The sequence below is a fragment of the Episyrphus balteatus genome, chromosome 2 (assembly GCF_945859705.1).
Source record: "Episyrphus balteatus chromosome 2, idEpiBalt1.1, whole genome shotgun sequence".
Taxonomy (NCBI): Eukaryota; Metazoa; Arthropoda; class Insecta; order Diptera; family Syrphidae; genus Episyrphus; species Episyrphus balteatus.
In genome coordinates, this window is record NC_079135.1 from 102082327 (window position 1) to 102154415 (window position 72089).

The 72089-nt window shown below is 29.3% G+C and overlaps 1 long non-coding RNA gene across 1 annotated transcript; it reads right to left on the reverse strand.

Moving 5' to 3' along the window:
• Positions 1–27806: 27806 nt before the first annotated feature.
• Positions 27807–28458, reverse strand: LOC129912171 (uncharacterized). Its single transcript, XR_008771761.1, has 3 exons — positions 28194–28458; positions 28012–28043; positions 27807–27913 (listed from the first exon to the last, which is right to left on the reverse strand). It is a non-coding gene; the product is annotated as an uncharacterized LOC129912171 (long non-coding RNA).
• Positions 28459–72089: the final 43631 nt, after the last annotated feature.

Sequence of the window (72089 nt, forward strand, 5' to 3'; positions counted from 1 at the left end):
TTTTCTAAATTGTTTGCTTTTTATAACTTTAGCCTCATTTTATAGAGAAAATGTCATATTGAGTAAAATTTTGTTTTTTCGTAAAAAAATCATACATTTTTTTTTAGCATTTTTATAATAAAATTAAATATAAAAAAAAATATATTGTAAGGGGTAAATTAAAAAAAAAAAAAAATGGTTAAAACGCTACGACTGAGTTGTTTTGAGTTTTCAGAAGCTCCAAAATATTAAATAATTCTTTAAAGCATTAAAAAAATTAACTGTTTATAGCCTTATTAACTTTTTTGTTAGGTCCAATCTATTCTTCTTTATCAAAAAAGTGTAACGTAAGTTACGATTAGGTGGATCTGAAAATGCTACTCAATATAATGCATTTTTCTCAATAAAAAAAAATTTTTTTTAAACTTGACCTATGTAAATTTTTCTGTTCCTAAGAGATTGAGGCCGACTTACTGTGTTTTCATTTAATTCATTTAATTATTTTTTGATGTAGTATTTTTAAAATTAAGAAAAAAGACATTTTTACTTTTGAAACATTCTCAATAAGTTTTTAAATAAAAAAATAAATTAATTTAAAAAAAGATAAAGTTTGTTGCTCAGCTCTTTTGTTTCAACACGAGATGTTTGAAATACCGTTTTTCTCATACATTCTTCAACCTTTGAAGTGTAAAAAAAGTTTTGAATGTGAATGAATTTGTCATAACAGTAGTTGACAGTCCAATTACGCGAACGCTATACCAAAAGAAAATACGAAAGAAGTGCAACAAGTGATTATTATACTCAAACTTCATCAAATCTGTTTTTATAATATTTTATTATAAAATGATTAAAATAAAGCTACATAAATCATTTCGACTGTTTATTTTAGTGCACATTGAAATAATTAAACTTTTCATAGTGGGTTTTTTTTTTAAACAACCATTCTACCATTTTATTGCATCAACAAACAAAAAATTATATAGAAACCCCACCTAAATTAAGAAATACAATATATTACCGCAGGATATAGTAAAACAACACACTACGAACGATGATGTTAGTAAATTTGTTGACATGAACCAGAAAAAGGGGAGCACAAAACTGAAATGGGACATTAAGCGTTTTTTGTATCCTCGAGAGCGGGACTTCATAACAAACTACTCGACAATTGAAACTTTACACATGTACATTTGTACCTACATAGTATCTCTTCCTGTTTTATTCTTTTATTTTTGTGTACTTACTGTGTGCATCTAAGTGAGCCCTCTCTAAAGTGCATGCCACATATATGAATCTCCTTCCTCTTCTTTTCTTCCTTTTGGGAATAAATAAAATTCCTTAGAAAAGATCCTTGCAAAATTTATAAGGGATATGTTTTAATAAAGAAGAAGTTTCTTGAAACGGATGTCGTCTTTCTCGATGAAAAAAAATTAATACTATTTTTAGTTTTTTTTTTAGAATCTTATCTATTCAATGAAATTTAAATTAGGCCACATTAAGTATGTAACTACTCCTGGCGATGATGCAGAGATGAGTAAATAAAATAAATAAAATATAAAAAATACGAGAATCTTAAGTAGTTGGATAATATAAATATGAAGAGAAGGACTTTCATATATATTTCCTATATGAATTTGCTTTGGGAAAATTCATAAAAAGGATGTTTTTTCTGTAAAAAAAAAAGTTGTCGTCTTACACATTTACCCCCCACTCATTTGCAAAGCATGATGCGATACAAACATACATACACACACTTATTACATATATGTGACATACCAGCTGGATTAATGTCACTTCAGGTTATGATTAAATGATGATAGCTGCTTGATCCTTTTTCTGGAATGTTGTGTGTCGTTCTTGTTATGGAAATTAATGAAAATAGGAAAAATTGACGAAGAAAAAGTTGAAAGAGAGAGAGAGAGAGAGACAAATAACATAAATTTCGACACATTCACACTGTTCATCAATTAAGATCCTTATACATTCTCTTCATCCTCCTAACATTCTCTCTCTGACAAGATGATTTAATGCATATATGAGAAGAGTTTACATTGCGTAATATCATACTTAACCTGATTTTTGACCAAAAAAATATATTATATGCAGGAGGAAAACTTCAACTCCTTCGTATGTTATATATATGTGAACGAGTGTAAATTTATTTTAGTCCCAACTTAGATTGCAGGAAAGTAGATAAGGATATTATAATATGGGTAAGTTTTTCTTATAGGGCGAGGACTTGTTAATATAGTAAAGGACTTTGGATGGATTATATGAATAATGAATGACAAGAAGCATTAGAAAAGGATGGGTTAAGCATGGCCGGCCTATATTATGAAACAATGTCACTTACATATATAAATTATTTTATTTTTTTTTTTGTGTAAAGACCTCTCTTACCGGTCATTTATTATGCAGTGTCCTTAATTTTTAGCAACAATATGCTGACTAGGTTGGTGTACTGTTTGTATGACGACCGACGATGAATGCAGTTTTTTTTTTTATTCTGTTTCTTCCGTTAGTGGACACTGTTGCTTTTTGTATGTCAGCACACTGTACTCAACTGACTATAACTTACATAGATGATGAAATCCTTTTTTGAAGGAACATAAATTTTCTGATGTGCAAAAGTAAAAAAAAAAAAAGTATTGAAACAAAACAGTTGTATATCATATATGAACTGAACAGTCTAGAAACGAGGAAGTAATTTATGAAAAATTGCATAGAGTTCGGAAGTTGATTTTTCGTTATGAAATGGGTAATGTATTGGATTACAAAAAAAAAAAAAAAAAAATATTGCATACTTAGAAATAAGTTAATTCTCTTCCTCTGAAAAAAAAAATCGTTTTCATTTTGGTTATTAAAGCGAACGGCACTTGAATTGTGTGCGAATGAACTTATTTGTAAAGCTGTTTAAAAAAAAGTACGCATACGCCATAGTGCCCTGTAATATATTATTAAGTTCTATATAAAACCTTGTGTTGTTGTTTACGCAGTTCATCTTAAATATTAGGTATAAATTGAATAAAGTTACGTATACAGCATAATAGTTACCTAGAGAAAAATAAAAACACGTGTTTATTTCACATTTGCATAGCAGCTGTATAATCAATTTAAATTGAAGGTTTTGAATGACCAATAACAACTTGCGTGTGTTACCACCAAGTTCTTAAACTGGAAATATATCTATTTCACGGGAAGAATGCCGATCATCAGACTCCTTTCAGTGGTGCTAAGGCGCTTATGTTTAATTAATCTTACCGACACGCACTGGTCATTGGTCAACAAAAATTGCACTTTTTTAATGTTTTATGAAGTTTTTTTTTTCCACACAGGGTTTTACTAATTTGGCATCACTGATTTTAAATCTGCCCTCATTTTTTTTTCTAGCAGCTCTAGTTTGGGTGATACAGGGGTAGGTACTTAAAATGTAGAAACAAATCGATTATTGAGAAATATCCCGAAAGCTCGAGCTGATAGAAAAATTCTTATTCCGGCACCCAAAAAAATTAAAAAAAAAAAAAATATTGTTTTATTCCTGAAACAAAACCACTGTTAGCTAAGCAAATGCTTCACAAAGTAAAAAAAAATCGATTATTGAGATTTTTTTAATAGGAATATCTCGAAAACGCGAGCTGATAGAAAAGTTTGTTTGTTTGTTTGTTGAACAGTTGCATCTATAAGTCATATTTTAATAATTCTCCATTTTTTACTAACTTCCAAAAAAGGAGGATGTATTCAATTTGTCTGTATTCACAATTCCAAAAAAATATATTCTCACCATAATGATGTAACTTTATTGGAAACACAGTTTTGGAACAGTGTTTTTTTTTTTTAATTCATAACTTTTTAAAAAATTATTAAAATCTTGTAACCTAATGTAAATATTTGTACTGAAATAAAAAAAAAATATTTATTTTATTAATTAGAGTTATTATAATAATTTTTACTATAATAATTTTTTGAATAATGATTTTTTGTATGATAATTATTTTTATAAAAAAAAAAAACCGACTTCCATGGATCAAAACTGGGCTTTATTGTTTTTAAAATAGTTTCTATAGCTAGAAGCGAACGAAATTGAAATGGAACCACACTGCAGCCACCAATACAAAAAGAATTATCAATATTGGTTCACTCTGTCCAAAGTTATGAGGTAACAAACACAAAAATATATTTTTTTTTAAATACATAATAACTTTAAAATTAAATTTCTCAAAAACTATTTACTCAATCAACTTCAAATAAACATCAAATTCAAGGAGTATATTTTAGCTTTCCAAAAAGGTTTAGGACATTATATTATAATGTGCTTTTGTTTTTTGTTTAATTTTGTTTCCCCCATTCTAAGACAAATGTATATTATATATGTATAATGCCTGTAACTCAAAAAAGGGATCAGGTACGATTTTGAAATTTACAAATTTGGAATCCTGAGATCATTTCGAACAAATCTGCATCATTACTTTTGGGATCCATTTTTTAGAAACCCTGCTGCGTTTTCAAGACCACCGTGACCAAAAAATGTGACGATTGAGCTAAAACTTTTGGTGAAATAAAAAACAAAAACAATTTATACAAAATTAAAATACTAACGCATGTAGGTATTTAAAAAAACGAATTTGAACTCTAAAAATAATAAGCAACTTGATTTCTTTTATTCAGATAAGTTTAAAAAAAAAATCAAAATTAATGCAAAATAAAAAAATAATTAAGAACATAAGTCGTTTTGTTACTTTTTCCAGGTCCAAAATTTCCAAACAAATAATCAAAGTCCGATTTTTGAACAACATTTTTTTATACATCTTATACCTAGACATTGGGTTGGGTACGATTGACCGCATTTTAAAATCTTGTTCTTAAAACCTCGCATCTTAAAATCTCGCATTATGAAATCTTTTTTATCGAAATCTCGCAATTTCAAAATCTCGTTTACCAAAATCTCGCAACATTAAAATCTCGCAAACTAAAATCTCGAAATTTATAATCTCGCATTGAAATAAAATATTTATTAATTCGCGCGCGCGAATTAATAAATATTTTATTTCAATGCGAGATTATAAACCTACATGATATTGCTAGCTTAGGAAAGTCCAGAACCTCCCTCTTCTGTTTTTTTTTCATTTTGTTTTGAAGAGATAAATAGAAAAGGAAAAGGTTTGTTAAATGTCAGGCGCCTATGCCAGTTTTTTATAGTGTTTAGGGTCAACTGTAAAATGTTGGAGTCAAAAGGACTTAATGCATGTGAATTTGTTGTATTCGACCTTCTCTTTTCATTTAATCTGTTGCTTATACATTTTGCTGCCAAAAAAGCAATTCAAATTTAAGATACTTTACGCTCTAAACTAATTCTTCTAATGCGAGATTTTGATATAGCAAGAATTTAATGAACTTGCGAGATTTTTTCTAAAATGCGAGATTTTAATATGTAGGATTTTGTAAATGCGAGATTTTGTTATGTGAGATGTTAAAAATGCGAAATTTTGCTTTGCGTGATTTTTGCAAAAATGCGAGATTTTGTTATAAGAGATTTTAGTTTGCGATCAATCGTACCGCTCCCCTAGACATTTTACAAAAAGTATAAAAAGTACCTATTACTTGAATATTTTTTTTCTCAAAATCGCAAATGCCGTTTCCGAAAATACATATTGCAATATCTCGAATATTTTGTTTGTATTCATTTTAAGCAAAGTATTAAATTTTTAGCCATTTGGAGTACCCGCAAACTAGTGATGGGAACTATCGAATGATCTGAACTATCAATAGTTAGTAACTGAATGATTTGAACTATCGAATAGTTCATTCATTCATTCATTCATTCATTCATTCATTCATTCATTCATTCATTCATTCATTCATTCATTCATTCATTCATTCATTCATTCATTCATTCATTCATTCATTCATTCATTCATTCATTCATTCATTCATTCATTCATTCATTCATTCATTCATTCATTCATTCATTCATTCATTCATTCATTCATTCATTCATTCATTCATTCATTCATTCATTCATTCATTCATTCATTCATTCATTCATTCATTCATTCATTCATTCATTCATTCATTCATTCATTCATTCATTCATTCATTCATTCATTCATTCATTCATTCATTCATTCATTCATTCATTCATTCATTCATTCATTCATTCATTCATTCATTCATTCATTCATTTATTCATTCATTCATTCATTCATTCATTCATTCATTCATTCATTCATTCATTCATTCATTCATTCATTCATTCATTCATTCATTCATTCATTCATTCATTCATTCATTCATTCATTCATTCATTCATTCATTCATTCATTCATTCATTCATTCATTCATTCATTCATTCATTCATTCATTCATTCATTCATTCATTCATTCATTCATTCATTCATTCATTCATTCATTCATTCATTCATTCATTCATTCATTCATTCATTCATTCATTCATTCATTCATTCATTCATTCATTCATTCATTCATTCATTCATTCATTCATTCATTCATTCATTTAAAACTATCGAATGAATGAATATTTTACAACGATCGATAGTTTGATAGTTTTTATTCGATAGTTCCCATCACTACCGCAAACTATTGTCTTTGTAATCATTTTTCCAAACAATCAAACTTCGAATTTGTGTTTTTGCTCCTGTGAAAACCCACTACATTATTTGGTGGTTTAAACAATAGTTTAAAGTTTAAGGTTTTCGGTGGAATACAGTGGAATAAAAATGAAGTTTAATTTTGAATATTTTTGAATTTGACATTTTTTTGTGTTATTCTGTGGAATAGCTAACTGAGTGATCTTTCTTAATTGAAAAATTCAATGATTTTATCTGATTGTTTATGAGGATAATATCTTTATTCGACAGACAGTTAACTGACTGTTTATTAGAAGATTGAAAAATCGGGTCTTAAGCGTACTTTGTACTGTAACAAAAAAATTTTTGTTGAAATTGATCTTTTTTTTTACTTAAATCTTTGGTGAACGGTAGCGACCCCTAAATTTTAATACCTATTAAAATCGGAAAAAAATATCATATACTATGCTTATATGGTAGAACATAATGCAGGGGTGTCCCATTAAAAAATCGAAAAAAAGATTTTTTCGACCATATAAGAAGCACCCTACTGTGTAGCTATGTTTGTAACTCTTATCAAAATCAGTGTAAATATGTGTGCCTGGGGTTTTGAGAAAACATTTTCGAGTTATTGAAAATTTCTTTAAAATTTTTGAATTCAAGTGTTATATTATTCTTGATGAATTTTTTTTTGAAAATTGTTTTGACTTTCACCCACACGAATTGTTAAATTTCAATGAATTTTGTCTTCATCAAGATTTAGACATTGTGCAGAAAATAACATTTCAATTCTATTTATCAAAATTTTTAAATAGAACAAAAAACTTTCCAATCAAATTTTGGATGTAAAATATGAATTCTGAAAATTTTTTTATTCCTACCAAATACCAAATTTTTCATAAAAATATTTTTAAAAACTAATATTTTTTCAAAGACAAGTTCTTTTATTTTCTTTGAATCTTATGTTTTTTTTTAATTTAAGTTTTAAAACTTTAATTCCAGGATTTTCTTCTAAGATCTAAATTAAGCTTAATTTCTATTTTTAAACTTGAACTTTTTGAAAAAAAAAAAAAAAAATGTAAGGTAAAAAAATATACTACCTGTCATTCACCTGTATAGAAATTTTTATTTACATAAATATTTCAATACTTTTTCCAAACTCATTCTATACCAACATAATGTACTTTTTTATGAGTAAAATTCCACGACCAATGTGTTTGTTCTTAAGTTACTTTGGGTAAACATTTTCTGCATAGGTTTTCTATTCCCTTCGTTTCGCGCTGTTGACTTTTGTACTCCGCATAGAAGACAATTAATTTTCATTAAAAAAAAAGAACGAAAAAAAAAAAAACAAACTGGAAAACGAAACAGGAAAATTCTTAACGAGAAATTGTTTTAGGCTGAGAGAGAGAAGTCTTTTGCCAAAAGAGCGGAAATAGATGAAGCACGACTGAGTGTGCCTTGGAGGCTTTTTATTTTGTAATTTTGTTTCATTGCTTTTTTTGTGTGTGTTTTTTTGTATTGTTATTGTCTGAGGTCGTGAACCCTTCGTTTTCCATCAAGTCGAGAAAAAAAAAACAACTGACTTACTGGAAAATTATATATCATTGAAAAGAGTAATGAACTTATGAGATTTTTCATAACAATTATAAAGTGTGTGGAATTATATTCTTATACGGCAGAAAAGTGTATAGCTCAAAGGTTAGCAGCTGTATAACAAGCTTAAAGTACAGGAGTTAGTGTTTCAGTCTGGATTCTTAAGCTTATTAGGACTCTTTATAATTTGAGTTGCTTGTTTTAAAGGAACATTTGCTTACATGGATTTGAAAAGCTTTAAGCAAATCTAACTAACAGACTATGAGGAAATAAAAGATTTTTTTTTTGCAATGAATGTCATCAAAATCACATCATCCAACTCGTAGTAGCCTATATCAGCATAGTGTTGTGACATTTCTATTTTATTCACGCACAAATGATAGAGTCAAATACATTTCATTGATATGCAAGTCAGGCAGACTTATACGTTGCTCCTGATTTGTTAGTTTGAAATGCATTAGGTGTCGAACAAAATTCAAACAAATTGAAGAAATCTAATAATAAATACAAATGAATGAATACAATGCATGTATATTAGCAAAACAAGAATCTAGGTTACATTTTTAATAGATACAATAAACAAAATACGGAATTACATAAATATGGACCTTTATCACGATTTTTGGGAAACACACCTTCGGGAAACGTTTGGAATACGTTCATAACACGTTCGGGACACGTTTGGGACACGTTCGGGACACGTTCGGGACACATTTGGGACACATTTGGGACACGTTCGGGGTGGACACGTTCGGGACACGTTCGGGACACATTCGGGACACATTCGGGACACATTCGGGACACATTCGGGACACATTTGGGACACGTTCGGGACACGTTCGGGACACATTTGGGACACGTTCGGGACACGTTCGGGACACATTCGGGACACATTCGGGACACATTTGGGACACGTTCGGGGTGGACACGTTCGGGACAAGTTCGGGACACATTTGAGACACTTTCGGGACACGTTTGGGACACATTCGGGACACATTCGGGACACGTTCGGGACACATTCGGGACACATTTGGGACACATTTTAGACACGTTCGGGGTGGACACGTTCGGGACACGTTCGGGACACATTCGGGACACGTTCGGGGTGGACACGTTCGGGACAAGTTCGGGACAAGTTCGGCACACATTTGAGACACTTTCGGGACACATTCGGGACACGTTCGGGACACGTTCGGGACACGTTCGGGACACGATTGGTACACGTTCGGGACACGTTTGTGATAGATTCGGGACACATTTGGGACACATTTGGGACATGTTGGGGACACATTCGGAACACGTTTGGTACACTTTCGAGACACGTTCGGAACACGTTTGGGACACATTCGGGACACATTTGTGACACTTTCGGGACACGTTCGGTACGATTTTTTTTTAATAGAGTGATGGTAACATACACAATCCTTTAACTAGATCTGAGTCCATTCAAGTATATAATTAAAATTCCACAAAGTGAAAAGGTTGAATCGATATAGAGTAGCTTAGATACTAAGGCCAATAATAACTTATTTTGCGTTGCCTCTTTATGACCTATTTTATTTATTATCATTTTTTTTTATTTTACATCAAACTAATTTCAATGAGCATTGAAAAATAATGATTAGGTCAAACCATGAACATAATCTCCTATTTTTTTTTTTTATTATTCATCAAAAACCTATAATTGAAAAAAAAAGCATCTTTCTGCTATTGCAAATACTGTAATAATATGCCGCCGTGTTCATTGTGATAGTAATAAAAAAAAAATTAAATCTTTTTGATTGAAAATCCATCGATGGATAATGATGTCATATGAGAGTATATAGCGTTAATAAAAAAAAAAAACTCTAATTAATAATAAACAAAAAAAAAAAAAACACACACTCTTTTCCGCTAGATAATGGTTTCATTTAACTTAAAGCAAACTAGCTTCACTATATTATGCTTGTGTGCGAGAAACGGAAATGAATTTGAATGATTAATTTCCTTCGTGTGTATTAATTAGTCGTTTCCGTGTTAATTTTTCAATTTTAAAATCCTTTCAGTTTTCTCTTTTAGTATCATTTTGCCTGAGGATTTTTTTTTCTGTAAGCCATTTCGAGCTTTGTGAACCGTACCACACTTTTGAATGTGTTATGTGGGTGGAAAAACATCTGTAAATGGCAATTAGATAGAGCTTTAAAATGGGTATGCGAACTCTGAGGCAATTCTTCTGTTCTGCTTTTAAACTTATTGCTGAACTCAAAAAATTGTTGATTGATGAAATTTGACCATCGTCTAACCATTTTTTTTTTAAATGGCCATTTTCATATTCGTGTATATATTCGTCTCGTACTCTGCTTTCTGCTATTGAATCTCCTTCGCATTGTGTACATTTGGGCCCGAAAAAATAGGTTTTTAAAAAGTGGCCGCATATTTGTTAAGACCCAACTATAATAGGCATATGCGCGCATGGGCTTATGTCAAAATCAAACGAACTGCTTCGTCTTTTTGAGGTCAAACTTTTGCAAATCTTCTAAGCCAACAAAATCAAACAACGCATCCAAAACTTATCCAATACACATTTGTTTGCTCTAATTTTGAATTCACTTTGCATTGGATACAATTGGGCCTTAAAAATATGTTCTTAAAAAGTGGCCGGATATTTTTGCTTAATTTCGTCTTTTTTTTTTTTGATCAAAATTTGTAAATGCATCCAAAACTTATTAAATTCATATTTTTTTTTCTCTGCTAGTAAGTCCCCTTCGCATTGGATACAGTTGAGACCTAAAAAATATTTTGCTAAATTGCGTCAAATTGTGGTCAAAATTAGCAAATTTCCAAGGCCAATAAAGGAAAAATTAAGCCTCCAAAACTTAGATTATATACATTGTAGTAGTCTTCTATTGAATTTCACATTGCATTGGACCTTAAAAATATGTTTACAAAAAAACCGTATCTTTAATGAATTTCGTCTTTTTTTTTGTCATAATTTTCCAATTTCCATAGCCTATTAAATCAAAACCACGCATCCAAAACTTATAAAATTAGCATTTTAGTACTCTGCTATTGACTCCCTTTTGCATTGGATACAATAATTGGGACCTTAAAAATAAATTTCGTCTTTTTGTGGTCAAACTTTGCAAATTTCTAAAGCCAATAAGATTTTAACTTCGCATCCCAAACATAAAAATCTTAAATCCTCTTTGCATTGGATACAATTGGAACCTTAAAATATTCAAAAATAGCAACGTTTTCGGAAAATGACGATTTTTGTGTCAAACTTTGCTAAATTTCAAACATTTTTGTAATCTACTACTCAATCCCCTTTGCATTGGATACAATCGGGTTTACAAAAAAATTCTTTAAAAAATATAGGTACCTACTATGTTTTCCGAAAAACAACTATATAACTGAAATAAATTACACTTGACCTTCTTGTCATTTATAAATCATTTTTATTGAATAACGGAATGGATTGCCGTTGATACCTTTATTGATTTGCCTTTACACTATACGAACTTGAACTTTTTTCTTTCCTCCCAAAAGACAATAAACAACCTTAAACAAGTGGTCTAAGGTTCTATTTAAGTTCTTAACAGTTTGCTGAAATCATGAGTGTATAAAGGATCAAAAGGTTCTTTAATCAAATCTCACTTTTCAAGAAAATCGAAAAGACTCTATCATAAAAATGTTAAAGTCATCTCAAATACAACAAAAAAAAAAAATCAGGATAATTAATTCTTGTTTGTTTGGGATAAGTTTTTTTTTTTTCTCCTGACTTATTTTGACTTTGCCCTTTTTTCCTTGTATGTATTTATTTATATGTGTGGAAAGGTATCACCTTCAAAAAAATTTGCCATTTGACCAAACAAGAGGTCTGGGCTAAAGTTGGTTGGCAATAAATCAGTCAACATACGACAGACACCTCAAGCTTTTACATAACATAGATAGTGTTTATATGTATGAGTGTGTAAAAACTATACGAGGTGGAAGGTGTCCATTTTTATTGCTTGGTTTCGTTATATACAATTGCTTTGAAGATATGTGTGTGTCCCTGTCCCTTGTCTTGTCCTCAGTCTTGATTTTTCGTTATCGAACAAAAAAATATAAACTAAATGTATGTCCTTGCGCTATAGTAAGGGTCCATACTGTATATATGGTTTGTAGAGCAATCAATCCAAGTTCCCTTTGACTGTTGTCTAATTCATACACTCCAAATCGCTTGATTGATCATAAATCATTAAAATTTATTTTATGTCCTTAAGCTAAAATCTATTATCATTAGAAGACATGTCTTTTTATCTGACCCCAAGCTTTTTAGACCACTGTAGAGTATTTCTTTTTACTACTTTAAGTGATATAAATAAGAAAAAAAATTAAAGAAGTGATCATAATCAAGTGAATCAGAGTGTTAGTTGTTCCCCGGCAAGCAGGAATGATGTACAAACATATTTTATAACCCGAAATCGAAGTATCCCGATAAAATAGGAAACCAAATATGATTGTTGTTGTTGTTTTTGTTCAAACAATTGAGGGAAAGGGATTGAAGTTGAAGTAACTTTTTTTTTTTTTTTGTTTTCATTCAACTTTATTGCTCGTAACTTTGCAAAGGTTGACAGTTTTATATATCTGTTATCATCCTGGGGTCTTTGAATTAAATTGAGTGCTCAAATTTGGGTTGGGTAATGTTCTATATCATCTCAACATGTATGTATACATTTTTAGAAGGGATATTAAATAATTTTTTTTTTTGTACTTTTGCATCTGAAATTGGTGAAGAACGCATCTGGCACTTGTTGGTAATGTTGAAGAAATCATAATATAAAAAGGCTATCATTTTCTAAAAAATCATGATTTAGGTGGCATTTTTTTGTCAACATTTTTTTCAAAATGTTATCATAAAAAAATATTGATAAATAAATAAATTAATAAATGTAACCTCATTAAAAAATTTTATAACCTGTTTATAGTATAGTACAGTGAAAATGATTTTGACCTAGGTAACAAATATTATTAAAAAGGCTGTCTTTGCATTTTATTTAAGCTTGAAGTCTAAAGTATAAGAATACAAATTGAATTAATACTCCCCATCTCCGTTTCTTGCATGTTGCCAATTTTTTGACCTCTATTTGTTTTTGTTGGACCTTGGGCATGAAATGGTTAAAATTGTAAGCTGAATATTTCTTCCAATCTCACATTCACTCTTCAACCAATAGATATTGAAACTATTTTAAACGGATAAAAATGAGTAATGGTAAATAGCCTTCAAAATTAATTATCATGATCCTTACAATATTTCATTAATAGTTTGATTTTTATATTTAATCTTCAATGATAAGACATTGGTGCCCTACAAAGCATTATCTTTAACACAAAATCCAACAAAAAAATAATATTAAAAGAAATAGTCCGGTCAGAATAAACATTCAACCCAGAAAAAATGTCAAAAGTCCCCAAAAGTCATAAGTGTGCATAAAAAGTTATACAAGTTTTAATGTCGAAAATGTAGGTTTTTCTTAAATATTTTTAAAGCGGGAGAAGCTATACAAAAAAGTATATAGATGATTTGTAGGTTTTGTAATTCACTTAAAAAAAAAAATGCACGACTGGGGTCGCAGTTCAAAGCACTTTTATGTTAGTCTACTTGTAGATTTTAAAAGCTGGCTGTAAATTAAAAAAAAATGATAGGTATTGGGGAAGAGCCAACATTTAGGGCAACATTTTGTGAAATGAAAACAAATTTTTTTTTATTTGAGTTTTTTGAGAAAAAATAAAAATGCAGTTTTATTGCCACTGCTTTAATTATTACGTATACAAAGTTTAATCAAATCATTAGAGCCATTTTTGAGAAATTTGCAATATCGTATTTTTTTGTATGGGAGGTATACGTTCTAAACGAGATATAAAAAAAAAAAAACAAAAAAAAAACGAACTTTCAGAATTCTATACAAATCATCCGTACCAAATTTGAAGAAAATCCGTCCACCTGTTTAGGCTGTGGAAATGTGTAGAGATGGACGCACAGACGGACGGACGGAATTGCGAGACCCACTTTTTCGGAATTTTCCATCATCGTAATGTTGGTTTTGATTAAAATCTCAATTTTTTCGACACGAAAACAATACTTGCCCTATAATAGAGCAAGTAAAAATGTTATGATACTTTTTTCTACGAGATATCGTTTTCGTTTAGAAGATTTCCTGATTTTAAAATGTGTCAAATGTCGAAAATATCAGTTTTTTGCCTATTACTTTTAAACGATGAGTCCTATCGAAAAGTGCTTCTCTATATAACAACGTTTTTTGTTAAAAGTAGTAGTTCAAAAAGAAAAAAAAAATTGATTTTGAAAAAATTCAAAAATTGTGATCTTTTGTACCTAGCTTCTAAAATATGAGTTTTTTGACATATATTTTTAACTCATATCATAGTCTACTACGTTTTCCACAAAATTGCTTAAGAAATGCTTTAGTAGGTAGGTAACACTTATCATTTTAAAGGTAGTGCGCTCAAAAGAGTATTTTCGTCAAATGGTCTGTTTCATCTAAACAAATTTACATAGCATGTGTAGATTATGTCTTTTTTTACGTAATTCAATTCAGTTTTTACTTCTCGGAGCTGTAATTTGGACAAAAATGAAAAATATCAGTTTTTTATATACATATGTACTTAACTCTTCTAAAATGCAGTTTTTGAAATATATTTTAAATTTATTTTATAGCCCATGGTGTTTTCCATTAAAAAAAAAATATAAAGATGTGCGTTTTCATAGCTGCCATCGTTTAGAAGATACAAAATATATGTTAGTTTAAAAAATTTAAATATGTTTGAACTTTCAAAAATAATTGTTAAAAATTGTAAGTTCAATTACTTTGTTTCACAATATTTGTTCCAATATTAAAGTAGTAATAATAGGTAAATGAAAAAAAAAACTTTAGGCAATTTAATGGTGTTTTGATATAAAAAAAATACCTGGCACTCAAGTTTGCCGCCTAATGAATTCTCCATTTAAACTAATTTCAATAAAATTGTTGTAAGCTTTAAAGCCAATTTTTTTTTTCAAAAATCAATTTATCAATTTTTTTTTTTTTTTAAACGGTTCTAAAAATTTTTAATTTTTTTTTAGTTCTTGGTTATACAAAAAATTAAATTAAATAAGGGAATTTTCTGTTTAAAATTTAAGAAGATTTAATTATGTGAAATATAATTTTTCATAATAATATAGGTATGCTTATTTTACGAAATATTTAGAAAATTCCAAAAATAAATCCTTCAAATCCATCTCTTTTCCAAGGCCTAAGGATTTTGTTTTTAGTGTCGGGACATTGAATATTTTAAAAGCTAGAGGTGAGCCTGCACAACTTCAAATAATTACTCAGGCTACATGATATTGTTCATTTATTTTCACATCGTTGACTCAACTAATTAGAAAAACTTCAAATCTGACACGGAGCATTGAGTAGAAACCCTAAGACTTAGTGTGGTAATCGATGAGAAACATTTTGTACCAGTCATTTTTTTGTGAAAGGCATTGCACTCAAAAGACCAACCTATTAAAGTATCCAAATATTGTCTTCCTATTATTATACACGAGTTTAACTTGTATGAACTTTTACAAATCCACCAAAGAGATAGAACATCCGGTTACATTTTATGAATCTCAAATTGAAGTCCAATACTCTTGAACTCTTTCAACAGTGCCATCAGCTGAAACATCTAGTTTATTTGTATCCCATGGGAATATTTTTGGCCCTCTAACACACACTTCATAAATAAAGACTCTTGCTATTTTGTTTGTAAAGATACAATACAGACATCACTTCTACACACGCACACAAACAATTTCTAGAGGTAAAGTTATGCCAGCGATCCATGGAATGTATGTCAACATCTCACATCAAATCATGTGACTGTCGCCGTCATTTCATTTGAATTTTTGTTCCATTCAAATAAAATCAACAAAACAAAGAACGACATATCAACGATGAGAGGAGGTACAGTGGTCTATATACATTTAAAACCTGCACAAATCTAATTTTTGTATATGAATAATTTTAATTTTTGTAACCCAAAGAATGAAGAGAAAAATAGTAGGTACCAATGTTTTTCATATGTTGCAGTAACAGTGGGACATCCTGTATATTTAAGTGATTAAAAAAAAAAATAAATCCACCGATTGTAGAACCTCCTAATAAAAATATAAAAAATAATTTTGGTCAAATTTTGTTTATAACATAGTCCACTGTGGTCTAGCATTTTTGTGTGAACTCAATTGCAATTCGGTGGCCGTGCTTTTGTGTCATTTTTCGGCTTCTATTCTCTGGACGATGTGCTGTCGTGTATTTATCTTGCCCGCAACAAAATTATTCACCAAACGAACTAAAGATATAAAAGCGAACATTTCCAGCATCATGCACAGTGTATGCTCCATTGGCCTTTTAGTTGGGGGCGGGATCTGGGATGTCAATGCAAATAGGATACCCTAAGTAGATAAAATCCATTCACCCACTTCCTGCATACGTACCTACGCTATACAACGACGAAGAACGGAATAATAACATGAGAATAGCTGACGAGACGAATCAATTTATTGGAGGAGCGTATATAGTATCCTTCAGTAAACGACTAGCAGGGTGCTTCGTTTTATCATCATCATTGTTTCTCATTCTCTCTCTCTCGCTCTCTCTCTTTCTCTTTCTGTGATGAAAGTCTGGATGAGTTTGTTTTGTTGCACAGGATGTTCAACTTGATGATTTTCATTTGTCCTATTTGTTGTTTTTTGTTGTTTGTTTGAATTAAAGTAGTGGTAAGTATTTTATTTTTCGCATTCTTCTGTAGAATTTAAAGACCCCATTGAAATCATTCAGACAATTTTAAATGTCGAGTATTTCAAAGAATAATGGTTTATTTTTTATTAAAGATTCTCAGATTTAATTTAACAAACAAATGGTCACTTTAATTAGTTTTTGGTTTTTGAGGTTTAAACTCAATATTTTAATTTGGTGGTTTTATTTCTATTGAAAGCTCATTAATTTTACTCTAGAATTTGAGGTAGTCGTTTAAATACATTTGTTAACCGTAATTCAAAGATTCCGAATAATTTGACCAAACAGATAGGCATTGTTGTGATTTCAAAATTCTAATTTTGAGGAGTATTATTTGAAGCCCTGAGTTCTTGTTTTTCTGTCATACCTGAGGCATTCCTCATTTCATTGTCAGAAATATTTGAATTTTATAATCGATTAAGGAAAAAAATTGGGCCTTTTGAACATCTCGAAATATGCACTCGATAGAAATATAAGATTCTACTTTTGAAATGAAAATAAAATTTTTGAACGCTTATTAACGGAACTTTTCATAGATCCGTTTTCTTGAGTGAATTTTTAAAAACGTTTAAATAACCAGAATTCAAAAATTAAGAAACAGCATCAACTTTTTATTATTAAAAATATTTATTTTGTTTTGAAAACTTAATTTGTTCAAAATAGATTAATGAATTTACTTGAAATTTTGTTTAAATATGTGGAAAAATAATTTCCTACGGAAAAGGTAAAATATGTAGGTATTTTTGTAAATAACGGCTCCAAAAATTTTCAAATTTTTCTTTATTATACAATCAAATGACATATTCAATTTGGAGATTAAAACTATTTAAAAAAGTGTTTCATTCAAAAAAACAAAGAACAACTTTTAATACTTCTTTTAACATTTCTTATCAAATTAATGCTGAATCTAAACTTAAATTGTGTGGATCAGAATCAAAACCCATTTTATCCACTTTTTTTGATTTCGAGTACCTAAATCGAGAAAAACTTGTATCTCGTAAACGATACATTTTTTAGTACTTACTTTTTTAAATGCAGGATTGATTCAATTAGGATTCCCTACAGTTTAAGTCCAGAAATCGTGATCTGAGTTTTTTAGTTTTAGAGTTATACCCAAAACAAATATGGATAAAATGGGTTCTGAAAATCATCTCTGAATTTCAGACCAAAATAAGAAAATATGGCATTAAAAAAAAACTCAATTAAAAACGAGAAAACTTTATTTCCTTTTTTTTTAACTACGCCTACTTTCTTAAACAAATAAATTCAATCCTAAATGCAGAAAATTTTTATTTTTTTTTAAAATCCGTATACATTTTCTCTAATCTCATCCCATGGATAAAATGGTTTTTGAATTTAAAATTTTGAATTTCAAATTATTAGAATTGATATATAAAAAATAATTTTTTTACAATTAGGTACCTAATTACAAAAAAAAAAATAAATAAAATTGGTATACCATTTAGTTTTTATTAACAACACCGGAAACCAAAATTTCAAAAATAGTGGAGTAACTAAAGCTCAAAAATTGGCAATATTAGGGAACCCGGCTGAACAGCTTAGATTTTGATGATCTTTTTTTCAAACTTCGGTAATTAAAAATACTTTAAAGTCTACAGATTAAAAATTGCCGGTGTTGCCGTTTTGATTTTTTAAATTTAATTGAAGATTTTTGTGAACAAAAACAAATTTTTTTCAAAAATGTTTCTTAAATTTCATAAATTAATTGATGCCAAAAGATTGTCTAGGAAATTCAAGGAAAAAAAATATATAGGAGTGAGGGACAATCTTCCATAGTTCAAGCGATAGATGCAATTTTCTTATTAATTGACTTCAAACACAAAAAAAAATATTTGAACACAACGGCAACACCTACAATATTCAAATATACATTTTTTAAAAGCTAGAAGCTTAGTCATATATGTAAAATTAAAATTAAGTTAATTGAATGAACGGCTTTTGAAAGAATGGTAATTGAACTCAGATTTTTGAAAAAAAAAAAATTATTGAAAAAATTTTAACATGTCGTTTTTTAAACTTGGTCGTAATATAAAATGCATTTATTTTCAAATTTTTTTGGCCGCATTTATTATGATTTCAAATTATAAAAGGAAATGTAAATATGTATTACGGTTTATGAAAAAATTAAAAAGTTTTCAAAGAACTTTTTTTAATAAAAGTTTTGAAAAAAAAATGTAACTTATTTTTTTTTTTTTAAGTTCAACATCTAAACATAAAATTATTTTTTATTCATTTAATAACCCTTACTGTTGAAAGTTATATAGCAAAAATTTAAAGTTCCTATTTACCACAGTCTTTGATAAAATTAATTATTTCAATGCAAAAATTCAGTTGTAATAAACAAAAACCATTGAAATTGAAGTAATTTTTCATTTTTTTTTTTTTTTCAAAAGTGTGATATTTTTTACCTTTTTTGCTTCGAAATTCAACTGATAATATTTATGGCCAAAAATTTGTTTTAATAAATTCATATTTTATTAGAAAAAGTTTGGAAAAAAGTAATTTTAAATTTTTCTAATACACAGAGAAAAATATGACCCGCTAAAAACTAACAGATTGCCATATTGTTTTACCGTCCATACATTTCATAAGGAAATCTTATTAAAATCAACGATTAATAAGGTTTTTTTAAGGAGATTTCTTATTATTTTTATAGAGAAAATCTTATTAAAATTTGACTGAAAAGTTGCTTTTTTTTGCAACTTAGCACTAGAACAAAAATCGCGATCAATATTTTCATGGCAGGTTGGTTCAGGTGGTAAGGTGGGCGACTAATGATTTGAAGTCTCCAGTTCGATTCCCAGCCTGGTCACCTTTTTTTTTATTTTTTTGCAGATTTTAAAACAATAAGGAAAACCCGATTGTTTTAATAAGGTTTCCTTCTTGGATGAAAACCATAGAGAAATCTTATTGTTTTTGTTCTATTTTATGTGGTCTATTTTTCTCTGTGTAACATTTGTTTTTTTAATTCTGAGTTTGAGGACCATTTTTTCAAAAAGTCTTGATTAAATTTAGTGGATTTAAATTTAAGACATAAGAATGAGCTTCTGGCTTTTTAAAAATGTATTTTAAAATATTGTAGGTGTTGCCGTTGTTTTCAAAATATTTTTTTTGTTTTTGAGGTCAAAATTATAGAAAATTGCATTTATCGCTTAAACGATGGAAGATTGTCCCTTACTGCCTTTTATATATTTTCCTTAAATTACCTAGAGAATCATTTGCTATCATTTGTTTTATGAAATTTAAGCAAAAAAAAAAATGGTTTTGTTAAAAAAAAAATTAATTTTAATTTTAAAAAACAATACGGAAACACCGGCAATTTTTAATCTATAGACTTTAAAGTATTTTTAATTACCTACGTTTGAAAAAAAAATCATCAAAATCAGAGCTGTTGGGCCGGGTTCCCTAATAATTTGCTTTAGTTACTCTACTAAAATATCCAATTTCTTTTTCAAAAATTTAATTTTTCGAAAAAAGAAAAAAAAAATTTTTAAAACATCAAAATTTTGTTTTCAAAATTTTATATTGAATATTAGGTATAATCATATAAATTCGTTTCATAAGAAAATTCATTAAAATCGAATGATAAGTTTGCGAGAAAATCAGATTAAAAAAAAAAAGGGTTCTTTAGCTGGTTGGTAGGTAAACCGTTAATATTAATTTTCAAAAAAAAAAATTGTTCATTGACATATAGAACTTGTTTAAAAATCAATACATGAGTTTATTTTAACAATCGTTGGAGCCGTTTTCGGCTTTTCTAAAATCAGTATAAGAGAGTTACCGTTATTTTTGATCCAAAATAACTTATTACAAAAACTCCTCTGGAAAGTCGAAAATTTGTTGTTAATTGGTCCATCCGTTTAGGCTGAAGCTTCTTATACTGTAGGTGGCCACATGTTTAGGTATGACCGATGAAAATTTTCAAAAAATTGTCACTAATTACACTGGTCTGCAAAATTTGACTTTTTTTTCTCCTTCAAATAATTTTTTGGTATTATGAAAGATTAGACTTTCCTGAATTTAAATCTGGTATCAGAAAAATTCTATCAGGTACCATTTTTGTAAAAATGATTTTTGAAAAATGTGGGTAGTTTCTAAAAAATCATCCTTTTAGATTCATTTGAACTTGTATAAAATTAAAACTATTTGTCACAATGACCTAAAATTTGGAGATCTTATTCCTCATAATATAACCTATCGATTGACATAAAATATGTCCTTTTACATTAATGTTTACTCATATTTTAAAATACTGATTGACAAAAAAAGCAGAAATATCGAAATCCTTCACTTTTTAGTAAATCCTACATGAACAAAAACACCTTAATTAAGGGAAATGTAAAATATCAACGCACATTATATTCAAAAAGTCAAATATGTAAAGAAACCATTAAAAAATACATTAAAGAAAATTTTTACGTGTTTTGTAATTGTATATACAATTTTTCTAGTTAGAAATATCTTATTTGTAATAAACCATTCGATAAACTGCCTTGTAAAGCTTTAGATTTGTTTCTCCTAGAAACAAAAGTATACTTTTTTTGATGTGCTGAGTTAGAATCCGAAGTCAAAAATATTCTATCACTTCAGGATTTTGAGATATTCGCATTAAAGTATCACAAAATCTCAAAAAAAATACTATATCTTAAAAACCAGGGCTGAACAAAATTTTTTGAGTTCGGATTCTAAATCAGCACACTTTAGTCCATTAGAAAAGTATACTTTTGTTCTAGGGAGAAAGCTATATTAATTTTTAGAGATCAGTTTTTTTATGGCAAGATATGCCAAACCTACTAAACTTAGTTAGTTTTTGATTTTGTTTTGCCGGAAAATCAGTCAATGTTATTAATTGCAATCTTGTATTGCCTCCCAAATTTTCCGAAGTAAAACTAAATTGTTTTTGTTTGGATCAATATATTTCGGCAACAAGTGCCATCTTCAGGATCTATTTAAAACAATAAAGTACATAATAATTACAATAAATATTAAAATTATAAATTATAAATACTATACCTTAAAAAAGAATATCACAAATTTACTTTTTTACAATTTATTTTGATTTGATGCGTGGTGGAAGTGCTGTGTATGTGCGCAATGAAGACGAAACATATGAAACATAATACGGCTAAGAATTTTATTCGGAAAGTTTTCTCATTTAGTCACAAATCACACTGGAAAACTAACATTGATCGCATAAAAAATATTTTGAAGAAAAATAATTTTCCAATTGATGTCATCAACAAACTTATTGCATCGGTACGTTACAACAACTCTAATAGAGGTTCAGAAACGAGAAGATTTGACAGGAGTAGCTATCCTTATTTATCAATAGAGGAAACTTCAACCCAAACAACTGTTGAACCAGCTAAAATCTATTCATCAATATCTTATGTTCCAGGTCTTACAGAATCTTTGGCCAAATCCTGTGAATATTTCGTTCCAAATATTAAGGTAGCTATGAAACCAGTAAAAAAAGTTTCAAATTTCTTTGCCAACATGAAACAAAAACTGCCTCTGACGCAAAACTCAGGTGTTGTTTATTGTGTTCCTTGTGAAGACTGCCCCAAAAAATACATTGGTGAAACGATTCAAAAATTGTGCAAAAGACTCGAACAACACTCAAATGAATGTGATAAGGTTGACTCAGGGACAGCTAATTTGAAAAATATTGCAGCATTGGCTAACCACAAACAACAAACTGGCCATTCTTTTAATTTCGATAACACCAAAATATTGAGATATGAGCGCAATAAATTCAAGTTACAGGTTCATGAAGTAAACCAAATTGTTAAAATTGGAGAAGATGCGTGTAATTTCAAAACGGACAAAAAAGATTACACAAATACATATTTCAATCTTATCTCATATGGAAATAATGGAAATCTACAGCGAGTGACAAATGATCGTATTAACACTACACACAGTCTAAACACGACAGATACAAACCGTGTAAACACTGCACATCGTGATGGGGGCTGACAGCTATATTTGTTTTTGTTTTTTAAATTGAAGTATTCTTTGACAGATCAAATCAAAATAAATTGTAAAAAAGTAAATTTGTGATATTCTTTTTTAAGGTATACTATTTATAATTTTATAATTTTAATATTTATTGTAATTATTATGTACTTTATTGTTTTAAATAGATCCTGAAGATGGCACTTGTTGCCGAAATATATTGATCCAAACAAAAACAATTTAGTTTTACTTCGGAAAATTTGGGAGGCAATACAAGATTGCAACTACTAAACTTACTTAAATTAAGATATCTCATAGAAGAAAAGAGATATTGAGAAGATTGAAACTGAATTTGAAAGAAAAAAATAAGTTCTTTCATAAACCGTAACAGTTTTAATTGAAAAAGATTACATTATGCCAAAATGTTTCTTCGAAAACAGCAAAAAATGGGTTTTTCAGATTTTCTAACGGTAATATCTAAAAAACGTGACGTGCTAGGTCAATTCTGACCTCGGATTCGGAATCAGCATAGAAAAATCCTGTAGAAAAGTATAGTTTTACTTAAAGGAGGATTTCCTTGCAGACCAGTGTTATTTGTCACTGTTTATTCCTTAATTTTTCATACTTAGAAAGGTCTTGACACTCTTAGCGTTATAGTAGAAAACCATAATAATAATTGCTGTACAGAAAAAATAAAATAAAATTAGTATTTAGCGCTACAAATTTGTGAAAATTTTCATCGGTCATATCTAATCATCTGGTCACCTAATAGACATTCTGGCGGGACCCACTTTATTCGCATTCTCTATCATCGTAATGTCATGTCTGATTGTTATCTCTACGAAAGCATAACTTGATATAATAAAAGTAGTACTTATGTTTAATGTAGTATATCGCAATCGCATTGTATCAAAGAATACTCGATTATGCTATTTTATACTTTATTTATTTCCAAAGTAGTCAAAAAACGTTTTTTTTTTGCAATTTCTATGTATGTAATATTTCAATTTTGATGATCAATTTTTTCTGACTTCAGCACACCTAAAACCATCCGAAAAGTATATTTTTGTTAGGGCAGCAAAACCATTGTAATTTATTGTAATTTATAGCATGAATAATTTAATTTGTAAAATGATGAATTTTAATTATAAAAGTATCTCTTCTGTCGAATGTATCAATTTTGGTAAAATGACCGATAACAAAAACATACAATTGACAGCAAAATAGTTCACATTACTCAGTTTCCACTTGACAAAGTACTTTAAAGTAATGTACACATGGCAAATCATTTCCGGTGAAATAGAAATAGTTCCTTCCAATCTTGAATTTCTCTTTTTACGAAGGTGAGGTGTTACCCACACTTCAACCTTCTATTGAAACTCCTTCTTTCTATTTTCTACTGTTTCTTTGTTGTCGTCGCGATAGTCAATGCAATTCTTCATGTTTTCTCAAAGGACTTGCGGTTTTGTAGTAAATGTTAGCAACAGCAGCCAGCACAGTACAATTGAAAGACTTAAATTGACAGACTCAGACAACAAATATGACGATGAAAATGACTGCAAAAGCAAGTGCTATAAGTCTGTTATACTTATACAGTACACATTTATATAAACACACATAGCTCTGTGCGTATGTGTATGCTCATAAGTTAAAGTTCAGCGGTCTTGTGATTTTTCTTAACGTTGCCTTCGAGACTGGATATTATGGTGTGTGCACTCTTGAAGACTGCTACGAGAGGGTTCTATTGTGTACCATTACGATTACAGTGAAATTGGTCAAACAAGTACTCGCACTCATATGGTTGTGCTGTGGTTATGCTATTGCATCCTTCTGGTGTTCTTCGTGGATAAGGACAATAATTAAGATAAGTTTATGGTGCGAATGTATACATAAAGTTCTTGGCATTGTAATCTTGAAGTTATATGGTCCATAAAATTAGGTACACCAATAATATTTTTAGAAAAAAAAAAAAAAATACTTTAAACGGAAATTGGTCGTAAGCTTATTTATTGCAAACATAAAACTATACTGTTTTTCTTTTCATCTTTAGCTTATATTATTATGATATAGTAAAATCAGTGCAATATTCTCCAAAATATCTGGGAAATAAATTTATAAAAAAAACTGCAGATATTTCGTAGAATTCAGTTTGGGTAATAATTTTAAAGAATCGACTAAATTACTTCCGACAAAACCAATAATGTTTTTTCGACAAAAATATTACTCATACACCATAGTGAACCACGCATTTGAAATTTCTCATTCGATCTTTAAGTTGTAGGTACCACATGGAAGCAAATTCACTAACAACCATATCAAAATAAAAAAATATATGCTAAACTATACCCACAATATAGTATAGTGAGGCGGCTTAGCATTAAAAAAGAGCTCAGTTGTGAGCTTTGTGATAAAAGCATGAAATTTACATCATTTGTAGTACTCAATATAAGAGTTATTTTGAGATATTGGGCCACCATGTATTCCATCCGGGAGGGTAGATACAAGAGTTTTTCTGTTTTGCACTCGCATTTTTGCATATCATAGTATAGGCAAAGAAACATTTGTATTAATATGATAAATGATTTCGAGGTATCTTTTAACGCTCGATCGAATAAAATTAATACCAAAATGTCTCAAACATCATTCAAAAAGTTATTGGACTCTTTATATGAATTGTCTTTTCCTTAAAGAGCAAGAGTAGAATATTATCATTTACTCTTTGAAAGTTAGTGGTAGGCTGATGAAATTTTGTATGGACGAGTACGATAACTTAGACGACAAGAATTGATAACTTTATTTTGTAGAGGAGTTTCATACAATCATTTTTTACTATGGGAGGGGGGTCTATCTCACACCGTTTAAGCAGGAGGGGCAATTTTCTAAAATATCACGTAAAATACAAAAAAAATATAAAAAAACAACGGCAACACTTACAGTTAAATTTTAAGATATTGGGTCACTTAATATTTTACCTTGGAGGATGTATATGAACCTTTTAATAACCACAAATTTCACAAAAATTCATCTAATTTGCTTTCTGTGCATCGATCGTTATAAACACCCTTCTAGGCAACATTTTTTTTTTGGTATCAAAAACCAAAATACACTTTTCTGAAAGTTTTAATTGTGCTGAACTTTCAATTTTCTTACGGTTATATTTGAAACACGAAAACTAATAAAAGTTTTCTGACTTCAGATTCGTGTTCAGCACCCTTAAGGGGTGCCCCTCTGGACGACGGGTTTTTCACGAATTTTTATTGGAAAACGAAAGCATTAATTAAAATTTGGAAAAATACATGATATTATTGACATCATGAAGTGCTAACACAATTTTTTTGAAGTAATAAAAAAACAAAATGGCGGCTCTACAGCCGTTTAAAGTTGATGCCTCGCGTTTGCGCCGTGCAATGCCCAAGTCCAGTTAATTATTTATAATCAAAAGAGACATTTTTTTCCATTAAAATATATTTATACGCATTGCATGAACCTAAATTTAGCAAAAAAAAGTGTAAAATAAAAATTGGAGACCAAAAAAACGAAAAAAGACAATGTTTTTTTATAAACAAATTGTTAAAAAAAATATTTATTTTGAAAATTATATTGAACTTTTAGGTTCATGCAATGACCAATGAGTTAACGAGTAATTGACACTTTATTTCAAATCGATAGCTTCATTAGTTTTTGAGTTACGTTGCACGGCGTGGAAAAAAACGTGTTTCGAGGAAAATTCGTTTAAAGTTTTCATTTTTGTACTGTGGTAGGCTCCGAACGCATGGGTTTCAGGACTATCTGGGGACTTTTGGGGCTTCATTTAAGGCTAAGATCACTAAAATAGTTTCTTCGGTTGATAAATGATTTATTTAGGCAAACAATTAATAATGCAAAAACAAAAAAATTCCAGAGGGTTTTCCCCCCTTAAAACCTGCAGAAGAGTATATTTTGGTTCTTGGTTAAAAAATCTTGTAGAACAGTGCTATTTTTACTTGCGATATAGGTACTAAAGGGTAAGTTAAGGATTCGAAAAAAAAATTAAAACTCGGGATAACAATCAGACATGAAAAATGACATTACGATGATGGAGAATGCCAAAAAAGTGGGTCCGTCAATTCTGTTTGTCTGTATGTATTGTATATACATACCTCGAGCTATAGCCTTAACCCCTAAACTAATGGAGCGATATTCTTCAAACTTGGTAGTTAAAACTGTTTTAAGTGATTTTTTAGAGGGGAAATAAACCTGCTACACTGAACCAAAAAGGTACATAAAATTAATGAATTTGTACATTAAATTAATGTAAAAATTCATGGCAAATGAGCCAATGTAAAAATTCATTAAATTTAAGAATCTTTTTAAGAACAAATTCATAAGGGAATGAATATTTCTTAAAAATTAAGAATAAGTTCTTAAATTTTATGAATTCTGTTCATACACGAATTCGAAAATTTTTGAAAATGTTTAAGAAAAGTTTCTTAGATTTTAAGAAAAATTCATACAATTTAAGAATTATTTCTTATAATTTAAGAACAAAGTTTAAGAAAAGTTTCTTACATTTTAAGATTATTTCTTAAATTTTATGATTTTTTTCATAAACTCCGTAAAAATTTGAATGAAATGTTGCTTAAATTTTATGAAAAAAATCATAAAAACTATGAATTTTTCTTAAAGTTATATGATTGTTTTCATAAAATATAATACACTTTTCATTAAAATGTATGCATTTATTTATATAGATGCATATAATATACATTACCATTCCAAGTATTTAATTTATTCCTGAAAAAAATTGTATTCCAATCAAACAAACAGCAAAAGAAAACAACCCAAAATCTAAAACAAAGAAATGAAACTGTAAAAATAAAATAAATTATTAAGTTTAAACGTTATAAAAATGTTTTATTGATCACTATCACTATACATTTCACTATAAATTTAATTTTTAACTTAATTTTACTTTTTTAATGGATGCATCATCTGGAAAGATAGAAAAAAGTTTGTATTAGTAAAATGAATATGAAGTATTTGGTTTAAAAAATCGAAAAAGCTAGAAGGTTAAATTATCTTATTCTTACCTTATTGTAATCGGCAGCATTAGACTCTGGAGCTGAAAAAAAAAAAAAACAATACAAAATTGAATAAGTTGGGGAAAGATAAAAATATAAAGAATTTAGGTACCTATATGAGAAATGTTGATAGTATTAAGTTAAAACAAAATTTAAATATTTAGAGAAATAAAATAAAATGAAACACTTACTAAATTCAATGTTTTGCTTTAGTTTGCAATGACAATTTCAAGTGTACAGGATTTGTTGAGAATCGCCTGCCTTTAATATGGTTTTTATTTTGTGTTGATTTTTCCACTTTTGCCGGTCCAAAGTTGAAGATTACGTACCTACGTGCCACCATATTTCAGAAACAAATCAAATTACGATTTTCACTTTTTAAATATGCACCTATACCTAACAAAAAGAAATAAAATACATTTAATAAATAAAAGAAAGCAATTTTTAACATTATATGTTTTTATACTTACCTATCTGAGTATATGGAAAAGAGGCAACAGCAACCAACAATATTTTACACTGTTGAAATATACTTATAATCTTCAAAATTGTCTACGTGGTTAAAATGGTTAACACTATAATAAATATTGTCTTTTATTCACAAACTTTTATAGCTTGTTTCGGCAACGACCGTCGACTTTGAATATCAGATTTTAAATTAAATCCTCAAAGAAATCTTTCTAAGGCATAGATCCAGAACAACAGTTATTATTTTGTAGATTGATGAAAAAATACATAGACTTTAAGAAAATATACTTAAAAACTCACAACGTAACAATTTTTTCATAAATTATATGTATACTTTCATAATATTTAATGAATTAATTCTTAAATTTTGGAAAAATATGAATTTCGATCATAAAAAGTATGAACAGATTCTTAAATTTTAAGAATAAGTTCTTAATTCCAAATACAGGATAACGGTAAAATATTCGTTGTTTATCGATTAATGAAAAAATACATTCAGTTTAAGAAAAAATACATTCATTTTAAGAAAAAATACTTAAAAACACAAAATTTATGAACTTCTTACAAATGTAATTGTGAAAATAAATTTTTTCATTTTTAGAAGAAAAAAAAGTCAATTTTAAAAATTATTTTAACTCAAAATACAACTGAATGGAAAATAATAGTAAATTTCATTCATAAAAGTATGTCCAGATTCTAAGATTCAGCAAAATATTCTTTCCAATTGAAGCTTGAAGTTTATGAATTTATTCATTAACCTTCGTATTTGTTCTTAAAAAAAATTCATAAAAATATTTTCCATAGGAAAATTTTTATGAAAACTGATTCTTAAATTTTATGAATCTTTCTTAAAACTAAACTTTTTTTTTAAGAATTTGTGCTTAAATTTAATGAATTTTTCTTAAAAATGTATGAATTTTGGTTTATGAACGAGATTCATACTTTTTAAGAATAATACTTTTTTCAGTGTATATAACGGAAATACAAAATTAATTTTTTTTGAAGTGAAAACTTCTTTAGTATCGTATTGATTTGAAACAAGATGAAACGAAAACGCGACAAGACTTCAACTTGTTATAACTTTTTTGTTTTAATAGATAGATGAATGAAATTTGTACTGTAGACAGGTTATTAAATATAATTATAATTGTACAAAATTTCAATTAATTTCATATTCTAAATTCGGAGATAACGGTAAAAAGATGTTCTTTTCCAACACACGTTATATCTTTTGATCTAGTGCACATACAAATTTGATTTAACTTTAATACGCATGCTGATAACATAACCTTTTATTTGATATATCACACATAACGTTACGTGATCTACAAGTTACACAATCTTAAATTGAAAAAAAATTTAAAATACCTCAAAACACCTGTGGAGATCTGTTGGCGATGACCAGCTACCAGTGTAGGAAGTAAAGTCTCAGTCTGGAAATTCGACATGGTTGACTTTAAATAATTCTAACTTTTCTTGTAATAAGATTTATACATCATTATACAAGGTGAAACAATAAGCTTTCACATGGTATAAAATTTTTTATAGGTTGTCAAACAAAAAAAATTATTTAATAGCATGAGAACATAAAAATAAATGTTTTTTTTGTTTTTTGGATGAAATTTCCTCGAGTTTAAAAAATTCTAGCTCTTTTTGTAGATGTCTCATAGACTTGATTGATATATATATTTTGAGCTAAAACAATAAGCTTTCAGATGGTGTAAAAATTTTTATAGGTTTTTAGGTAAAAAATGTATTTAATAGCGTGAGAAGATAAAAATACGTGTTTTTTCGCTTTTTTTTTATGGAAATTGATCGAGTTCAAAAAATTCTAGCTCTTTTTGTAAATGTCTCATAGACCTGATCGATATATATATTTTGAACTAAGACAATAAGCTTTCAGATGATATAAAATTTATATAGGTTGTCATAAAAAAAACATGGATTTGAAGGTGATAGAATACAAATATAGGTAGATTTTTTCTATTTTATTTTTTTGCAAGAAAAATGATTTTTTAAGGTTTCACTTCTACCACGTGTTAATTGCACACATGATTTTTTTTGAAGTTATACTTCTTATGGGAGGGTGAGTATGAAAATTTACTTTTTGACAAGAATGTCAAAGGGATTATGACGCGATCACCCTGGGTAGCAGGGCTGTCGTTTCACCTTTAGAGTAGGCAGTACTTTAGTATTTAAAAATGCAGTACGCCGCAGTACGGCAAACATAAAACACACAACACGTTGCAAGTTACATGTTTCATGTGGCAAGTTGCATGTGGCAAGTTGTATGTGGCAAGTTGCATGTGGCAAGTTGTATGTGGCAAGTTGCATGTGGCAAGTTGCATGTGGCAAGTTGTATGTGGCAAGTTGCGTGTGGCAAGTTGCATGTGGGAAGTTGCATGTGACAAGTTGCATGTGGTAATTTCCATGTAGCAAGTTGCCAGGGTTGCAAAAAGCTCACATTTCAGCTCAGCTCACAGCTCAGCTCAAATTTGAGCTAGGTACCATAGCTCAGCTCATTTGAGCTGAGCTGAAAGTGAGCTGAGCTGAAACTTCCCAACTTCCAAGGCCTATATCTCGGAATTTTGAAGAAAATGAAAAAAAAAATTTTATGCCAAAAGGTAGCGGGGACTCTAACCTATATTTGGGTACAACTCTCATCCCTGTAGGTCCACGCGTTCTCAAACCGGGAGAACTTAAAAGTAAAAAAAAAATAGGCACGATTCTGAAAAAATAGGCATGATGTGGCGGTTTAACATGGAACGCGATTTTTTAAAAATCTGACAATGTGCAAAGCGTAGGCCCATGATACAAGCTATCATTTGGCATCACTCCCAAAAATTGCTCTCAAGCGGTTTAGCTTCTAGGAGCGTTCAAAGATTCGGGGATTTTTCGAAAAAAAATTTTACCCCAACTTTCAAACGCGATTTTCTCGGATTTTTGAAAAAAATCGAAAAACCGGATTATACCACTATCGGGTAGCTGAGAATATAAGCTTTCATATGGCACCACTCCCCTGTCTCTAGATCAAAGCGTTCGAACGCCTATATCGCGGAATTTTGAAGAAAATGAAAAAAAAAATGTTTTTATGAAAAAAAGGTAGCGGGGACTCTAACCTACATTTGGGTACAACTCCCATCCCTGTAGGTCCACGCGTTCTCAAACCGGGAGAACTTAAAAGTAAAAAAAATTAGGCACGATTCTGATAAAATAGGCATGATGTGGCGGTTTAACATGCAAGGCGATTTTTTAAAAATCTGACAATGTGCAAAACGTAGGCCCATGATACAAGCTATCATTTAGCATCACTCCCAAAAATTGCTCTCAAGCGGTTTAGCTTCTAGGAGCGTTCAAAGATTCGGGGATTTTTCAAAAAAAAAAATTTACCCCAACTTTCAAACGCGATTTTCTCGGAATTTTGAAAAAAGTCGAAAAACCGGATTGTACCGGAATTTTTTTTATGATAAAAAAAGAAATATTTTACTAACAAAATAGAAATATATTTATATTTTATAAAAGTTTAAAATATCTTCAAATTTCATTATACTTTCCAAATAAAAATCAATGTATCCTCTCACCCATCACAGCTCAGCTCACTTTACCTTAGCTCACCCAACAGCTCAGCTCACCGACAGCTTAGCTCACCCAACAGCTCAGCTCAACCATCAGCTCAGCTCACTTTCAGCTCAGCTCAAATGAGCTGACCTATGGTACATAGCTCAAAAGTGAGCTAGCTCAAAATTTGAGCTGGGCTGTGAACTGAGCTCAGCTAACTTTTGAGCTTTGTAGCAACCCTGCAAGTTCCATATTGCTACTACTAGTGCTGAAGCACACACAATTCTCATAAAATTACCATATCGCACATTTTTTGCGCAATTCATTTACTTTCGTTAACCATATACCGTACGTTCTGAACCGCACAACATAAGTAAATTTCACAGAATAAATTGAAAACTACATGGACTCAAGGAGGATGAAAGAATTAATTTATTGTTCACTTGATAAAAATGTAAAAAATCTAAGTGTGGATTAATTACTTCGTAATAGAAATTAAAAATATCAAATGAAATTCATTTACATATACTGAATGAGAAGTATAACTTCATTCGCGTGTACATGTGTACACACACTCTTTTTTTTTTTTTTTTTTTGAAACGGCTCAGTTAAATTTTCAAATTTCGTTTTTAAGTGTTAAAACATTAAATTAAATTACAATTTTCCCGCATTTTGTCCATAGAGAACTTTAAGGTTACAATAATAGCAACAAGCAAGTACGCCAAAAAAGTATGCTTCTTACTGAAAAAAAAGATACCTATCGATAGTAGAAGCTGTACCTGCAATATCAAAAACGGATCTACTGATTTACAAATTCGTGTACCGTGCAAAATAGTTAGACCGTTATTAATTGTACTTGGCCAAAAAACTTTCTCTAAATAACTATCCGTAAGCCGTGTAACCTATTATAATGAAATATTTATACAAAAACTTTTTTGTAACCTTAATTTGAATATTAAGAAAGAAAAAAAATCATATTTTTGATTATCAAAAAAAAAAAAAATAATAATTTTTTGTTTTGTTTTGAAAATTTAATTTTTTTAAAAAGGGATATGTACCTTAATGTTTTTTTTTTTTAAGAAGCGGAAGTTACGATTTTCAAAAACTCTTAAAATTCATTATAATGCAAGAATTGGTATGACATAGATTCCTACCTCATTCGTTGAAACGACTGTTTTTTGAAATTTCAAAACCAAAACAAAATTTACATAACAGCAAGTACATGCGATCTATTTTTCATCAATTTTGACTCCAAAATTAAATCTGGACCTGATCTCTTGAGGTCTAGTCATTTGTTGATTTATCACAAAAACAGATACAAAATTCATTAATTTATAATGTTACCGAGACTGTTGATATTCTGGCTATTCATTACTTACAGATTTCCTAATCATTTCAAAACTAGCTAGATACCTGCCTAAAATCAAAATCAATAATTGAAAAATATGAAAAATAAAACATGGTTTACATAGGAAATTTATTTGCATTTGATTTAAACATTTTAATAAAAACGAAAAGTTTATCTAAACGGTATAAGTCGAGTATACATAGATACAAATTCAGCCAGAAGGCACTTAAAAAACAAATAAATATTCTAAAAACCCTATTTCATATACAAATACCTAACTTCCTGCTGCCTGTATCTAATATTTCGGTGTAAACTGTTTATACGTTATATAAGTATACTCGTATTTGTATGTGTTTTTGTTGTATGCTTAAAAGCTGTAAAATAGCCATCAAATTTGTGGGTAATGCACCTCATCGGAAGGATTAAAATCGAATAATTGTTTGCGGTTGCACATATGCGCACCAAAAACACGTCCCCTATACACAAATTATTTATTATTATTGCTTTAACTTTTTGTACAATATTAAAACTGGGCTCTCTTCTAGTATAAAAGGGCATAATGTGTAACCACTGTTCTGTAACTGTGCGTAGACAGTATACCTACATTATAACTAGAGCTATCTCTTTGGCTATAACAGAGGGTAATCCATGGAATATAAATATTTATAGTTTATGGTTATTGCATAAGGTTGTTGTTGTTGTTATTTGTTGTTGTTGTTGCCGTGTTGGATGTATTAAGTCGTTTCGCATGTGAATAAATTGTTATTTATTAAATGAGCAAAAGTTACGACAATAATTCAGCGCCAAGGAGCATATAATAATTGAAAGTTATTATCAATTTAGCACACGAAATGAGATAAACACAAATAATAATAATATTACTTATACGTACGACAAAAACAACATGCTGATTTTATTTCTGAAGGAGCACGTTTGTAGTGAAATAAGGAGTGCGTTGGCGTATGTTTTAAGGATTTCTTAAGATACTCTTTTACTTTCTTTGAATATTTGTCTTCTTGGAATTTATTTTTATATGAATAATTGCATAAAATATGGTCGTACGAAATAATGTGTTGGTAGAGGACACTTTTGGAGAAACAAACATCCTTTGAGGTTGTTTACACACAAATCGTTACCAATGCAACATGGTGACTCTTCTGTATAGACAATTTTATTTTTAATTTCGCAAGTTTTAATTAGAAATTAAAGAAAAAAGTGACAGAAAAATAATGAAATGAGTATGAAAGAACAGCGAGAGAGGTAAATAATAAATAAATAAATAAAAAGAGAAGAAAATACCTAAATGAAAATTACAAAGAGGAAACACCACCATAATTTCTCTTTAAAATTAAAAGATAATGATTTTCTTCGAGGTTTTGAATTTATATTGCTTTTTGTGAAATATTGTAGAAAATGAAACAAGACAAAATACAAAAACAAAGGGGAATATACAGGCAACAAGTTAGAATAAGACTTTCGTAGTATATTTATTTCTATATTTCTATAAAGGAGATATCTAAGAGAATTTGTGTTTTATACATCTTGCTACTTCCTTGTAATTTAGATTTAAAAAAAAACACTTACATTGGAAATATTGGCAAGAAATATTCATTTCTTATTAAAGTAATAGAGCAAGATCCCAGGGCCGCCAGACATTACTTATTTTCTCAAGAAAAAAATGTATGGAATTACGTAGTGCTAGGACATACTATTAGTGAATGGATACTGGCTATCTTGTGCCGACGGCCATTTTACCACTAACAGGTGCTAAAGGTACGAAAAATACGTAGTTAGATTTCTTATTTTCTCAAGGCTGATTTTTATATATGATACTCAGGGAACTAATACATTAATTTTTGTAAGCTGCCAGACCCGTCGGATGGGCCTAACACCTTGCCAGACACGCATAATAGGAATCAGGAAAGTTAGATTTTATTATATGGGGGTCTGGGAAAAAACTTATAAAATATTTTGACTTCAGGACTCGAAAGAGTATCAAGACACGCGTCGAAAACCACATTTTGCACAATCGCATCCAGAGTCATTTGGCCGCCTCACGTATTTTTGAATCTACAGAAAAAAAATGTATTGCAAACTTGAAGATAATTTAATTTACTACAATATATGTTAAATTACTTTTTTCGATTATACCTTCGGTTTAAGAGTTAGGGTGGTTTTTTTTTGAAACCATATTTTCGTCATATCTCATTTATTTGAGCTTTTTTGAAAATTAACTTGAAGTAAAAGTTGTAGATCTTTTTATTACCTTCAATTATTACATTAACGGTTTTTCGATTTGACAGTCCGTTTTTGATCTGCAGGAAAAAAACTTCAAAAAGGTTCCAATTTTTTAATATAGGAAAAATGTTCTAGTACAGGGTAATTTGCATTAGATATAACAACAACCTAGGCGTGTAGGTTGCACTCAGACAAGAAAAAATCGTATAACTAACACTGCCAGACCCATTCCGACAGCCATTTTTTTTGCCAGACACCTTAAAGCTTTGAAAAAAATAGTTTAACTTTACTTATTTTCTCAAGCTTCATTTTTATACATGATACTCAGGGAACTAATTCAATAAAATTATTTTGTTAGCTGCCAGACCATCGGATAGGCCTGACACCTTACCAGACACGCACAAATGCTCGCTAGATTTGTTATCAATAAAATCTAATGGGTCTTCCGTAGTATTGAAGTAAAATGTTTACGCTTAATAATACCAATAATTACTACATTATTAAAAATATATACCTACCTTTAAACTCATAACGAATTAGTTCCATGGGTATCATGTATAAAAATGAAGCTTGAGAAAATAAGTAAAGTAAAAAATTTTTTTTTTTAAAGCTTTAAGGTGTCTGGCAAAAAAAATGGCTGTCGGAATGGGTCTGGCAGTGTTAGTTATACGATTTTTTCTTGTCTGAGTGCAACCTACACGCCTAGGTTGTTGTTATATCTAATGCAAATTACCCTGTACTAGAACATTTTTCCTATATTAAAAAATTGGAACCTTTTTGAAGTTTTTTTCCTGCAGATCAAAAACGGACTGTCAAATCGAAAAACCGTTAATGTAATAATTGAAGGTAATAAAAAGATCTACAACTTTTACTTCAAGTTAATTTTCAAAAAAGCTCAAATAAATGAGATATGACGAAAATATGGTTTCAAAAAAAAACCACCCTAACTCTTAAACCGAAGGTATAATCGAAAAAAGTAATTTAACATATATTGTAGTAAATTAAATTATCTTCAAGTTTGCAATACATTTTTTTTCTGTAGATTCAAAAATACGTGAGTTATGTGAAAAATTGCAATTTTTATTAAAAAAACAAAATGGCGGCCAAATGACTCTGGATGCGATTGTGCAAAATGTGGTTTTCGACGCGTGTCTTGATACTCTTTCGAGTCCTGAAGTCAAAATATTTTATAAGTTTTTTCCCAGACCCCCATATAATAAAATCTAACTTTCCTGATTCCTATTATGCGTGTCTGGCAAGGTGTTAGGCCCATCCGACGGGTCTGGCAGCTTACAAAAATTAATGTATTAGTTCCCTGAGTATCATATATAAAAATCAGCCTTGAGAAAATAAGAAATCTAACTACGTATTTTTCGTACCTTTAGCACCTGTTAGTGGTAAAATGGCCGTCGGCACAAGATAGCCAGTATCCATTCACTAATAGTATGTCCTAGCACTACGTAATTCCATACATTTTTTTCTTGAGAAAATAAGTAATGTCTGGCGGCCCTGGGATCTTGGACTATAAGAAAAATGCACAAAAGGATCGCTTAGTTTGGGCTGTAGGTACCTAACCTAATGAAATAGTGAAAGTTTTTTTTTCAATTTCTGAAAAATTGTTGGTACTCTTTATGAAACAAAAAATTAATACTGCACTTTTAGATAGTTTATGGGGGGTTGGGGTAAAAATTCTGCCGGGGTCAAAGTTCTTTTGTCAAAATTCTGCTTTCAAAATTCTGTTTTTCAAAATTCTGTTTTCAAAATTCTGCTTTTTAGAATTCTGTTTTTCAAAATTCTGCTTTTCAAAATTCTGTTTTACAAAATTCTGCCAAAAATACAAAAAGGGTTTGGAAAATGTTAAAAAGCGAGCGCCAACCTAAAATTAAATGCACGACAGGGTCACAAGAACTTGCTCTTAGAGTTAAAGTTGCTTAAATTTTGAAGACTTTTTATATAGAAATTTGAAAAATAAAAATAAAATTCGTTTTTTTAAATAATAAAATAAAATCTGAAATCAAATTGCCCTCCAAAACAAGTATGCACTTTTGATTGATATGTTAAGGTGGATTTTTAGAAAAAAAATTTCAAAATCGTTAGAGCCGTTTTTTAAAAAAATAATTTTTTATAAATAATTTTTCAAAAAAAATGTTTTAAAATAAAATTGGTATGCCATTTGTAGAAATCACTAATCAACATCTAAAAACAAAATTTCAAAAAATTCAATTTCCCGTTTTCGAAATATTGATTTTTCAAAAAAAAAATTTCAAAATTTTTTTAAAAATCTAAAAAATTATTTTTTTGGAAATTTGTTTTTTTTTTGTTTAGGTATGTTTAAACCATACAAGTGCTTCTTCACAAAAAGTTTAGTTGAAATTGAATAAGCCGTTTCGGAGATAATCGGATTTGAAAAAACGGTTCTATGGCAGGTATACTTAATCGGTATACGACAAGTACCGTTATTTTTGGTCCAACAAAATTAATTACAAAAACCCCTCTGGAGAGTCGCCCAATAACGCTACATGCAAAGTTTGACATTAATCGGTCCATCCGTTTAGGCTGTAGCTCCTTATACAGACAGACAGACAGATAGACTGACAGACAGACGGACTTCCGGGACCCACTTTTTTGGCATTCTCTACCATCGTAATGTCATGGAAAAATGTTATCTCAACTTTTTTTTCTTTGTACGAATATATAACTTGATATATGTAATACATACATATTATGTATAGTACCTATATCGCAAGTTAAAACATTAATGAGGTGTATTTTGGTAAAGTAAACGCATATGCTATGAAAAAAAAGCAGAATTTGTAAAATTTTTTTGTAAAAAAAATGGTGGCAGAATTTTGGAAAGCAGAATTTTTAAAAGTAGAATTTTGAAAGACAGAATAGAAAAAAAAGCAGATTTATGAAAAACAGAATTTTCTTAAGAAAAGCAGAATTTTGTAAATCAGAATTTTGAAGTCAGAATTTTGACCCGCTCCCACTTTTATTTTAAGCATTTTTGATTTTCAGCTGGTCTTAAAAATCTTAAATCCAAAGTTTTTAATTTTATTTTGATCTTCAAGAAAATAGTTAAATTTTGAAAAAAATCTGTAAACAACCAATTAATTTTTTAAATTTTGTAATACATTTTTTAATTTTTTGATTTTCAAATATTCTAAAATAGGGGAAAAATCATAAATCATAAATTCATGTAACATTGATAAATTTTTCGGTTTTTTTATAAGTAAGTGTATATTTTAATATGTAGCTCAAAATTGTACATAAAGATTTAAAAAATAATTTCGAATTTTCCATATGACTTGTAGTTTTGCTGGCAATTGAGATATACCATTTTTTAACCATTAAAAACTCAACCCTCCCACTTCCCGAACTCGGATCGCCCGTAATTTATTTTTCCTTTCATTTTTCTATATTCCCCTCATTTTCTTTTTTTTATTATAGGTAATTTTTTTTTTACTTTTACCGTTTTTGAGTGCTTCGGCTCTGGTCTATAATGTTGTAGAAAAAGAATGATTGAGAGCATCACATTAAATTAAAATCCAAAACATCGCACTGTTTACAAGCAGTGCGTTGACTGGGACAGGCTAATGTGAACAGTGAGACTTACGAATTTAACAAACAAAAAATTAACGAAAAACGTCAAATCAGTAAGTGACTAACATTTAATTAATTAAGTTATGTAACTTTAACCCATTTCGTCAAAAAAGTTACCAAAAATCGGAATAATAAAAAAAATCGAAAAAATATTGAAATCATTTTCAACTTATAGATTCCACTTTGTGTCATTAATAAAGGCAAATTAAAAAAATAAAATACATAACTTTTTTTAAATGATTAAAAAGAAATAGAAAAGCTGTTTTATTTTCAATTTTTTTTTTAAGTCAAAAAATTTACAACTAAGGTTATCATAAAACTTTTAATGTTTTTACTGAAATCAGAATTATTCAAAACAAAAACCCAAAACCCAGAAAATCCAAATTATCGAAAACCAATAATCTCGAAAACATATCAAGAATCCTGAAATCCTAAAACCCGAATGCCACACTCCTGAAAATCCAAAATTTTGAAAGTCCAAAATCCCGAAAAAATGCAAAAAAAAATCTATTGTCTATTGTGCTTTCAGTACTATTACGTGGTGATTGCATTAATTGGAAAAAAATCTTGACAAATATTATTTGTCTAAGCTATTTTAATTCGAATATCATAGTACCTACATACATATTTCAATTCGGGCCAAATCTATAAAACCGAAATCCCAAAAACCCAATATTACGAAAATCCAAATTCAGTACATCGAAATCCAGAAAATCCGTAAACTCCAAAACTCATGATCTCAGAAATCCAAAACCTTGAAAACCCAGAACATTATACCTATTTCAAATGAGAAACAAATTTAACCCTCGCAGGGCGCCATCTAGTGTCAAAATAAAAATCTGCAAAAATTAGGGGATTTTTTTAATTACTTTGAAATAGTTTCTCAACTTAAGAATTTGCTACTCGCAAACCCTTAAATAAATTTACTATTCATAAATTAAAAGTAGGTATTGTCTAACTCAAAATTATTTTTTAAGATTTTATTACCTACATTGCTTTTAATTTTTTTCGTTAGTTATAATTGAAGCATAAAAGTATTTGAAACAAAAACATCCTATATACAAACAAATTTATATTAAAAAACACGAAACAATAAAAAAAAAACTCTGCTATGTTTAAATGAATTCAAAAAAACATACCATTTAAATTCATCACGTAATATTAAGCTTCGTTTGTTTCAAAACAAAAGGGGACCCCAAAAATATTTTAATAATTCCAATTGAAATGTTTGCATGTCCCAAATCCCAACAAAAAAAAAAAAAATGAAAGAACAATCCAAACAATGCAATAAACAAAAAAGCAAATAATAACGCAAACAAAATGGTATCAATTGAATTTCCGCTTTAAAGAGATTTCGTCAAAATTTTACTTTTTGGTTCCGTTCAAAAACATCGCACTTCCTCTGTGTAGGCAAAAATCTATGAAAATCAAATAGGATGAAAGAAAAATGTAGATATAGCAACAGGCTTTTTATTGTTGATGTACAGTTGTGTATCTGTTGTAGTTGTGGGATACATTTGGAAGGACTTTCAATTTGTTAGCTACCCAACCTGTTGTAGGTGTTATTCATTCAACCAAAAATTGGTTTTTGTGAATTTTTTTTTTTAAACTCATTTTGAAAACAAAAAAATAGATTATTATTCATAACTCTGTTATATGCCAGCCTACATGTGAATGTAAAATTTATTTTTATTTTGATAACTCTGAGGGCATAATGTTTGTATGAGTGAGTATATTGTTATGTAAACTCAAAAATTTATTCAAGTCAATGTAGTGTGTGATTCCATTGTTTTTGATTAAATTTTTCGCGATTAATTAAATACAAATAAATAATATTCTTGTATGAGGATTTATTTTAATAACACACATAATCCAGATAACAGATTGTATAGCTGTAAATGTGTGTGTGAATGAGCAATAACTGAATAACATTTATCAATTCTGGTGGTGGTCAGAAATTAATGTTCAGATAATATTTAAACAATCGAAATTCATTTAATATTATTAATACTATAATATGCTTAGCCGAATTTCGTAATGATATTGAATGCTCTTATTTATTGATATTTTTTAAAAAAGAATTTCTGACATGTCATAGGGCGACATCTTTCATGAAATGTTGGTACCATATTCTAATAAACATTCTTGATTCTAGTAGTACCTACGTAGTGGAGTAACTAAAGTTAAAAAAATGGCAGTATTAGGTAACCCGGCCGAAAACGCAGGTAATACAAAAATAAAAGTTAAATAGCAAAAGTTTAAAGTTCTTATTTTCCAAAGTCTTTGAGAAATTGAATTATTTCAAAGCAAAAATTCAGATTTTATCAAGAAAATCCGATGAAATTGAAGTAATTTTTATATTTTTTTTTTTTTTTTTCAAAACTGTATAATATATATTACCTTTTCCTCTTCGGAATTCAACTGATTTATGACCAAAAATTTTTTTAAATAAATTCATATTTTACTACGAAAAATTAAAAAAAAAGCCAATTCAAATCTTTTAATAACGTTTTTTTTTTCCAAAATGAGTTGAGGACAATTTTTTCAAAAACTCTTGATTAAATTTAGTGGATTTAAATTTAACAGTTAGAAATGAGATTCTGGCTTTTTAAAAACGTGTCTGTAAATATTGGAGGTTATGCCGTTGTGTTCAAAATATTTTTTTTGTGTGACTTTAAAGTATTTTAAATTACCTACGTTTGAAAAAAAAATTGTCGAAATCAGAGCTGTTCGGCCGGGTTCCCTAATAATTTGCTTTAGTTACTCTACTAACGGGTATTTTATAATAAGCTGCAATTTTATATCTTACATATCGTCGCCGTAAAGCAAAATTGTTCTAAGGCACAAAAAGCTAATTTTACAGGGGACGAAGTTTCAAATTGGTTTAAAGCGAAAATTTTATTCAAGTTAATTTTTTTTAATAAAGTTTGTTCTTTTCTCTTGAATAAAATATACAAGTTTACCTCATTAGTAGGTGCATACTATTTTTAAATATTTTTTAAAACTAAAAACCCATAATTGGACATAGAACAATTCCTATACAAGTAAATAAAAAGTGGACTTAGAACAAAAAATGATGGGACTTAGAACAATCAAGAATACTCATGCTCATTTTCAAAAGGCTACTTCCCTGTTTTTATTGTTCTATGTCCCATTAAATTACATAATCTGCTGAGTGAAATTTTTTTGACAAAAACGGTTTTCAAATTCGGAAAGAACACCCTCAAATTAGTAAAACTGCATCATTAACACATTTTCGGTAAAAAGTGGATTAAGAACAATTTTGCTTTACGCCGACGATATGTATGAAAAAAAATTAACCATTAACATTATATTTATTAAAAAGCCAAATATTATTTGTTAAAAAAATCTATACTTAAGTCTATTATGTTCTGTTAAAAGTATAATAATGATTTTTTGCAATCACTATACAAAACGAAAAAAAAGAGGTTGTCTGTATAGCCGGTTTACGGACGATGATTTTACGTGGTAACGTCGTAAGAAAACAGGTTGTGTGCTTTTAAAATGAGTCAATTGAAGCGTTTATTTATTTCGAACAATCATAATTTACTAGAAAAAACTAAAAAAAATTATCTTTTTTCTTTTCTCATTATATTAATTTATTTATTTTAAAAGCTTGCAAAAAAATCCAAAAATTTATTCTCAAGAATAAAACCATTTTTATATTTTTACAATGTGAAAAAAGTATTAAAATAATTTTTTTTTTCTTATGAAAAAAGTGAAAAAATTACTTCCATCACCCAAAAATCCATTTTTTTTATATAACAACATATATAGTCCAGTCAAGTTATACTTTTGCTGAGAAATAATTCGCAACTGCAATTCGTACCTAAAATATGAAAGTACACTAGTACAGGAACTAAACCCCCCATTTTCCGAACAAATGTCTGGACGACTTTGGCCGCCATTTTGTTTTGAACAGTTTTGCGACTATCGCTTGTAGTTCGGCTAGTTTTGGTGTTAGAGAAAAATGTTATGAGACAAACTTGTAGTAAATTTTATTTCCCACAAAATTTATTTTATAACTTTTTACTCTAAAACCCACCATTTAGGAATTATAATGAAGTTCGTAAAATACTATGCTTACTTTTTTTTTATATGCACCATAACTTTTTATTTTAAATTTTTATCAAAAAATTGTTGTTATAAAAATTGAAGAACTATTAATTAACTATGTTTTTCTCATATAAGGTTTTTTTGTCCGACGTACCGTTCCCTCACTAGAACGAAAAATCAATAAAAAAAATTAGAAAAAACAGGGTGAGGGGAGAGCACGATAACTATGGCGCTGAGATTTGATAACTGTATTTTGTAGAAGGGTTCAATACAAGTATTTTTTACTTTGGGAGGGGGGGTCTATCTAACCCCGTTTAGGCGGGAGGGGAAATTTTCTAAAAAAACAACCTAATATTAAAAAATATATTTAAAAACAACGGCAACACTAAGAGTTATGAAGGATATTTTTTTCAAAAACCACAATTAAAGGATTTATTTTAATTTTTAAATAGTGTTATTAAAATAATCGTTTTTGAAATAATCGATCTCAAAGTTAAAATTAGCGAAACAAATTAAAAAAAAAAAACACATTCAATACTATTTTTGTCATGATCATTAATTTCAATAAAAAATTTACTATTAGGTACAATAAAACTACCTTGGCTGATTTTCTATCAAACACTGAAAACCGTATATTTCATGACTTCTAGTTTTTGAGAAAATTTAAAAAAATTCTTTTTTATCAGATGTTCACTTATTTTTTTTTTTTGCTATTTTGATAACTTTGGCCATCAATTGTTAATCTGTTTTTTTGTTTCATTTTTCAATTTTCGCAAAAACAAGAAGGCATAGAAAATCAGCAAAGGTAGTTTTATTGTAATAGTAAATTTGTATTGAAATTAATGGTCATGACAAAAATAGTATTGAATGTGTTTTTTTTTTAATTTGTTTCGCTAATTTTAACTTTGAGATCGATTATTTCAAAAACTATTATTTTAATAACACTATTTAAAAATTAAAATAAATCCTTTAATTGTGGTTTTTGAAAAAAATATCCTTCATAACTCTTAGTGTTGCCGTTGTTTTTTAATATATTTTTTAATATTAGGTTGTTCTTTTAGAAAATTTCCCCTCCCGCCTAAACGGGGTTAGATAGACCCCCCTCCCAAAGTAAAAAATACTTGTATTGAACCCTTCTACAAAATACAGTTATCAAATCTCAGCGCCATAGTTATCGTGCTCTCCCCTCACCCTGTTTTTTCTAATTTTTTTTATTGATTTTTCGTTCTAGTGAGGGAACGGTACGTCGGACAAAAAAACCTTATATGAGAAAAACATAGTTAATTAATAGTTCTTCAATTTTTATAACAACAATTTTTTGATAAAAATTTAAAATAAAAAGTTATGGTGCATATAAAAAAAAAGTAAGCATAGTATTTTACGAACTTCATTATAATTCCTAAATGGTGGGTTTTAGAGTAAAAAGTTATAAAATATATTTTGTGGGAAATAAAATTTACTACAAGTTTGTCTCATAACATTTTTCTCTAACACCAAAACTAGCCGAACTACAAGCGATAGTCGCAAAACTGTTCAAAACAAAATGGCGGCCAAAGTCGTCCAGACATTTGTTCGGAAAATGGGGGGTTTAGTTCCTGAACTAGTGTACTTTCATATTTTAGGTACGAATTGCAGTTGCGAATTATTTCTCAGACCTCCATACAACCAAATATAATTTGACTGGACTAATAGGGTGTTTTCATAAACGTCGGAAATCTGCGTCAATCCAATCGTCTTTCTGCTTTGCTGCATTAATGAACACACCAATTCTGCAGAATGTTTGCAGGCCTGCGTTGGTACAATTTTCAGCAGTCACTGAGTGTTTATAAACGTCAGAAAAAAAATATAATAAAATTACCACAGAATGAGTTTTGTTTAAGCAAAAAAATATTTCTTTTTCAGTTCCCGAAAATATTGATTTTAATAACACGAAAAATTTGTAAACCGTGTTACATTAGGGTGGCTAAAAAAAATACTTTCTTCTAAAAAAAAAATAATAAAAACACCGAGTAGTTCAAATTTAAAACAAATTATCTATGGAAAAAATATTTTTAATTAGGGTGTCCAAGAAAGTTTTTTTATGCGTTTGAAAAAAAAAAAATGATTTTTAGTGCACAGAAAGTTTTCTAAGTGTGTTTTTATTAAATTCATGCCAAATTAATTAAATTGAATTTGGTTGAATTCCAAGCGTAAATGTTAAATATACCATTTTTCTGAGCCCCCTAATTCGAAAATACGTATCCAATTTTACATTATATTTCATAACCCATGTTTTACAAACTTTCTCTGCAGTGACAAATAATTTTTTTGTAATTAATAAAAAAAAAAATTTGAACCACCCTAATGGAATTTTTTTTTTCTTCGATAATTTGGTCAAAACAATATCCACGTTGAATTTTTTTTTCGAATTCTTCAAGCAACTGTAGAAGATAACATTATTTAGAGCCACCCTAATACCAAAAAAATTTATATAAACTCACTATCTCAAAAAACACGATTACGAAATTTTCTGTCATTAAAATTTAAATTTTTCGAAAAATGAAAAAAGAAACATTTTTTGCACCACCCTAATCAATATGTTTGCTTTTAATTTTTTTTATCAATATTTACATTTATTAACAAAAAAAAAAAATCGAATCTAGAGTCAAATAAATTTCTTCTTGAATTCTGCAGCAATAAAATTTTGGCTGCGCAATCTGCCCGATGTTGACGACATACTGACGTTTATGAACAGCAGAACTGCAGTTGGACTGAGTTAGTCCGATCGCAGATCTGACTTTATGAACACGACTAACGCAGGCCTAAGTTAGGCAGACGTTTATGAAAACACCCATAATAAATTTTATACCACCTGAAAGCTCATTGCTTCAGCTCAAAAAATATATATCGATCATGTCTATTAGACATCTACAAAAAGAGCTAGAATTTTTTGAACTCGATCAATTTTCATCAAAAAAAGCAAAAAAAAACATATAATTTTATCTTCTCTCGCTATTGAATCTATTTTTTTTTCAATAACAACCTATAAAAAAATTGTATATCATGTGAAAGCTCATTATTTCATTTAAATTGCAAGTTTAAAGTTTGTATTTTCAAATTGTCGAAAAAAAAATTCCCCTACCTATAATCACTACTTTGTCAAAGGTCTACTTCATGTTTTAGTTTTAGAAAACCATTAATAGGTCGGTTTTGAATTTTTTAGAATGTTTTCAATACCATTGTCAGTCTTGCAACAAATTTATCAAAAATTCAACTCTTTACATTGTCGCGTTTAGAAAATAGCCAATTTTTTGAAATTTTGTTTTACCCCTATTTACCCTATTAAAAGATGGAATTTTTTAAAATTATTCAAATGTATTTAATTTTAGGTTATTATCTTTCAAATAAGCTATAGAAGATTTTTGTATCTCTTATAGTTTATTTTTAATTTTGAATTGAAATTTTTGCCGCACTGCGAAAGTGCGAGAGTGGAACGGGAGAAAATGGCGTCATTTTTTTGTGGGGGCTGAAATGGTTCATCGATTCATAAGACGTTATCACGTTAAACAAATTTTCCCACAACATTTTGTCAATTCTAAAATTAGGGGTTTCTATCGTTTTTTCCTCAAAAAATTTTTTTTTTTCAATTTGTTTAAAATTAAATATGCTATATTATTACAGTAGAAAGATATATCTTTATATAGAATCATATCTCTGTACTTTGTTTTAAATTTTGCTATAACATACAAAGGTTTTTAAAGAAAAAAGATTTCTATCTATCTACTCAGAGTTTTAAAAATATCAACTTAATCCAGTCAAATAAGGGTTTAACCTCGGAATGAATGTTAGTAGAAATTTTTTTTGCTCAATATCTTCCTTTTGCCATTCTATAACATATCTCAAAAGTCTAGAAAAATCTCATGTCCGCTTGTAGCGATTTCAAGGTCAAATCGCGAAATGTAGATTTTCAAAATTAACAAAAATATGCTATGGTATTATATACACATATGATACATGGTTTCAAGGTATTTCTTAATGCTGATTCCAAAAAATCTAAAATCAAGACAATCTGACGTCTCTGGAAAAAGTTATACCTGTTTTTCATCTGTCAACTCATATTATTATAACAGTTGCAAACTAACTGCCGAAAAACCCTTAAAAGTTATGGTAGATGAACCAAATTTTGCATGAAGATTTTAGAATCCATCATTATTAAAAATGAAAACAATCCATTACAAAAAATATATATACCTACGAAATAATGGTATTTTTTTATGGAGGGGCAAATTTTAGGATATGCACTAAAGAAGATTCTTGTTCATATTAGGAATAGGTGCTAATAGGCAAATTTTTTCTTTTTAATCTTTGTTTGGATATTCTTTAACTACCCTCAAAAATCTAAAAAAAATCTCATGTCCGCAAGTCCTAATTTTCTTGGTTTGAAGATAAGGTGCAGATTTGAAAAAATTGAAAAACTACTCTTCAGATATTTGTGTCAGATCAACATGAATAAGGTACATTACTTTTCAGGGATGGTCATATTAATTTGTTTGTGGGTTTTGTTGGAATCAGCGTTAAAAAATACCTTGAAATGATATGGGTTATGTTGGTATACATATAAGAATCTAAAGTTTTCTTATTATTTTTTTTAAATCTGCACCTAACTTAGTTTAACCTGGAAAATTGGAACTTGCGGACATGAGATTTTTTTAGATTTTTGACATAAGTTATAGAATATCCAAACAAAGATAGAAACAAAAAAATTAGCCTATTAGCACTAATTCCAAGATTGTACCAGTATGTTTTTTAGTGCACATCCCAAAATTTCCCCTTTTCTCAAAAAATACCATTTTGTCATAGATATAAATGTTTTTTTGCATTGCATTGTTTTGATTCTTAATGATAATGGATATGAAAACCCTCATGCAAAATATGATTCCGCTACCATTACTTTTAAGGGTTTTTCGGTAGTAAGTTAGCAACTGTTATAATAATATGGGTTGCAAGATGAAAAACAGGTATAACTTTTTCCAGAGACGTCAGATTGCCTTGATTTTAGATTTTTTGGAATCAGCATTAAAAAATACCTTGAAATCATGTATCATATGTGTATATAATACCATAGCCTATTTTTGCTAATTTTGAAAATTTCCATTTCGCGATTTGACCTTGAAATCGCGACAAGCGGACATGAGATTTTTCTAGACTTTTGAGATATGTTATAGAATGGCAAAAGGAAGATATTGAGCAAAAAAAATTTCTACTAACATTCATTCCGAGGTTAAACCCTTATTTGACTGGATTATAAGAACTCTAACCTCCCATAAAAATATTTTTCGAATTATTGTATTTTTCTCAAAAACGGCTGAAACAATTTCAATTCTAAGCTATTTTAACAAAACTGCAGTTTTAGTTTTTCGGAGGTATTCAAATTTATTTCATTAGCAGTCTTGTTATTAAAATTTACAAAAAAAGAAATTCATAGACGAACGATTTGCAAGCAATATGTTTCACTTTTAAAACTCCAAAAGAGTTGGATCAAAATGGAACAATACCAGTTAATCCTCACTTCTCGTCTCCGGTGTCTGGTATCTTAATTTCCATTTTGAATACTTCACATAATACGACTACCATACTTTATGATCTTGTTGTTTAAAAATTATGTTTAGTACAAAATTTTATATGCACTGTCAACTTTGACATTTCTCTGATATGACATAATGAAAGTGGTTATAAATTTGATATAGTCCAAACATCGTTTTTTCACTTGAAAATTTTGATGGTTTTTGGTGCTGTTTTTTTTTTTTTTTTTATTTGTTCGAAAGACTGACGTCCCACGAATAAAAACCAAATAACTATGGCGTGCATACATGCATTTGGGAATCAAGGATAAAGTTTATATTTCCCATTATTAGAATGATGGTTTTGTTTATTTTTATGCCATGATGAAAAACTTTACATTTTGATGTTGTTGTTTCATACTCGCTAACAAGCTAAGTTGAGTAGTTTGATTCTGATGGGGAATAAAGAAAAAAAAAAACAAAAAAACTGTTAAAAGTGAGAAGAGAATAAAATTTAGTGCTAATTTTCATGGTCATACTTAAATTTTAGTGGCGTTGCAGAGCAACGTAAAATTTTCCACTTGATTAGAATTAGTGGATTCAGAATGGAAATGCACTTTAAGAGTTGAGTAAGTTCAGTCAAAGATTATAGAATGTATTCTATAATAATCTATCGAACTATCGAATAGTTCATTCATTCATTCATTTATTAATTCCAATAAAAACTATCGAATAAACTATCGAATAAAAACTATCGTATAAAAAAAAAACTATTGAAAAAAAACTATTCGAATGAAAGAACTATTGAATAAAAAACTATAGAATGAAAAAAATATATTCGAATGAAACTAGTATAGCTCAGGAAAATTAGTCAAAATATGGGCATGAAATCGCATTTTTCGCGGGACAAAATTTTTTTCATGAAATGTGTTTGGGTGGTTGTCCTTATCCTAAAAGTCAATTTGTTGGGATAATTGGAGGTTGGGAACAGCCGCCATCTTGGAAAAGAGATTGGTATCGTTTTTATTGAATAGCTCCATTGTTATTCATTTTAACAAAAAATGACAAAGGTAAGACTTATTAACAATAAAATTATCTAAGAAATGATATACAAAACAATTCCGTGAGTTGATTAAATAAAATTTTATAGTTGGTCAAAGTGCGGGTTTGTATCGCAATGTTGGGACAAAATGACATTTTTTCATATATCTGACGAACTTTTGATTTGTTTGGATAATTCTTCAAGAATGAATTGTAGTACTTATAATTACCTATAAAATGAGCCCACAATCGTTATTGTCACCATCGTATTGTAGAAGTAATCTAACTCCGAAACTCTCCATGTACTAGTCAAAAGTAAGAAAAAAGCTGATTTTTTGCTAGTAGGCCGAGAAAATTTTGGGAGTAGAGGTACAACCAAAATATATGTACGCAGTTTTGCAGCCATACGCGTGTTAATGTCGATTTCAAAGATCTGACAACTCTAATTTTGTGCTTTATACGGTTTTTGGGGGGTTAAATAACGTAGGTTTTCCAGTTAATGTGAATGGGCTAAATTTATACTATTTGAAATTATAAATATACAAGCTGATGCTATATTATTTTTCCTAAATCTGAACACCTCAATCTCGGCTATGGGGTTAATAGAACTCACGATATAAGCTTTTTTAACTAACCATATCAGGCTTTTCAATTCAAATAAACAAACAAAAATCTAAACAAAAAAAGCTTCTAAAATACAGGGTGTCCCAAAAGTAATGGATCAAACGAAATATGCAGATAGGCCAAATTTAGGGCTCTCAGAATTTAGTAACTTGTTCATCCCAAATCCTTACGGTTTTCAATTTAATGCAGTTTTTGTGAATTATCGAAAAATCTCGACTTTGCAACAGTATTTTGCTTCCTCCGGTCATAATTGATTTTTGTTTTTTACAATTCTTTCACTAAAACATTGCCTAATAATAAGAAATAATTATTTAATCAAAATATTTTTTATTTCATACGCCATTTTGCTGCAAATTATGTAACAGTTCCATGTTTTATAAAAACTCAATTTCTTACTTTTATTCGAGAGGAACATCCCGAAAAAAAATTGTATGGTGTGATACTGGTTTATTATTTTAAAAACTTGCCGTGTTATTGCACTTTTCAAAAATGTATACAAATTTTCAAAGTTCAAATTAGAACGAAAGATATTACAATTTTAATGCAAAAAAACAGGGGTTTTCAGAGCAAAATAACAAACAAAAATCGAGGCTTTTATTCAAAAAGAAATAAACAAACAACAGTCGAGGAAATGTGTTTATTTTTCTTTGTTATTTTTCTCTGAAAAGGCCTGTTTTGTTGCATTAAAATTGTAATATCTTTTCTTCTAACTTCAAGTTTGGAAACTTTTATACATTTTTGAAAAGCGCAATAACACGGCAAGTTTTTAAAATAATTAACCTGTGTCACACCATACAAATTTTTTGCAGTGTGTTGCTCTGAAAAAAAATTAAGTAATTGAGTTTTTATAAAACATGGAACTGTTAATTAATTTGCAGCAAAATGGCGTATGAAATAAAAAATATTTTGATTAAATAATTATTTCTTATTATTAGGCAATGTTTTAGTGAAAGAATTGTAAAAAACAAAAATCAATTATGACCGGAGGAAGCAAAATACTGTTGCAAAGTCGAGATTTTTCGATAATTCACAAAAACTGCATTAAATTGAAAACCGTAAGGATTTGGGATGAACAAGTTACTAAATTCTGAGAGCCCTAAATTTGGCCTATCTGCATATTTCGTTTGATCCATTACTTTTGGGACACCCTGTATAATCGTATAAACGGCTTATATATAGTTCTATTGGTCACATCCTCAAGATTGGGGTGTTCAGATTTAGGAAAAATAATATAGCATCAGCTTATATATTTCTAATTTCAAATAGTATAAATTTAGCCCATTCACATTAACTGGAAAACCTACGTTATTTAACCCCCCAAAAACCGTATAAAGCACAAAATTAGAGTTGTCAGATCTTTGAAATCGACATTAACACGCGTATGGCTGCAAAACTGCGTACATATATTTTGGTTGTACCTCTACTCCCAAAATTTTCTCGGCCTACTAGCAAAAAATCAGCTTTTTTCTTACTTTTGACTAGTACATGGAGAGTTTCGGAGTTAGATTACTTCTACAATACGATGGTGACAATAACGATTGTGGGCTCATTTTATAGGTAATTATAAGTACTACAATTCATTCTTGAAGAATTATCCAAACAAATCAAAAGTTCGTCAGATATATGAAAAAATGTCATTTTGTCCCAACATTGCGATACAAACCCGCACTTTGACCAACTATAAAATTTTATTTAATCAACTCACGGAATTGTTTTGTATATCATTTCTTAGATAATTTTATTGTTAATAAGTCTTACCTTTGTCATTTTTTGTTAAAATGAATAACAATGGATCTATTCAATAAAAACGATACCAATCTCTTTTCCAAGATGGCGGCTGTTCCCAACCTCCAATTATCCCAACAAATTGACTTTTAGAATAAGGACAACCACCCGAACACATTCCATGAAAAAAATTTTGTCCCGCGAAAAATGCGATTTAAATTACTAATTTCCCTGGGCTAGTAACTAAATGAATGAATGAATTATTTGAAACTATCGAATGAATGAATATTTTACAACTATAGATAGTTTGATAGTTTTTATTCAATAGTTCCCATCACTATTATTTTTTCATATTGATGTATTTTGTATAATTTTATAATTATATTGAAGTTTTACTTCTTTTCCGGCGGTGGACTGTGAAAATTTACTTTTTGACAAGAACTGTCAAAAGGATTAGCAAGTAGCGCCACCTAGCTCTATTACAAGTACCAATCTTAAATAACTTAGCAGCTACATGGGCATAATTATTGCGCACATTATAATAATTAATGTTCACACGGTAGAAAGTGAATTTCTGGCCAAAAGTCCAGTATACAAATCGCGCTTTACTAAATTTTATCTCTATAATTGTAAATCGGAAATGCAAACAATTTAAAGATGATAATTTCGTTCAATTTTCTCAATTATATTTAACAATTAGATATTTCTTTATTTTTTAAATGAATTCAAAATTTGTTTAAGTTTGTGCTATTTGGTGTGCTTTTTTGTTTTTCTATATAGAGTTTTGCTCAAAAAAACGAAATCGAGACATTTGAAATCAAGACAATTTACGCATTAAAAACAACAACAACAACAACAACAACAACTTTAATTGTATAAATATTTGAAAAATCCAGATCATTATCCAGATTTTACTATTATCTCGATGAAAACAGTAGTGCCAAGATACTTTATTTTTTGTTACACAATACCCAACTAAAATTTCAGCTTCGGTTAAGATATAACAAAAGCTACATTTCAGCTTCTTTTAAACTTTAGTAAGGTTGTTGGGCATGGAAAAAGGAGAACGTTATACAAGTTTGAAACTCTTTAAGAAGTTTAAATGAAGCTTTACCGAAGCTGTGAGATTTGACAGATAGCTTCGGAAGAACTTGTATAGCTCTTTAATACATGTCTTATCGAAATTAAAAAAAAAAAAACAACTACAAAAACAAAAAAGAATTCTTTTTTACTTTCGGCCTTCCTAGTATATTCATTAATGAAATCAAAAACTTAATCAGTTCAAATATCAGAAATGTCAAAAAAAAATGTCTGAGCTAAGTTATTCAATGTCAAAACCAAAAAGTGTCCGAGCTAGATTATTCAATATCAAAACCAAAAATCAATTACTAAACTTAGTAATTTCTGTAAAGCTTGTATAAATTCATTAAGCAGGCTTTTCCGACAACAATTTTTTTTTTCGTTTAAGTTTCTTTAACAGTATTTAAACAACTTATTAGAAGTTGTTAAACAAGTTCGAACTTCTATAAGAAATTAAATTCTGAAGCAAGCTCAATACAAGCTGTATAAAAAGTAGTATTAGTAGTAGAGATCTCAATTTATAGAAGCTGTTGTGCTAGTTGGGCCTAGCTCCTCAGATAAACTTTATAAAAATAAATTAATACTTAAATAAAAATCAACATAAATGCAACACAATTTAATTTCTTTTTATTTCTCCTCGTTTTATTTCCACTCCTTTTATATCCTCACTCACCTTTTATTTCTCCTCCACTTGCGTTTGTTGATGACAAACTTTACAGTAGTCTTACAGTGTACTTCTTCCCACACTTATAGGATCGAATACCACTTTCGGCTACTGATGAGAAACTTCACAGGAGTATTTCATTGCACTTCTCATAAGTGTAATAGGAGTGAAAAAGAGGGCCTTTTTGATGATAAACAGGGTTATATGAGTCTTTTAGGTGTGAAATTAGTCATGACGAGAAGCTTCTCACCATCGTTATAACATCGAAATAGTTAGTTGGGTGGCCGTCGGATGTGTGTTCCCATTATCAAAATACTATCCGATCAGACCAAATGGCAGCTAGTCTGTCCGGTAAGTTGGTCAATGTGAACCCCCCTATTATGACATTTTTTTCATAAGTTGTCAAAAAAGAAAATGAGTGCGTTCAGCACATCAAAATCTGTGTGTTTGGGTATGTTTGATTTCCTCATTTTCGATTTCGATTATAAGGCCGTGTGTGAATTGGGTTAAATATTTAACCTCTGTTAAATTTTTGACACTATTGAGGTGAATAAAAAAATTTTCAGTTGTATAGCTTATTGTTTAATATTTTTCTCTGCCTCTTTCTACCATGATACTACTCCTTTTCAATAAAAAAAAAAACATCTGCCAACAAAATTTAACCTGGTCCCAGAGCCCATTAAATTTTTAACAACTTAACATTTTTATTCACCACAATAGTGTCAAAAATTTAACAGAGGTTAAGTATTTAACCCAATTCAAAAACGGCCTAAATCTTGTTTTGGGGAGATTTAAAGGCTTGGCCACACCGAAGGGTACATGCGGTAGCGGTACGGGTATTTGTATGAAAGAAATTCCACATCTGAACCTTGATGTGTCAGTTTGGAATTTTGTTCATACAAATACCCGTACAGCTACCGCATGTACCCTCCGGTGTGGCCAAGCCTTTATATTTGTATGGTAAATCAAGTGATTTACCCCCCTATTCTGGCAAACCTCACAAGTCACAAAAACCTCACAAGGTGATCATAACTCGATTTTGTAAGAATTTATTTCTCACAAACTTCTTACTAGCAAAAATCCAACTTGTGAGTTGTGACCTCCTTCAGAGCAGATCACAAATTCGAAAGTTTTTGTGACGCGAAAACCTCACAAAATCAAAATCAGCTCACCTTGTGAGGTCCTCATAACTTGTGAGGTTTGCCAGAATAGGGCCATTAGAGGCCGTAGGCAAATCACCCAATTTTTTAAGATTTAAATTTTTTAACTCACCACAGCTGTAAACCAAAATCGAAAAAGTGAATACGGTGGCACTACGGTAGGGAAAAATTCCAAGCCGGAACAGTTCCACACGGGAAATTGTATGAAAAAAAAATCCAAACCGGTGATTTACGTCAACGTTCACGTGTGGAAAAATTCCAAGCTGGAACGGCGACGACCGACGTTTACATGAGAAACTTTTCCACACGTGAACTTTGACTTTCTGGTTTGGAATTTTTTCATACAACTACCCGTTCCCGTAGGTACGCATCTCTTTCTGGTGTCGTCATTCCATTACTACTATTTGCCAAAAGAGAAAAGTGCAAATTTACAAAGTCATTTTGTGACAAAATTTTAAACAAAGATGCAAAAAACATAAATTTGGTTTCAAAACCATTTTTATATTTTTCTTTAAACATAAAATGAAAAACAAAATACGCAGAAGTAATTCTTCACGTATGATAACCCTAGACGTTCTTCACGTGTGAACAGGCACAATAATGCACACAAAAATAATGCACATGTAGCTGCTGAGTTATCTACGCTATAGGAAAATGTCATTTTGACTTTTCCAGTAGTGTTTTTTTTTATTTGAATTTTGACATAAGATTCTTGTTTCTTGTAGTTTATTTGAAAGTACACACAAGTTGTTGTTGTTCACTCAAAACCTTCAATATAAATTGATTACATAGGCAGCTTCCCTGCAAGAATGAAAAGCCATACGGGTAATTCCATGAAAAAGTGGACACGAATTTTGAACAAATTATGCAGTCATTTTTACTTTTTTTATTAGAAAATTACTATTTATAAATAGCAACATAAAAATTCAGGGAGTTTAATAATCTTAACTGGTAGACCAGAATGTGTGTCTGTGGCTTGTGTCTTGTGTCGCTGTCAAAGTTAAAAAGTATGAAATTAGTATATTGGTGCCAGAATACGTAGCTGTGGCTGTGGCAAGGAAATTCGCTGTGGTACAAGTCGAGTCGACTTTTACTTCAAGCTACAAGCGGAATGACTTTTGACGTTTCTAATGTGGTTACTGGTTACTCAGTTAAAATTATTTTTTTTCAAGGCAATTGACATTTTTGTACGCCACATAATTCTGTTCATCTTTTCTACATTTTGAGCGAATTTATTTGACATCTTGTACCACGACGTTTTTCTTTGCTACAAGCGAATTTTCATTCTGTTCAACCAGTAAAGCATTTTTATAGGGGGGTTCACATTGACTAACTTACCGGACAGACCAGCCGCCATTTGGTCTGATCTGCTGCTGTTTTGATAATGTGAACACCCATCCGACGGACTGTCCGGTTTGCCGGATGGTTTTCAAAAAATTTTGATTTTTTGGTGGTCGGACGGACATGTTAGTCAATTAAACGACATGTCTGTCCGGCAGACAGTGATAATCAATTCTCTTTAATTTGAGAGCAGAATAGACAAAAGATACATTAAAAATAAGCTGAAAAATGGGTTTTGATGAGAATTGTCTGATGAGTGTGAACGAAAAATATAATTCGGCCATCAGGCCAAATGACAACCGGTCTGTCCGGTAAGTTGGTCAATGTGAACCCCCCTTATAGCATAAGCTTGCCAGCAACAGAAGAATTTCACATGAAAATGACGGAAAAACAAGCAAACTGAAAATATGATGAGTCTAATAGTGACGATGACAATATCCCCTGGTGAGTGCTAAAATAAGTTAACATTTAAGCAAGCTTCGTTACACACTATTCGATTAAAACAAAACTTGAGTGAAAATGCATCTTTTTTTTACTTTTGGAACCACAAATCGCAGGTAACATGAGTTACCAAAATAATGTAACGTGAGTTACCTAAATATTTAAAAATTTTTCCTTGAAATATTGAAAAAATGTTTGGTTTTGTCACTAATATTAAAAGCTTGTAATTTTGTATGTATGGAATCTTCATTGAAAACAAATTAAGATACTTAATTTCACATAAAAACTTCATACTGTCGGACCCTTAAAATTCGTGTCCGATTTTTGTAACGTGAGTTACCATCAAACTTTTATTTTTCCCAAGTAAATGTTAAAAATAAAGACAATTTTTTTAGTGAATTATGAAAGTAATAGTTATGCTCCATTCATGGATAGTAATTTCGTATCAATTTACATTAAAATTGAAAAAAAAATTATTTATGTGTTGGAAATTTTTGTGAATGTAACGTGAGTTACCATGGAATTGCCCATACACAAACTTCTTCTAAAATCGAATTAAAATCGATCTCATTGCGTTTTACTTGTCGTAAATAATTCGCGAAGTCTGTTGTACTGAACAAAAAATCGATTCTTTTTTAATCTACATAATTATGTGAAATAAGATGTGAAATTTTTGAAGAGCCTAGTCGGCTTTCTTTAATCAGAATGGTATTGTTTTCTATTGCAATATCATTAGTCCTGAACTTATTAGGTAGGGTAGAGTTGCCTATTTTCGGCCGTCTCCAGTTTCCGGCCACCTTTTGGAAAATCGTTATAGCTAGGGATTTCATAGGGTTTATTCCAAAATTTTGTTCTTATGCTGTTTTCTTATTTGTTAGAACAGCATACGAGGGAAAATTTGGAATAAACGCCTTCGAAATCACTAGTTATAACGATTTTTCGAAAGGTGGCCGGAAACTGGAGACGGCAGAAAATAGGCAACTCTACCCTATGTTATTAGAAATTAATGAATGTTATTAGAAATAAAATTTGTAGTTTTGCAAAAAAAAAAGTGAGAAGTAAAACTTCAGTCGCGTGTACATGTGTACACACACGTTTTTTTTTATATAAATTGCACTCATATTTTTCAGGTAACCTTAGGTTTTATTAAAAAGGAGTATAACGTTAAGAAAATAATATGCACAACTGGGTCGCACGAACTTGCTATTAGAGTTAAAGTTGCTTAAATTTTTTAGACTTTTTATATAGAAATTTGTAAAATTTTTTGCATTTTTAGAAAAAAAATTTCAAAATCGTTAGAGCCATTTTTTAAAAAACTAATTTCTTATAAATAATTTTTTGGAAAAAAAGTTTTAAAATAAAATTGTTACGCCATTTTGTAGAAATCACTAATTAGCATCTTAAAACAAAATTTCAAAAAAATTAAATGTCCCGTTTTAAAAAAAAAAATTTCAAAATTTTTTTAAAAATCCAAAAAATATTTTTTTTGAAAATTTTATTTTTTAATTATATTTAAATTATAGAAATGCTTCTTCACAAAAAGTTTCGTCGAAATCGAATAAGCAGTATCGGAGATAATCGGATTTGAAAAAAACGGTTCTATGGCAGGTACCGTTAATAATGATTTTCAAAAAAAAAAAATTTTTCATTAGAAGATACACCTTAGCTTAAAACTAGCATTTGAATGTTTTAAACTAAATCGTTAGAGCCGTTTTCGAGATATTTCAATTTTACTAAAATCGGTATAAGACAAGTACCGTTATTTTTGGTCCAAAAAAATTAATTCCAAAAACCCCTCTGGAAAGTTGCCAAATAACGCTACATACCAAGTTTGACATAAATCGGTCCACCCGTTTAGGCTGTAGATTCGTATACAGACAGAAAGACAGACTGACAGACAGACGGACTTCCGTGACCCACTTTTTTGGCATTCTCTACCATCGTAATGTCATGGAAAAATGTTATCTCAACTTTTTGTTTTGTACTTGATATAATAGTACCTATATCGCAATTAAAAATATTCGGTTTATAACAAACCGTTAACTTAAAGTTATTCCTAACTTAGGTTATTTGGTAGCTAATACACAAGAATACACCGCAACTATTATAATTTGCTCAAAGAGTAAAATTATATTTAGTGTTAAAGTTTTTTTGTGAAAAAAAAAAAAAAAAATTAAGAAAAAAGCTATAGTTTTAGTTTCTCGAGAAATTTCAAGAACCTAATGTAAAAAAATATAAAACTTGTTTTATAATCTTTTAAAAGAAATAAAATTGAAAATCGGTAGAGCATATAAAAAATTCCAACATGCTCAAAATAAAAGTTGCCATACCAACTATTTCAATCAACAATTAAAAATGAAATTTTGAAAAAAATGTATCAACCCTTTTCAAAAAATTTACTTTATTGAAATTTAAGTTTATAATTGATTTTTTTTATTTGAATTTTTTTTAATCCAAAAATGTTTTTTTTTTTTTAAGTTTTGCGCGTGTAGCGAGCAAGTTTTAATCAAAATCTTCAGAACTATTTATTTAAAAAAAAAATAATAATAATAACTTTTTTCTTTTGGTTATATAACAGGTACTATTTTTGGTCCAAAAAAATTCAATTAAACTTTATGGATCTAAGAAAATGTTCCAAATATTTTTTTTAAAAAATCATTTTTTTTTGAAAAATTTATCATTTTCTTAAAAACGAGATACCTACCAGTTTTTAAATGCAAAATTATTTTTTTTAATGGTTTTTACGATTTTCACAATTTACATTCAGTTCAGGAAATTTTTATTGGTTAGGAAATAAAACAGCATGCCTCCTTTACCAACAATAAGAAAAGCAAAAAGCCTATATGTTTTTTTGTACCTACATATATTTTTTTTTTAGTTTTATAATAATTTTACCACATTTTTTTTTTACTTTCTTAATAATTTTATTTTTTTTATTCCATTTCTTCTTTTAAGATTCTTATCTGAAAAGAAACTATGTATATTAAAAAGAAAACATTTCTGCTTAATTTGTTGACATAAAATAATAACCTGACCCAGAGAGAAAGTTTTACGTGACCTAATCGTGCATTTTATTTCACTTTTACAAAAAAAACATACTTTTTAATGGACCACAAAGTCCTCCTTTTTTTTAAATTTTTTTGTTGACAACGTAATTTATACTTGAAAAACTTTTTAATTTACTTACCTTTTTCTCTCTTCTCTTTGTACACAAACAATTTGCTTTGCTTTTTCCTACGTCAATCATTTTCTGTTGCTTGGTCATGACACAACAACAGCAGCTGCACATTTCCAAACATGCACTTATTGATACTCCTTTCAGAAGGACACTTCGATAAAAAATGAATAAATTTTTACTTTTCCATCCAACCCGAATGGCATGAGTTACAAAAAAAAAAAAAATGAAAATACACACATACAAACAAAAAATCGAGCGCAATGAAAGTTATCCAATACGAAAATGTATTTGTATTAAGGAAACAAAAAAAAAAACAAGAAACAAATCATATAACTCCGTCTTATAAGATCAAATAGAGCAAAACGGATAGAAAGAGGACATTTTTCTTTTTTGTCGTTGGTTGACGACTTTCTTGTCCCGGCTCTGAATATAGTTGCATGGTTGTTGTCCTTGCGTGCTGCTTCAGCTTTAGAGCTGTTAGAAAAACTTTCTCCATCATCTCTGACTTTTGATATACCTACCCTCGAACTGATGATGATCGTCCTGAATTAAGAAAAGAAAAAAAATAGAAAAAAACTACAACAACATTGAGTCAATGAGACTGGCTGAAGGAGTTGTGCACGACACACACAGACGATGGAGCAACTATTTTGGATCAAAAGGACCTTAGAGGTTGTGAGAAGTAGAAGTGGGAGTAATTTTTTTTTTTTTTTTTTTTAAGAAAAAAATTTAATGAGAAAACTTTCCTTTATCTGATTGCATGAAGAAGGTTTGCTTTATATTTGGTTGTGTTTTGGAAACGGCTTCTGAAGAAAAATATGTATACGAGTTAGTATTGGTAGTAACATGGTTCATGAAATGATATTCTTTACTGGGTCACATCAGGGTAAAATGTGTATGCGTTTTGTTAAAATCAAGTAGAATGACAAAATGAGATCCTAATTTTTGAAACTTTTATACTTTTTTCACTTTTTGTAAGTTTGTTGAAATTTAACTTGCAATATTGGTACAATTAGTATCTGATTGAACAACTTGTTCTTAAAATTTAGTACTTAAAGTCTGTTGCTTATGAAATTGAAAAATAAACTAGCTATTTTATAATAAAGGATATAAAAGGATATAATCGAATAAAAAAAATCTGTTCCCCTTTGACCGATAAATATGGTATTTTAAGTACCTATAGGTTAACTTTTATAAAATGAAAAATACATTTTTTTCTAAATAAAAATACATTTTCATAGTCATTAATCACTGTAATACCAAAGACGAAAGCTCAATGACGTTTATTTCTTTTTCCTTGAATCCCTTGACTGACGGCAAGCGAAAACTTTTCTGAAAAATGTAATCTTCACTTCCATTAACTTTTTAAGTACACCCGAAGATGTCATAATTGCATAAGTCAAGAATTTGAAAACCTTTTAAGATTCAAGTGAATAAAATTAAAAGGTTTTCTTCGTGGAAATCGTTAAAAAATTTTGACGGGAAATTTTAGTCGCTGACTCGGGAAGCAATTTTTCATCGTAATTTCTGTAAACTTCTATTTTTTTTTGTTACTTTTTTATATGGCTACTAGATTTTTGTTTGGTATGAATCTTTTAATAATTTTTCAATATTAATGGAAAGTTTTATTTCCGATTTATTCAGTTTTCGATCATACGGACATAAAGACATGTGGGCATACATCAGACATGCAAACATACGGATATGCAGATATCGGGACATTTGTATATAGGTATGTACATTCGGACATGTAGAGTAGACACCCAGACAATCGGAAACACGGACATGACGACTTACGAATATTCGAACATGTGAACATGCCAACATGCAAACATGTAAACATACAAATTTGGGATCATATCGACAAACGGACATGCGAACAACATGGGGATATACAGACATGTGAAGCCGAACATGCAGACATGGGAATAGGAATGTCAAAATATGATTATAATCGCATGCGGCAATTATACGGACATGCGGATATGTAGACATGAGGACATGCGATGTCGGTTGGTTGGATGGTTGGTAGGTTGGTTGGTTAGTTGGTTGGTTGGTTGATTGGTTGTTTGGTGGTTATACAACTCACATCCAGTTGGTGCACATTTTATTATAAATACACAAGGAGTTATCAACAAAATTAAATCCATTGAATTTGAAGCTCATGCACAAGGTATTGACTGCTTAATCTGATCCAGAGTTTCCATTTGAATCATTTATTTCAGAAACAGCATAAGTCCTTTTTTCCTTTTTTTTTTTAAATTTCTCATTTATATTATAGTTATTCATCTTCTGGTAAAAAATTAAGTATGTCAGACCCCCTCAAATACGAAAACTGAAAGAAAAGGGTTCAAAATATATGGAAATATTTCACCCGGTGACAACATTTTTGACTGCTAAATGCATGACTTTTTACCAGTTTTAAGTTATTTTGGCAGCCATCATGATACGCAAGCTTTAAAATTATACATCAATGAAGAGTTAAAGATTTAATTTATCTACTGCTATTTTATTCATTAAAATGCAGGGTTCAAATGCTATAGCTAGATGAAAACAAAAGTTTTACCAACAAAAATTCGTTTTGAGCAAAAACGACATAAGTCCAGCGACTTTAAAGGCTTAAAAACCCGCTAAAACTTGAAAAAAAGTTTATATTTTTAAATTTTTTAAATGTGTCTTTAGCTAATAGACCAGTGCCGATGCCTTCAAAAACATTAAAAAGTACAAAAAAATCATAGTAGAATGAAACCCATTGGAAAAGGAGGTGAATATGATGAAAATTAAAGGAAAAATAAATTACGGGCGAGCCGAGTTCGGGAAGTGGGTGGGTTGAGTTTTTAATGGTAAAAAATGGTATATCTCGATTTCCGGCAAAACTACAAATCCTATAGAAAAAAGTTGTATGGCAAAGTTGTAGGTAATAAAAAGATCTACAACTTTTGTATCAACAATTTTTTCACATAACCTCAAAATTTATGTGAAAAATTAAAAAAAAAACGAGTTTTTGGTTTTTTATTTTTATCTTTTTCAAAATCAAAAATTTTTCTACGAAATTTGGTGAAAACATATCTTATTATGTCCCAAATACACTGTAATTTATTGGATTTAAAATATTAATTTGTTTAACTTATTTTGACTTAATACCAAAAAAACACCCTAATTTTCAATCGAAAATTCACGTGTCAAAATATCAGCTTTTTTCAAAAAATCGGTGGGCATTTTGATCGTAAAATGTCTATTTTCTTATGGTGTAAAAAAAAATTTACATTAGTATACTATAGAACATGTTCTAGTAAAATTCAAAAAATGAAAAAAGCTTGAATTCGAAAAAAAATTGTTTATCATTGTTTACAATTTTGGCCTATTTATTCAAATTTACACTTTAATTACTCAAAAAACGTAAGATTTCATGTAACATTGATAAATCTCACGTTTTTTGAGTAATTTAAGTGTAAATTTGAATAAATAGGCCAAAATTGTAAACAATGATAAAAAATTTTGTTCGAATTCAAGCTTTGTCATTTTTTTAATTTTACGAGAACATGTTCTATAGTATACTAATGTAAATTTTTTTTTACACCATCAAAAAATAGACACTTTAATGAACGAAATGCCCACCGACTTTTTGAAAAAAGCTGATATTTTGACACGTGAATTTTCGATTGAAAATTAGGGTGTTTTTTTGGTATTAAGTCAAAATAAGGAGAACAAATTAATATTTTAAATCAAATAAATTACAGTTTATTTGGGACATAATAAGGTAAGTATTCACCAAATTTCGTAGAAAAATTTTTGTTTTTGAAAAAGATAAAAATAAAAAACCAAAAACTCGGTTTTTTTAATTTTTCACATAAATTTTGAGGTTATGTGAAAAAATTGTTGAAACAAAAGTGGAAGATCTTTTTATTACCTACAACTTTGCCATACAACTTTTTTCTATAGGATTTGTAGTTTTGCCGGAAATCGAGATATACCATTTTTTACCATTAAAAACTCAACCCACCCACTTCCCGAAATCGGCTCGCCCGTAATTTATTTTTCCTTTAATTTTCATCATATTCACCTCCTTTTCCAATGGGTTTCATTCTACTATGATTTTTTTTAGTTTTAAAAATTATCGACCCTGGTCTATAAATTATAACTCGGCATACTCTAAATTTGTTGTGGAGTTTTAACATAAAAAACAGTTTTTTGCTGTTTCTGAAATAAACGATTCATTTCAAGTATGTACAACATGTCAACTGGAGGAAATTTCACAACATCGCGATGACACAGAGGCAAGACTACAAAAAAATGATCAACATCGATAATGCAGTCAACAACAGTGGCGTATCCAGAAAAAAATTTGAAGGGGGCTAGAAAATTTTTCAAACATTTTTTAGAGGGGTACGAAAAATTTTTCTCTCTAATTTATTCACCTTTGATCGAGAGTGAAGCTCTGTGCTGCGGTACTGAAAGTGGTATAGTTACGGTGACCATATTTCTAAAAGTGAAACCCGGGACCAGTAAAAAATTTGTTGGATCGTTTTGAAAACTTTGTTTTATCAAAAAAAAAAAAAATAATAATAATAATAAAATAAATAAAATACAATAAAATAAAATAAAATAAAATAAAATAAAATAAAATAAAATAAAATAAAATAAAATAAAATAAAATAAAATAAAATAAAATAAAATAAAATAAAATAAAATAAAATAAAATAAAATAAAATAAAATAAAATAAAATAAAATAAAATAAAATAAAATAAAATAAAATAAAATAAAATAAAATAAAAATAAAAAAATAAACAAACATTTTCGTTGAAATCATTTAAGTCATTTACGAAGTCAAAAATCAAGAAAACGATTTTATAATGGGGAAAAAAAAAACTTCTGAAAAAATTTGTTTTATTAAAATTGTGAGAGCTGTTTTTTAACATTTTAATTTTATTTTAAATGATTTTGAAATTTTGTAATATGGAATTCAACTGTCCTTAAAAGTTTTGAAATTTAGCTGGGTTCTTTCTCATTCATATGTTGTTCATTATTCGACTTATATTAGTGCAGCTTTCCAAACTGACAAAAACAAGCTGGAATTAAATTATAATTTATGAAGACTTTTTAAAAACTAATGCTTTTATTCGAAAAATTAAAAAAAAACTTTTATTTTTCAACCACTGTTGTCTTGTTTTTCGTATAAAGTAATTAAAATTTTGAATACAAAAATCAGAGAATGTTGAAATACGGGACAATCACGGGACACATTACAAAATACGGGACACTGATACGTCCCGGGTTTCCTAAATAAAAACCAGGGACAAGCTATAGAAATACGGGACAGTCCCGGGTAAACCGGGACGGATGGTCACCGTAGGTATAGTAGCATTTAACTGCTCTCGACGTCGACAGCTTCGTACTACTGTCTCCTGTTTTCAAAGTTCTTGTGTGACAATCACCATTTTCGATATAAACGCCCATGTTCCGCAATTCGACCGAAAGTGAATTGAAATCACTTTTAAATTTCATCTGAAATAAAATATCATATTATTCATTTGGATCAATTTCAAAAACTTCGAAATTGCTTCGAACTGTCATAGCTGAAGGATCATCCTTTTTAATTTTGTTTCTGAAGTTAAATTATTACTGCTCGATGCAATTTTATCGGCAATTTTAATGGAAAAGAATTCAAAAGAAAAAATAAGGAGACACAAATAAGTTATGATAATATTTGGTCCAAAAATTATATATTCATTGAAAAAGGCACAAAATTTACAAACCGAAATAATGTGAATTGAATTCGATCAGAAAATCTAAATGAGTGAAAAATGCAGAAAGTGAAAGTCTAGAAACTAATTTTCTATTAAATTATTTAAGATGTTTAATTCGAAATATAGGTATATTTTTTCGTAATAATGTTGCTTTTTTAATCCGAATTCGAAATCCAAACTGGCATTTGCTGAAAGAAACCATTAGTTACATATGTTGACCACTAAGATTTTGAGATATCAAATATTTCTATTTCCAATAGCTTTGAGAAGTATATAATTTTTGAAAAAAGTGTTTATTGAGATTGCATAAGAACTTTTGCAAAATTAAACGGTACGTATCATACTAAAAAGTGATCTGAAGAATTTCGAATTGGAATTAAATCCGAAAAAAACCACCCAACCCCCAGCTATAGCTAAGGCTCTTATTCAAACAAACACAAATAGCCGTTACAGAATTTGGAGGGGGCTCGAGCATCTGAGCTGTCTCTAAATCTATAAGATTAACGAACAAGTTTCAGTCAAGCATATACATTACAATGAAATTAGGTAAAAAATAACATGATCTGGAAGGCTTGGGGGGGGCTTGAGAACCCTGAGCCCCCCCCCCCCCCTCAATACGCCACTGGTCAACAACAACTCTTTGTACAACCCAGAAGACTCAGAAGTCAGAAAATATCAAGGGATAAAGGATAGATTTATAAACCTTTTCGAAATATTATCAAATTCCCCTAGAAATATTAGAATTCACAGTAAGTTTATGCTGTAATTTTAATAAGTGTTTTTAATCATCGACCAAAATTTTGCGTCTTAGAAAGGGTACAACAGCATCTAACTGATGAGCCCACTGTTGTACCTGGGCAAAACGCATTTTGGACTACAAGTCAAAAAAAAAAAAAAAAAAAATCTAAAATTGAATATTATTCATAAAGTCCACAAAACATAAACAAAAATATGAAATTATTTTCATTATTTTAGTTTTCTGTTTTCTTTCTACTAAAACATCATCACCTTAAACAACCACAAGCAAAGGCTAGCTAAAAAGCTGTAGCGGATATGCATAGCACTCCTACTACACGGGGAATGATGAATATAAAAATAGTTATTTGGAATTGCAGTGTATCCAGGTTATATTTTACTGAGTGATTAAATATTTTCAGGACTCCAAGCTTCAAAGATGACGAGAGGAGTATGGACTCAGAAATTAAACGAAAGTACTGATATTGTTTTACTGGACCACAACATGATAGAGCTTTCGAGTAGAAAGAAGACCTTTATACTAAGAAACAAGAAACTAATTTAGTCTGTCTTGGAGTTTTAACACAACAGTCTCGTTATGTAGGTACCTAACAAAAAGGCTTAAAAAAAAAAACATAAAATTAGTTTACAAAAAAAAAAATAAAATCTACAATCAAATTGCACTCAAAAACAAGTATTCAGTTTAGATTGATATAATAAAATGCATTTTTAGAAAAATAAAATTCAAAATCGTTAGAGCCGTTTTTAAAAAAAAACTAATTTTTTATAAATATTTTTTAAAAATAAAATTGGTATAACATTTTGTAGAAATCACTAATCAACATCTAAAAACAAAATTTAAAAAAAAATACAATGTCCGGTTTTCGAAAATTTTAATTTTCAAACAAAATTTTAAAATTTTTTTAACCCTTTCGAATCCAAGCTATGAAAATCAATATTAAAAAATGTTTTTTCGGTATTATCGGGTAAAAAATATCACAACTAGGAAATATGGATAGCAAAAAGTTATTTTCCAAAATAATAAATAGCAAAACTAATGTGTTATTCTCATGTTACATGTAATTTACATGCACTGCCTATTACCACCAAAAAAAGTCGGAGAACTGAGAAAATAATATATGCTACTTCTTCTAAGCAAAAAAACAAAACACTTTCTGCATTAACATTTTTTATATCTTTTTTTCAAAATTATGACCATATATAAAAAATTTTTTTTTTGCAAAAACAAAAAAAATGTAAATTTCAGTCCCTTTCTCGATAAAAAAACTAAAGGTATGATATTTGACTAACTTTTTGTAATAATCCAGTAACAAGGCATTATTATCTTTCAATTAAGCCATCGTAACCTAAAAAATTGTTTAATTTAATATTATTTACGAATTTTTAAAAAAATGTTACATGAGAGTAACGCTGGGTCCGAAAGGGTTAAAAATCCAAAAATTATTTTTTTTGAAATTTTATTTTTGCCTTATATTTGAGTTATATAATAGCTTCTTCACAAAAATTTTCGTTGAAATCGAATAAGCCGTTTCGGAGAATATCGGATTTAAAAAAAAAAAAACGGTTCTATGGCAGGTACCGTTAATAATGATTTTCAAAGAAAATGTTTTTCATTAAATGATAGACCATGTCTTAAAACTTACATTTGAGTTTTTTAAACAAAATCGTTGGAGCCGTTTTTGAGCAATTTCAACTTTACTAAAATCGGTATAATTCCAAAAACCCCTCTGGAGAGTCTCCAAATAACGCTACATACCAAGTTTGAAGTCAATCGGTACATCCGTTTAGGCTGTAGGTCCTTATACAGACAGGCAGATAGACGGACTAACGGGACCCACTTTTTTGGCATTCTCTACCATCGTAATATCATGGAAAAATTTTATCTGAACTTTTTTTTTTGTACGAATGCATAACTTGATATATATTAGATACCTATATCGCAAGTAAAAATTACCATTGTTGATGGGTTTAATAAATACTAACCCTTTTTCGTATATTGAATATCCTGGTTCGCCTATTCTACTAAGAACGATACACATGTTCAATTTTGGATTGGTGAGTTTCGAAAACTTCAACTCGTTTAATATCAAAAACTAATTTGTCATTCCTGAACTTCTCTAAACAATTACCATTTTCACTTAATTTTTGTGAATCACTTTTTATTTTCCTCACACATTATGGTTCCTAAAAATGAAAATTTGTATACCAATCATTTCCACTTAAAAAGCTATTATCCAAAAAATGTTTTTATTCTTTCTCATAAAATGAGAATGATCTTCGATGTAAGTAGATTTTTAGGAACCCAAAAAAAAAAAAAAAATATACCATTAACACTTATTTTCACATACCTATCAAAAAATAAGATAAAAAGTAAGTAATTTACTGTTTTCCATCTTTAAGTTTATAGGTATATTCTATATACCCTTTCAAGCAAAAAAAAAGATGTAATATTCACACCCAAAAGGAAAATAAGAATTTTCCAAAAAATAATATCATTTGCCTGCCGTTTAGGCTAAATATGTACCTCTACATATACTATACCATGGGTCTTGATGAAGAATGAACAGTAACAAACAAAAAAAGGTTACAAGGTGTTGGTTGTATGTATTAGCATCGTTGTTGAATGTCTCAATTCAATACCCCCAACACGTGCCACTAATAACATCTAAAACTTCACACCATCATCAGGTTTTCAAAAAGTGGTTAACATTTTTATTTTTAGTAGAACTTTGAATCAAGAATCCTTTCTTTTTTTTTGTTTGTGTTTGTGTTTTGGTACAAAAGAAAAAGAAGAAGATGAGGGCTAAAAGTTCAATTGAATTTACCTGATCGGATCCAAAAAGTGATTGATTGACTTTATAAGAGGGTAAATTTTGTTTCTTATCTTTGTAAGTTTTTTTTTTTTTTGTAAGTATCCTTTTTGTATGAATGTGGTGTGAAAGGTGATTTGTATAAACGCAAGGATTCTTTGTTTAACCTTTTGTACCACAAGTATGGTGTCGAAGTTTAAGTGAGTGATAGTGATAAAGAGAAGAATATATCCCCTTTTCATGGCTTTAGGTGTTTTTTATACTTTATTTAAGTTTTATTTTTTGATTAAAATGTTGATTTTGCAATGAAAATCATTTTTATAGGTCTTATTTTTTTTTTGCTCCCTATAAAAAAAAAAAATTAAGGAATTTATGGGTACTTAGGTACATTTTTATTTATTCGATTTGATCTACAGTAATTTAACAACTCCCCTTAAGTAGGTATGCCAATTAGAATTGAGCAATGAATGTTCTCTAATTTTATACTAAAACTACATTTAATTTAAATAGTGTGTATGTATAAGTAAAGTACCTACACCACAAATAAGAGCAGAGAAAGTAATTTAAACTTCAGAAATAAAGCATCCTTAGTTCTCTAATGTTCTCAACCTGAATACCAAAAAAAAAATAAAAAAAAAAACAAAAGACAACGTTAAGTTATTTGAACAGCTCATCATCTACATATAAAACAGGGTGACCATTATCTAGTAAAATAACTAGTTATAGTAAAATATTAAAATATGCAGAATCATATGCAGGTCCGTCCTCCAACAAGTGACTCGGATCAAGCCAGGTATTTTATTTCTAGAAAAGACAGATTTGGATTTTTTTAAATTATCTTTGGTCACTGTGGCGTATGTGGAATTTTGTTCATACTTTTTGCTTAGCGAAGTCCCAATTCATCATGAAGACTTTTTTCTTTCATAAATTCGCATCTTAAAAGCGGTCATACGGTCATACTTTTTACTTCGTGAAGTCTTAATTCGTCATGAAGACTTTTTTCTTTCATAAATTCGCATCTTAAAACCGGTCTTAAGGTCATCCTTTTTTCTTCGTGAACTCCTTATTCATTATGAATCTTTTTTTCTCATTAATTCGCATCTTAAAAGAGGTCTTAAGGTCGTACTTTTTGCTTCGTGAAGTCCTAATTCATTATGAAGACTATTTTCTTTCATAATTTTGCATCTTTAAATAAGTCTTAAGGTCATACTTTTTGCTTCGTAAATTCCTTATTCGTCATGGAGACTTTTTTCTTTCATAATTTTCCATCTTAAAAGAGGTCTTAAGATTATACTTTTTGCTTCGTAAAGTCCTAATTCATCATGAAGAGTTTTTGCTTTAACAAATTCGCATCTTAAAAGAGGTCTTGAGGTCATACTTTTTACTTCGTAAATTCCTTATTCGTCATGAAGACTTTTTTCTTTCATAAATTGGCATCTTAAAAGCGGTCTTAAGGTCATACTTTATACTTCGTGAAGTCCTAATTCGTCATGAAGACTTTTTTCTTTCATAAATTCGCATCTTAAAAGACGGCTTAAGGTCATACTTTTTGCTTCGTGAAATCCTAATTCGTCATGAAGACTTTTTTCTTTCATAATTTTGCATCTTAAAAGAGGTCTTAATGTCATCCTTTTTGCTTAGTGAATTCCATATTCGTCATGAAGACTTTTTTCTTTCATAAATTCACATCTTAAAAGAGGTCTTAAGGTCATACTTTTTGCTTCGTGAATTCCTAATTCGTCATGAAGACTTTTTTCTTTCATAATTTTGCATCTTTAAATAGGTCTTAAGGTCATACTTTTTGCTTCGTGAATTCCTAATTCGTCATGAAGACTTTTTTCTCTCATAAATTCGTATCTTAAAAGAGTCTTAAGGTCGTACTTTTTGCTTCGTGAAGTCCTAATTCGTCATGAAGACTTTTCTTTCATAAAGTTGCATCTTAAAAGAGGTCTTAAGGTCATACTTTTTGCTTCGTGAATTCCTTATTCGTCATGAAGACTTTTTTCTTTCATAATTTTGCATCTTTAAATAGGTCTTAAGGTCATACTTTTTGCTTCGTGAAATCCTAATTCGTCATGAAGACTTTTTTCTTTCATAATTTTGCATCTTAAAAGAGGTCTTAAGGTCATCCTTTTTGCTTAGTGAATTCCATATTCGTCATGAAGACTTTTTTCTTTCATAAATTCGCATCTTAAAAGAGGTCTTAAGGTCATACTTTTTGCTTCGTGAATTCCTAATTCGTCATGAAGACTTTTTTCTTTCATAATTTTGCATCTTTAAATAGGTCTTAAGGTCATACTTTTTGCTTCGTGAAATCCTAATTCGTCATGAAGACTTTTTTCTTTCATAATTTTGCATCTTAAAAGAGGTCTTAAGGTCATCCTTTTTGCTTAGTGAATTCCATATTCGTCATGAAGACTTTTTTCTTTCATAAATTCGCATCTTAAAAGAGGTCTTAAGGTCATACTTTTTGCTTCGTGAAATCCTTATTCGTCATGAAGACTTTTTCTTTCATAATTTTGCATCTTTAAATAAGTCTTAAGGTCATCCTTTTTGCTTCGTGAAGTCCTAAATCATTATGAAGACGTTTTTCTTTCATAAATTCGCATCTTAAAAGCGGTCTTAAGGTCATACTTTTTACTTCGTGAAGTCTTAATTTGTCCTGAATACTTTTTTCTTTCATAAAA